Source organism: Drosophila hydei, unplaced genomic scaffold (genome assembly GCF_003285905.1).
Source record: "Drosophila hydei strain 15085-1641.00,03,60 unplaced genomic scaffold, DhydRS2 tig00000063-arrow-pilon, whole genome shotgun sequence".
Classification (NCBI taxonomy): Eukaryota; Metazoa; Arthropoda; class Insecta; order Diptera; family Drosophilidae; genus Drosophila; species Drosophila hydei.
The window spans coordinates 8,486,694-8,558,782 of record NW_022045657.1 but is presented as its reverse complement, the minus strand read 5'-3'; the positions used below and the strand labels follow the sequence as shown (position 1 = coordinate 8,558,782).

The following is a 72,089-nucleotide window of genomic DNA, read 5'->3' as shown; positions in this document are numbered from 1 at the left end:
CGGCTAAGCTGCCTAGTCAGAGTTTATGACGAAGTAGAAAATTTATCCACGCTGAAGTGTGGAAAAGCGTTTGCTTCATTTCCTGGAACGCCTCAAAGGCAACTCAATGAGATGGCTTCTTCTACTGAGTATCTTAAAAAGTGAATGCTTTTCTGCACTCGTTATAGATCTCAACTTTTCTGCTCGAATGTATTATCAGGTTTAAATGGGAGGCAACGTGGATTGGCGCGTGGCGCCCATTAAAAATGAAAAATGACAAAGCCCTCGAGAAACCACAAGTCAGCTGAAAAAATCTCAATGCTGGGCCATTAATTTCTTAATCTGCTTGTAAATGGAGGTGGGTACGAGCGTATATACTTCCTGCAGAGTCTAATTGAGGCTGACCATTGGGTGCAGGTAGGATGTGCCAAGCACCAGCTGCAAGGAAAATGTGGCTTATTATAATTTGGTTTATGTGCCTCGTTGTAAGTAAGAGTGGGAATGATTAAAAAGGAATTGCAAGTTAGCAAATACTTAAGTGAACACTCTTCGGAAAGTCTTAAGACAAGGAATTTGCTTTGTTTGCAGCTGCCTCTGGCTGAGTTTCTGCTTCTGCTGAAACCGAATGATTTATTATGATTTTGGCTTTGACAAAGATAATCTAGGCATAAGGAGTCCTCTGCCTGGATTCGTTCGGCTGTCCTGTAGTCGACGTTTCAAGTCTTGTGATTAAGCACAATGCAAACTCGATATTATCGGCACAGTCATCACTCCCTCTGCCCCTCGCAGATGACAAGGGTTCGCAGAGTCAGAGGCGACAAAAAAGTCAATACAGGGGCAGACAAGCAAAATCTGGCCCAAAGTTTAGACAAAGGTCTCCCTTCGCCGAGACCCTGTGGCCCCTTGAACAGCCGCGTGTGTCATTGTGTCTTAATGGCCTGGAAGTAAATGCCACAGAGCGTCCATTTTACTGCTCAGCCTCGAGTTTCAATCAAAGTTGCAAAGTTTTTGTGCCTGCTCTTTTTTTGCCCATTTGCCCTGCCTTTCCCTGCCTGAATTTCAATTTCTGTCAAATTAACTTTAAATAAATTCAACTTAAACAAGCAAAAAGAGCAAATGGAAAACTTCCTGTGGAAAAGGCCAATTATTAAATTTTACTTTTTGTCCCAAACTCTTAGTCATGGTGAAGTTATACTAATTGTCGTTAGCTGAAATATTGTCGCTTCTCATTGTGGGACAAATTAAATAAATGACTTTGTCCACTCAATTTCAATTGAGATTAGTTGACAGTTTTCATGTACTCAAAGCTTTGATATTGTTTGACGCATTCGTTCAATTTGCTCTGCGGGTCACGCTTTGTCATCGAGGCGAAATTAAATTTCACGCATGATAGCCAGTCACACACACTCGCATTTACACACACTCAAATACACAATTATACGTGGACACATCGGGGTAAACGCATTTGCATAGCTGCAACTTTATGTGGAAATTTCGTTGGTGCTGGAAAATGGGGAAACGCTGCGAATTGCATTTGCAATTTACATATACAATTTGCAGTTAGTTGCCGTCGTATGTGTGCCTGTGTGTGTATGTGTGAGAGGGACTGTGTGTGTGTGTCTAGATGTGATTCCTCCACACACTGATCAGAATGCAAACAATGTGATTGTCATGTGTTGAGAGCTGCTCAGTCAGAAAGTTATTTAGTTTTTCACTTCTATTATTAAATTAATATGCGTTTAATGTGTGTTTAATTACTTTTAATGTCTGTTAGTTTATGACAAAGCAAACATAGAAGTGGCCAAAAATGCAAATGGACATAATTCTCAGAGTCAACATGTTGCATTCAATATTTAAAATGTCAATTTAATGGAAATTCTTGTTGCCATGAGAGTATTTTCAAAGAGAATTTAGATTTATTTAATCTGGCAGTTAGTTGGAGTTATGGAGAGTTCTCATCTGTTAACCAAAATTTTGATTTCATATCCACATATCCACAAAATAGTATCAAATTTAATTAAATGCTTCGTTCATAGAGTTTCCCTGTCGTGATTCCCTTTGAAAGCCAATTAACTGTGTCCTGTCTACTCCCAACTATCCCTTGCCCTTATCCTTTCTATCTTTGTTTATTGGCCATGCTGTGTGGGCCTTTAACGGAAAACGTTTAATGGACGCACACTCTGAAAATGTTGCAAGCTCACGAAAGCAAATTCGTCCAGGAAAGGAGCTACCCGAAATGGCAGGAGATTTATGTCAGGGTCATGAGAGCGCCTAAACTTAGTTTCCCTCTCTCCCTCTCCCTCTCCATCTCCGTCTCCCCTCTCTTTCTCTGTGTGTGTGCTTGTGTGGGAGCACACTGGTGAGCCAGCTTATTGCCATGCTTACCATTAGTTAAGCACTTAAGCCAATTTTTTCAATCATTGCGGCTTCCCCGAATTGGAGGCTCTCCAAATGCCAGATGCCAATTTGAATATGCTTCGAGTGGCATTTGGACCATGCAATGTGCATAATCCCCCAATGTGCACTTGCCTGTCAAGCGTGAGCTATTGTGCGGGTGTCAAAATGAACGCAGCCAGGTAACCGCGAACCAACTGAACCACCAGCCGTGCAACTGCAACACAGATATGCTGCATTTGTGGTTGAGTCGCACGCACTCCGTTCTTTCTGCTGTCTGCTCTACTGTCGTAGCTGTAGCTCTGGCTCTGGCTGTGGCTGTGGCTGTGGCAGTCGACATAAATCAACAATGCGACATGTGGGCAGCTGGCAAATCCGCGATTTCAACCTCTAAACATTCCAATTACTAACCGACCATGACCACGACCACGCCCATATATAGTGCGATAATCAAATTTGCTACAGGCTGCAGGCAGCTCTAATTGCTGTGGAAAACATTGGCGGCCGAATGATGAGGGCTTATCCATGGAAAGGAATATTAGAGAACCTAACCTAACCAATTGGATTCTTATTGTATGCGAGCTTAAATGAACTGACACTCGATGTTAGTTGAATATTCAAAATCAATTTAAGCCTTTATAAAATATTTAAATATCTTTCTTTGACTTCATCTCTTTTGAGCCCTTTGATTGGAATTGCAAATGCATTTAACCTTGGCCATTTTGAGGCTTAGCCAGGCCAATAGCCATTTGCACTTGAGAGGCGCTTAAGATCCATTCGTTCATCCTGGTATAGTGCCACTCAAACGGAAGGAGACAAGATAAGAAAGGCTAAGACTGCACACAATAGTTGCTCAGGGCCAGACGCAGTGTGAAGTGCGAGGAGATGGTAAGCAGCTTAAGATATTTGCCTGCTGCCTGCACTACATGCAAAGCAGCTCTGCTCTCACTCTTCTATCTGTCCTCCTTCAGAGTGCAGCTGTTGCCTGAGCTAATTAGAAACTTAATGATGTGACAAAATGGCTAGAAGGGCTGCAGAATGGGGCAGCTAATCTTCAGTCATTGACACCAATAGCAGTGTGCTTGTGAGAGTGTGTGTTGGCTGTCTGTTTCCCGATGTTCGATGACACTCGACCGCAATTCGCCAACCGACAAAGCAACAGCCACAAAAGTCCCTTTCTAAGCTCTGAGTGTGTTTGCCACTCAATGAGCCACGTTGACTGTCACTGCCACTTCTGGAATACTCTGCCCTTGCTTCTGTACGTTACCCTATACGTTATCCTCAGCATGTGCCCCGAGGCTCTTGTGTTCATACGGTTCACTGGCTAAACGAGGTTGCTCACTTTTCGTTGTTCGAACTACAAAGCGTATTCGCAGGAAAATTCAGTCTCATGATGTCAATTCCAGGACAGCTGAGACAGGCCAGCAGACAAAGGTAGTCCCATATTGGGGTGTCTCCTGGTTGATTGCCTGGTCAGTGCACAATTCATCTAATTGCGTGGTTATCCTGTTGCTTCAGCCAGTTGCCCAGCTTAATTAATGAATTGGGTTCACTTTACAGTTTTATCGCGTTGTTAACAACGTAAGTGGACGGAGAAGTCTTGACGGGAGAATGGGGGAACTACGAGGGATGCCTCTAGGCACGCGAAGATCGTAATGAATTGCCCAGCCTCAAGTTTCGCTTACGTGCTCCCAGCTGCGGGCTTCAACTAATTGACAAAATACACAAAATAGAATCAGCCTAGTTAAAAATGAAGAATGGGAATGCGGAGAATTAAGGTCTCTAATTAATTAAATTATGCTTGCAAATACTTTGCTGCGGCTTGGATGTTCTTATTTCCACGTGGAATTCTAAAAGGCTTTTTTCATTAACTCTAAGTGTTTGTGCACCACAGGGACAGAGACTCTGTAAAACGGGGACAATGTCCTCGCACATAATGCTGAGGCAGGTATCGATTTTAAATTAAAACTGAATACGACTGAAAGCGGGCTCTAGAAAGGATACTAAAAGGACATTTGAACTGTTTAAAGTGGATTACGTGAGATTAAATGGAAAGTGAACAGCGAAGGAGCAAAAGTCTAAGCAAATCCTGTTTAAGTTTAAATTTTGTTACACACATTAAGATGGTTATACATATTTAAATTGCCCTTATTTGTGTCTCGCTGAACAATTTATACCCATCGATAAATTGTTGACATTGACATCTCCTTAATTTATATACAGAGATTGTAATTGAAGCTTTTCGTTGCTTGCTAAATTTTTAAACAATTCCATGAATAACAAAACAGCAATCAGCACATACAAAGTCCCACGCCCTCTCCCAAGGCAAACTTGTCTATTAAATTCGACTGTCTTCTCTCTGTATGAAAAGTTCCCTGAAGAAACTCAATTTAAAGTTGAGTCTCTGAGGCTGTGAGCATGACCGAATGACAGATTGAAGATCTGAGGCAGGAGTTGCACTTCAAGTGGTTTATGTATGTGTGTGCGTGTGTGTGAGGTCACAAGGGTCACCCACAGGTGAGAAACCAGACAAGTTGCCCAGGGCCTGCGTTTGCCTCACATTTCCTCAATAATGCAAAAAGTTGAAGCCAAAATGAAAATGAAAAGTTTTGGAGACCAACACAAATAAAGTTTATACCAAGACGGGATAATACTTGTGTAGACATCACACACACACATGTTTACAAGCAAAGGAAGACTGAGCAACATGGCAATTAATTTGATGGGAATAAGCTGAAAACTTAAGCTAATTAAAGTGCTTATCAGAAACACTTGTGTGTGTATACGTATGTATGATTATTTGTGTAACCGGGAGGAAATTATAATTGTAAAATTTTAAAATTATGTGAGAGCTCTTAAGTGCGTGTTAAGGGCTCAGCGAGGAGGCTCTGTGAGAGAGGCACAATATGGGGCTGTGGCTTGGAATGTGGATGCGGTTGTTTCTTTGTGTGTGTCCTTGTTTGTGTTTATCCTTGTGTCCCCAGTCACTCGATACCACCTGCTGGGCCTCGTCTCTCTGTTCACCATGCAAATATTTACACTTTATGGGAATCTTTTACACAGCCTTTCCCTTCGCACCTGTCTGTGTGCTTGTCAAGTTGAGCGCAGGCTTTGTCTTTGGCGTGTCGAGTGTTGGATTTGCACATCTAATTATGTTAATCGCCTCACGTGTGCTTCACAGCACCAATGTTGTGCTTTAAAATTATACCAAGGTATTTGAAGTGGAAGTGTGATAATGTTTAGGGAAAGCCAGAGGGGCTTATGAGCGAGCCGGTGTGCACATGGAGTAATCATAAGCTTGGTAGCTAATTTCGTTGAAGTGGCTCAAAAATGAAAGTCAACTGCGGGAAAAGAACAATTCAGCTCTTTACTGAGCTTACATTACCTGTTACATGTTTCCATTGAACTAAAACTAAAAACTATAAAATATATGTAGAGCAACGTGCCTTGTTTCTATGTTGAATATGTAGAGCAGAGCAAAGAGTTTCACATTGTTTAGCCCAGGACTTCAGGAAAAGCCTTGCTCTACTTTAGTCTGCCTGGTGCATCAGAATTTAGCTGCTGAAAGTCAGGCGGGATGGAAAAACATTTCCAATTTATGCTTTGACTATAAATTTAAGCCACATTTTATAGCATGCAGCAGCTACAATGTTGCCCAAAGGCGACGAAGTGTAAGGAGCCTGGTTAGATCGACAGCAGCTATTTGTGTTCCTTTGTGCGATAAATTAGGTGGAAAAGGGTTAACTGCCTACTCTAAAAATCCATTTGCATTTTAATGAAATGAACAACTATGCAATGCTATATATATAAAATATGCAATTTATTTTTAACGGAATGCAGCTGAAATAAATAAAGCACATGCGGCTTACCTATTTAATTAAATTGTTTAGTAAATCCAATCAACATATTAAGCCATGCGTTGCGTATACGCAATATAATCTGTCTGCAGCAAGCAGCAATCGAGAATATTTTCTCGGGCTTACGACGACTGCGTCACCCATTCGTCTCGGGGCTCTTCGCCTGAGTCGCAATGCGCCAATAATTTCTCATTATTTTTTCAGGAAGCTGATTTACAGCAGAGCAAGAGGAATCGAAAGCTGTCAGTTGGCATTATCCTTGCCAGCGTCTCTCTTTAAAGTTCAGCCTCTGCTGGGCACGGCTTACATCTACCTTCACGCCCCTTATTGGCATACGCTAGCCCTGCCAGATGTAGCCCAAGGGGCGGCTGAGGTTTTCTGTCGTAGTTGCTCATCAAACAAAGTGCATTTTGTCGTTCAGCATGACACAAGTGAAAGCAACAAGAGCATCAACCACTGCAGCAGAAATGAAGAGCAAACTACAGCAGTTCATTTTACTTGTTATTCTGCGTTTCTCCCGTTTTCCCACTGCAAATTTCTTTTAATTTGAACCAGCGAAGCGGCACCCAACGATTTTTTCTTGTTTTACTTTTTTGAAATACTTTAACTTATTTACAAAGTGCGCAGAACGCCGCAAAGTATGCAACGGGAGCAGCAACTGTTAAGAGTTGTAAGCTCTGCTCTGAACCTTAAGCGGTTCATGGAGTTGGGAGTAGGAACAGCTGAGCGGGCGCTGAGCTCAATACTTTTCGTTCTTCGAGGAAACTTTTGCCTGTGCTTGGAGTTTTACTTTTCTATTCGGTGCTCACGGAGTGTGTTTGGCAATCAACAAGGAGAAAAGAGCGGGACAGGGAGAGAAATGGAACACAAAATAACGAAATGGATGTCGGTAAAGTTTTGTGCCTTTGTGTAAATATTTTGCACGGAAATTGCATTTGCGGTGCCGTTTGCAACAGTTTTAGTAGCTGCAACAACTACAACAGCAACAACAACCACCAGAATGACGTTGATGATGAGGATGGCGGTGTGCTGGGCGGATGTAGATGATGACGATGGCATGATAATTAAAATTGCGAGAAACTTGTGTAATAGAGTGGCGAATGCAGTGCGGCTTGCTAAATGTGGCAAGCGCAACGAGCAGCAGTGCCAAATTACAATGAATGAATAATGGGGAGAAGATGAATGAACAAATAAAATAACACAAATACTGTGTATTCAGATGGCATTTGGATGAAGTCTGATGGGTTGATTAATGAAGAAGCAAATCAAGGAGACAAATCAGGCTCAAAGCAATTGATTTGCTCAGCTAAGCTGAGCGATGGATTCCTTCACATTTCAAAAAGTTGGCTCAAAGTGCGTTAGCAGAGAGAGTTTATTATTTGGTGTACACAATGAGAATGCAATGCAAGTTGCAAAGCGCTTTAGGGGCTCTTGGATATGCTGACATTTGCATAATGCTCGACAGTATGAAAAACAAATTGGAAGCAGTTAAGCTTCGAGTTAAGTCACTCTGCAACATAATTCAATTTGTCTTAGTGCCAAATGCAGGAATAATTAAGGCGCGCTTGGTAGAAATAATGAACTCTATAAAGTTTTACCAGCACAGTAAAATATGGAAAACGTGGCAGCCAACAAATGCCATGAAATTATAAAATGCTTGAAGGACGAAAAGTTGTTGCCACTTAACCGAAAGTTTTCTTAAACACGACGAAGCGATCCACGCAACAAACAAGGCTCAACATGTGTTCCAGACCTGGCCATCAAGGAGCTTCTAAGGGCAACGCAGGAACTACAGAACTGTGAAAATGTGTTGAAGCCAGTGAAAGCTTTCCCTTAGTGAAACAGGGAGAAGCAGGCAGAGTAATAGCTGAGAAAATATGGAAGCCAAGGACAGGGAGCATTATAATTTATGATAAGCCAATAAAAATAATTGAAATACATTAAAGGCAGGCAACGCCAACAGCCAACAGCCAACAGCTAACAGAAAGTGCCAGCCACACATCTGCCCATTCATATGTGAGTGAGGGTACGAGGAACCCAGTTGGAGTTCTTTCATCGATTGCTGAGGTAAATCGAACTGGGGGAGGCACGAGAATATTAAAGTAATGGCACGCAATAAAAGGCGAGGCATAAAAAACGACTCGGGAATGTCAAAGTTGAGCCGCACGCCTCAAGACATTCTGATTGCGGCTACTGCTGTGTGAAAGGTATGAAAAATACAAAACAATATAAATAAAACATGGCGGAAAGTAATGTCCGCATTTGGAGGTGAAATTCGGCGGGTTAAGGCGAGACGCGCTATGACTAAGTGATTGCTGTTTGATGATTGTTGCTCGAATCGAGATAAGATGACAAAAGACTTTGATTTGCGTGCTTGCGTCAGCGATGAGTAAAGATTTCCCATATGGCTTACATTTCAGTGGCTTACGCTGCGTATGCGTAACAAGGACGGAAGCAGCGATAAAGTGACAAATTGCACACGTATTTCACATTTCCTTTAGTTGCTTGAGACATGTCCCATTTACACATCTAATGGACTGTTTTCATGTCAGTTTGGATTTGATGTACTCATTAAGAAGAGGGCAGTAGTCACATGGAGATACCTTTCATTATATTTTTATTGTTTTAACTGTTTAGTATATCAATTTAAGTTCACAGTTAGCTATAAGTCATGAAAGTTTGCTTGCGCAGTTGAGAAACTAAACTTAGCTCAACATCTTTCAGCATTTGTAAAAAGGTTTCTTCATCCACCAGCCACACATTTATCCCCTAGTTGAACTATGCACCATTTCAAACTCCTAAGCCGCAGCTGCTTGGCCACTAAAAGTTAAACGCGTTAAATTTCACAGCTAAGGCTTTGGCTTATGTCCGTTAGGCTATAATGTTTTCCGTTTGACAGCCTTACTTAATTTAGCACGCTTTTTAACTTAATTTTATTTAAAAATATGTTTTTATTTCAGGCTTTTAGCAAGTTGAATTATTTATTCAGGGTCTGTTTTTTGTGTTCTTTGTTACATTGTTATTGAATCAATATAAAACTCAAAAACCGCTGTGCGATCAATTTGGAGCTGACAACAAAATACTTTTGCCACATCATCACAAATGCAGCAAATTAATAAATTTCATTAAATTTCAATTTGCCGCGCTTTTGTGGCTTGCAACGGACGGTGGCAACAGCGACCTGGTAAGGGTTCAATTTATTATGTGTCTGCTTTGCATAGCAGCAGTAAAAATAACAAAGGCCAGCGACAACGACAACAACAATAACAAGAACCAAATGTTAGCGACAACAGCACAATATTTTTATTTCATTATGTACGGCAGGAAGAGGAAGAGCGACAAAGAAGGTGGCGGAAAGGCTGGCCAAGCAAGGGAAAATGGGACAACAATAACGATAATCATAATAACAACAACAATGGTACGAGGCGTCGTTAGCGCCTGTGAGGGAGAGGGGCAGGGGCGCATGATTGACAGTTTTACATGCTGATGGTTTGCTGGTCAGTGTCCTCTCTGAACGGGGTCAAACGAGCACGTGTGTCGAGTGTATGTGTATGTATGCGAAAACACACTGTGGCTGGCGTTGCAATTCAAGCTACAGATGTCTGACATGAAGCTGATGCTGTCTCTTCGTGCCCAACCAACCTGGAGCTGCAGTGCTAAGCTTGGCTGACTCTGCACTTTGTTGTATGCTGCCTAGGAAAGATAGGAATCAGCAACGGCACCAGAATGCGGTTCTATTTGCAAACCAAACAGAAGTTCCAAATTGCTCAGGGAATACAGAGAAGCCAAAAAGTGGTCGGGCGAAACAAGAGTAGAAAAGATCAAACGCGTGCTGTGGGGTTAAAAGTTTCCAACCACAATCCGAACAAAGTGCGGTACGTGCAGCTTGGTATAGTTTGATTAAAAGGCTGTGGCAATATTCCCAACTTGAGTTGGCTCAACTGAGAGAGAAATACGAAGATCCAAAGGCACCTCTTAAGTGATTATGCAAAACAAATGGAATTTGCAATTTAAGCCAATTGATTTCATTGAGTTGAACAAATGAGAAAGATTCAAGTTCGCTGAAGGGAATTGCGGTAGTAAATAACTTCTAATATTTATTTCTTGTTAATGACAGAACAAAGACATCTGCTAAATGCCGGTGGTATTTCTGATTTGTAATGCTGTAGAACAAAATGGTAAAATATTGCAACTAGCTACTATTCAATAGTTAATACAAAAACGATTCTTTATTAAATAAAGAATAACAACAAAGGTAAATCATAACTAAAGACAACGGAGAAATGCAGCAAAGTAAAGCAACTTAAAGAAGCAGCAAAGTCTTCCTATTTTATGTAATTCTCTCAAATAAACTCAATGAAAAATAAACTTGTTTTGTTATATTGCAATTTGTTGTTGCTGCTAGGCGTTTACCTAATTCACCTCGTTGGCTAAAGCAGAAAATTGGATTTTAAAATATTACGTGCACGCACCGTATGCAAATATCCATGTCTGTGGCTGGCACATAAATCAAAACTCATACATTTTATTTTCCTACCTTGTTTATTATACGCAGGGAAGGAATGTGGGCCCCTAAAAGTGGGGAGCTCGCAAATAAGTCCACAGAGAGCTACGCCATAGGGGATAAATATATTCGCATATTTCAAATGCTTTTAACAGCGCATTTTATTAACTCTGTTAAGCGTTGTGATTAGGCTGTGTCGTACGAGTCTGTCAGGAGTATTTTGTATTATTAATGTGAGGTGGGATAAATGTCTGATGTAAGTGCCGAATCAGATGGAAGTAAGCAATACTCGAACTTATTTCGGTTGCAGATTCCAAAATACATTGAGCTGGGCGAAATCTCTCACCCAGTCAATTAGCAGCAACAGCAGCCAAGTGACCAATCCAATAAATTGGTAGCCATGCTCTGCTCTTGCCTCGAGCTGAGATACATCAAACATGCATTCCCCAGTACGAGCCTTCCGGATATGCAACACTTCTTGTGGGCTGTATGGCGGGGAAGGCGAATTGATGTGGCTGTGGCTGCTTGCTGTCGCTCGTTGCGTTGGTTTCCCTGTCGCCCGCTGGTAGCTTCCTGCTGCTGAGGTAAATTTAATGCAATTTAAATGGAACTTTCCTGCTTTCATTTATTGAATACGCATTCCAGCACACACAAAGGGGACAGCATGGCAGGCTGCAGCTGTAAATTTTCATATTTGTCACATAATTGGGACAAGGACTTTCTCTGGCTGCAACAGCAGGACATGCCTTCAATTTGTCCAAAACTTAAATGGAACAATGTGTGGCAGATAGCTGGACGTGGACTCCCACAAAGTGTCCTCAAGGGCTACTGGACTTTGCTGGTCCTGCTGATGACGACATGAAATCTGCAAGGGAAACAGACATAAGTCCCTGTCATTTGCCGCACTTGACTTGTTGGCGCACAGATGACCCCTCTCTCTGCCTCATATTCCTATTCCAACAATCTCCAACCCATAGGCAAATACTATTATAATATGTATAATTCACTCGCCCTGCTCTGTTTGATGTGTAATGTTTACTCTGCTTAAAGTGCCACTCCGCGCCTTCCCGCTTACTCAGTGATAATATTCCAAATTATGTTTACCAAGTATTTCGCCTTGCTCGCCTAATGCATTTTGCCAGTCTCCCAGCGGTGCCTGAAAAGAAATACCAGAGAAACGTCAAATGTCGTATTTTATGCCGGGTTCCCTTTTATTTCAGAGAGTCTAAAAATATTTAAATGGAAAAACAGATTGTCGTGTGGTTTCGTGTTTGAATAATAAAATCATTTTAGGGTGACTCATAAAACTCGCTCTGCGTGGGTCGAGGTAGAAAAATATTCGATATCGCAGGTTGGAAATTGGGAATTTAATAATGGCTCCCAAAAGTATTTCGTATTATCATCGAAAATCAAACAAAATTTGTTAAAATATTTAGTGTTATGTCTGCCATTCCGATGACTGTGAACACACGCGTTTGATACTATGAAGAGGTGTTTTGTTGTCTCCTTTGTCGTTGTTTAAATTAAATTGGCTCACACCAGGGCTCGCCTCTTCTGCATTATTCTGCAGCTAAGTAAATATTTAGCCGGTGAATTTTTAATTTAAGGCTTTTCTGTGGTGGTATGTGTGAGGTATGGAACAAGTCAGCTTCGGAGCTCAGAGGTTGATCCAAGCATTTCAGTGGCTCGTTCTGTGTTTACTTTCGCTTTTATTAATTTTCTCATGCAGGCGCAGAAGCTTCTGTCCCCTGTGAATCCTTTTATCGGCGAGAGGGTCTGTTGACAATTCTGGATTAAAGAGAACCCTTTTGCCACTCACAGTGTCCCTATCCCAGTGCCCTCCTGCCTCCCAAGCAAATAAATTCTGGTTGACACAGTCTAAACTGGGACTTTTCATGCCTCCATTTGGTTGGGTGCACTTCGTTTCTGGAATCAGATTAGGTGTTTACGGTACCCTTCGTGTAGTGCCTCGATTTGCATTCAAATATCCACATCCCGTTCGTCTGTGCGGTTCGTCAAGGTGAATTCATTGCCAAGTAAATAAAGTGAAAAGAAATTCCGATGCCACAAATTTGATTTCCCCCGCCTGAGGCACTCAACTGAACGAAAGTCGGACAGTTTGGCCGCATTTGCCGTAAACAATCCAAAATAGCAACAATTTAATTGAAAATTAATGGCACATTTTCGCCATCTGCTTTTCGTATTAACTAAAGAACTTTGCCTCCAATAAATAAGGTAAATAATTAGTTGGCCATTGACTGTGGAAACTTGAGAACAGCTGGGTTAGTCGTGGGAATGGCAGCCTCTGCGAGCAGTGTTCGTAAATTTCTGGGTAACAATAAAAACACATTTCTCCAAAATGTTTTCAGAATAAAGGAATTTTTGTTCATAAGAAGTCAGTCATATCGCATGCCTATATAGAAATGGTGATGCAAATATTTACAGTCCGAAGGCAATTAACTATTCCATTCATTTCAAGTTTGTTTGCAGAATGCCAAATTCAAAAGGAATGAGTCGTCAGCAGAACTAAAATTGGCCCGAAAGGGGAAATAAACGAAAAAGCCAACAGTGAAGAATTAACAATGGAAATGAATACAATTAAAACAAAGGCAGGCCAATAAAAAGAACACAAATTTAAATAATTATGCGAGACAAAATTCATTAGCTTTAAAGACAGGGCTGCGCTTTATGTCTCCATCTGCGACACTTGTCTTGAATTAGGTGCGAATGCCAGAGTTGATTGTTGCTGCCTTTGTCTATTGTTTTCATTTGCTGGAGATAGAGAAGAACGAGTCAACTAAGCCGAGCGATAACTTTTAAACTGCATTGAAATGACAAGAGAAATGTGGTCCAAGGAGGCGGAGGCAACATTTTAGATATTTATCTTGCTGCTGTGTCGTGTATTTGTCTTGTCTTGGCATATCTCAGGATTTAGAACATCCTCTCAAGTTAGCTGGCAATATTCGAAGCAACAACGGAAGCAATTCACACAATGCAAATTTGTGAGTCAAGTTGAGCACTTTCTTCTGGTTCTATCCCCTGCCTTGCCTTCGCAGCAGAGCTTCCTTTCAATTACAGAGAAAATATGAGAAGGCAGTTGGAAATTCCACTTCAGCCCTTTTCTCATTTTGCATGCAAGCAAAGTCTATTAAAGATGATTTATTTGAAACATATTTCCACCTTGGCTCTTGAGGATAAACTTTCTTACAGTCATAGAATAAATTTGAAGAAACAGCATACAAATCATATGAAACTTTGCAAACAGAAACAAAGTCTCTTAAATAAAATCTAATTTCTTTTCTAGGGAAAACGTTTTTCTCTTTGGAACTTTATCTGGTCGCTTAGACTGTTTTGCATATCATTCCATTGTTCCTAGCATCGGACACTTCAGTCTCTATTCATCTCCGCTTTGAGGTCTCCATTTGCACAGCTAATTTTTCATTTTTAATGAGCTTGGTTCATCTCCGCCTGCTCTTCCAGTCTTCCCTGTTCACCTGAATCGTAGACGGGCTATTTGTCGATTATCCACTCATCTCAGCGCTTCTCAGGAGCACGTAGCCAATGCCGAGCAGTTTATCAAAATGGCACACGGCTTTAAATTGTGCAACTCTGTTAGTCGCCTTATTAATGACAGCAATTTAAGTGCTCATTATTCTTTGTGCCCGCCAAGCACTTTGCACTGCTTCGTCTTCCCAGCCACGCCCTGCGGAAATGATGTTGTCACCAAGTCAAATCGCTTTATATCCGCTTCGGGGGAAATGACTTGGACACGGATTCACCTTTCAACTACATTTCTTTTGCACCTGCACTATGTTGGCTTTGGATTTGGCTTTGTTTTGTTTTATTCCCTTTCAGCTTTTCTTCCACTCTCGACTCTGGTCCACGATGCTCTTGGCAAGTTTCAATTATAAACACTCTGAAATTGGCTTAGTGCACTGCGCTTTATGGCCAGGACGTGCGTTGGATTGGCAACAAACGGAAGTTGGCTGCAATCAGTTGAGTGTGGAGCAGGAGGGTAAGCGGCTTCCTCAATGGACTCTCTGCTAGTGGATAGTGCAAGTTGAAGTATAGAGCAATCAAGTTGGATTTCTAGTGTGATGCATGACTGAGCAGAAACTTGATGAGTAACATAAAGGCTTAGTGCGAATCTATTGGAATGAAGTTCTAAAAATAATTATACCACGTAAGCGAATTCCGATACAATGAACTAATTTGCGAAAGCTTGTTGAATAGATTAATTTCAATGATTAAAAAATAGCATTGAGGTGTGTAAGGCAATTCTAAAACCTAAAAAGAAACGAATATTTTATTAAGGAATTTTATTGTTTGGCTAATTTATGTGGTCTAATTCTACATCTATTAAGGCAGATAGAAAATAAAGTTTGGGTCAGCTTATGTGGTCATTAAAAAAGTTTGACTGTGGTCGATGAAAATCACAAAACCGAAGATAGCTCAAATGGTGAATGGCAAATGAAACGGCAAGACAGAAGCAAAACATATTCTGAAAACAACAGGAGCAAAGGAGCCTCCACACTGAGAGGACAACACTCATATCCCTAGTTGACCGTAAAAAGTTTAAATGCGCTGAAGTGGCAGCTGCAAAAAACAAAAAAAACAAAAAACACAACACAAATACCTACAGCAAGGGGCATAAACAAACAATGCAAAAACTGAAACACAACAAATTGTAAAAAAGCTGCAAAACTTTTGTAATTGGGTAGTGAGAGCTGAAAGTCTATGCCGAGAAGAAGACAGGCGAAAGGGAAAAGTCAAAATGAAAAATTGTTGCAGCTTGCTTGTGCTTTGGTTCTTGGCTTGTGCCCACATGCAGCAGCAGGAGAAAACTAGCTGAACTATCAACAGCCAGAACGGACAACAATTCAGCACACACTCACACCCACAACTACAACCACAAGCTTACACATATACCCCTACACCCCCTGAAGCTACAAGTAAAAGGTTCTGCCAAAAAAGTCGTCAAGTGCTCAGTTCTATGTGTAGTTTTAAGTGTAGACTTTCGGCTTCATCACACACGAATTTATGCTTTGTTTCGCATTTCGGACTTCTCCCTCCCTTAAGACTAACCACACGGACCATATCATTATTCATTTCTGGTTGAGCAAAATTAATGAGTTCGGCTGGAAGGCAAAAGGAGGCGAAGACAGAGGCAGATGCAGAGAATTAAGCAGCTGCTTCTGTGGCTTGTTTGAAGTGGTCTGACCAAATGAACTTGTTGGAGATTGTCCGGTTAGTTGACTCTGCAAACATAAAGCAGAGCAAAAGTACATTAGCATACAGATCTAAATCCTTAATGCATGTGGATTTAGTATAATTTGTGTGGCATATTCCCATTCTTGTCTGTAATATGCACAAATTGCAGTCGAGCTGAGTGAGAGAAAGGAAAAAGAAGATATCATTGAAGGTCATAACAAACTATCAATGTCAGCTAAGCAAATAGAGTGAGAATTACGATTGTTATTTCCTCCATTTAAAGAAAGAGAAGCGAAACGAGGGTCCGAAAAGGGCAACTTTTTTCAATTGGGTCAACTTAATTTGAACGATTCTAAGAAAATCGATAAACAGCAATAAAAATGGGTCATAAAAGAACAAACAGCAACTCTTTAGTATTCTGTGATGACAAGAGATATGTAGAAGTTGAATATGAAATTATTTTATTTTGTGGGAGTTTTTCTCTGTCGTAGACCTATCATTGCATCTGCATTTCAATCAGACTGGCTCTCAAAAGGCTCTTTAAGCCAACATGTTGGCTAATTTGTATGCAGTTTCCATGGCAAGGATTAAGAGCGAAAACTAAAATCGCCTGCAACAAAATGAATCAAAGGTGGGCGAAGTGCCAATGGACTGAGTTGTGTGTCCGCATGCACTGTGTACTGTGTACTGTGGACTGTGGACGCAGCGGTTGGCTTTCAGTCAGTGGGCCTCTGTTGTCGCTTTCACGCACAATTAGGCGACTGAAAAACGCATCAAACAAAACGATGTGCAACGGGAAAAGGCGGAAAATTGCAATAGAAGAGTTCGCACGCACATGAAGCAAACACGAATCCAGGCTGCGTATACGTAATTTCCGGTGCCCTTTTCAGTCACCCCATCACCCAAATTTAAACTGAATGACGCCGAAACAGTAAAGCGTTCGAGCAACAATGACTAACCGAGAGATGCGCTTAAATGACTCTCAATGAATACGAACAGGCAGTGCTGTTGCATCGTGCATGAGTACGAAAACAATAATGTTGTCTGCTAAGTCTTAAGCCGCTGTGAAAAATTGAATTTCATACACATTCGCGTGAGGGCTCCTATTCACGAAGTGCATCAAACATGAATCTTCAACTGACATGCATTGCATGAGTGTTACACACTCATCCGAGCGGCGCTTCCCCATGGCAGAGCACCCTAAAATAAGATTCATTTACAACAACGAAACACGCTATTTGGCACGCCATCTATTTTTCATGGTTCGGTAGGGAGCGACCGGAAAGAGAAGGTGGAGGAACCCGACTCGAGTTTTCGTCTAATGCGCGAGCAGCAGCTGCTTATCGGGACACATCATACACACGTTATTTCCTTCCTTTCATGGTCCGCTTTGCCCCCTCTGTTTGCTTTTCAGCTTTGCTTGTTGATATTGCAGCAGATACAACAATAAAGCACAACTCAGAAACATCTCCAGACCCTAAGTTGCCGTTGTTTATTTTTTCCAGTGTAAAACAAACATTTCTTGCTTGCAGCGAAAATTGCAACAACTTTGACACCATTGTAAGTTAAAACAAAATGTGAGTGCTGAAAAAGTCATATTGCTCTGATGCTTTCTTTAAAGCTTCACATATAGTTTATACTACTATATAATTTTATACTATACTATATATATATAAGTATTTGAATTGTATTCAATACGATATTATATTTGCTCTTCCTTTGCCTTTCTGACATCATTTGCTCCACTTCACTTTCGTAATAACCTAGGCATGTTATTCGATTTAGTATAATTTTGTGCATTTCCATTCTTTCTGTAATATAAAATTCTCGAGCTGAGTGAGAGAAAGAAAAAGAAGATATCATTGAAGGTCATAACAAACTATCAATGTCAGCTAGCACATAGTTGAGAATTACTATTGTTATGTTTCCTCCATTTTAAAGAAAGAGAAGCGAAACGAGGGTCCGAAAAGGGCAACTTTTTTCAATTGGGTCAACTTAATTTGAACGATTCTAAGAAAATCGATAAACAGCAATAAAAATGGGTCATAAAAGAACAAACAGCAACTCTTTAGTATTCTGTGATGACAAGAGATATGTAGAAGTTGAATATGAAATTATTTTATTTTGTGGGAGTTTTTCTCTGTCGTAGACCTATCATTGCATCTGCATTTCAATCAGACTGGCTCTCAAAAGGCTCTTTAAGCCAACATGTTGGCTAATTTGTATGCAGTTTCCATGGCAAGGATTAAGAGCGAAAACTAAAATCGCCTGCAACAAAATGAATCAAAGGTGGGCGAAGTGCCAATGGACTGAGTTGTGTGTCCGCATGCACTGTGTACTGTGTACTGTGGACTGTGGACGCAGCGGTTGGCTTTCAGTCAGTGGGCCTCTGTTGTCGCTTTCACGCACAATTAGGCGACTGAAAAACGCATCAAACAAAACGATGTGCAACGGGAAAAGGCGGAAAATTGCAATAGAAGAGTTCGCACGCACATGAAGCAAACACGAATCCAGGCTGCGTATACGTAATTTCCGGTGCCCTTTTCAGTCACCCCATCACCCAAATTTAAACTGAATGACGCCGAAACAGTAAAGCGTTCGAGCAACAATGACTAACCGAGAGATGCGCTTAAATGACTCTCAATGAATACGAACAGGCAGTGCTGTTGCATCGTGCATGAGTACGAAAACAATAATGTTGTCTGCTAAGTCTTAAGCCGCTGTGAAAAATTGAATTTCATACACATTCGCGTGAGGGCTCCTATTCACGAAGTGCATCAAACATGAATCTTCAACTGACATGCATTGCATGAGTGTTACACACTCATCCGAGCGGCGCTTCCCCATGGCAGAGCACCCTAAAATAAGATTCATTTACAACAACGAAACACGCTATTTGGCACGCCATCTATTTTTCATGGTTCGGTAGGGAGCGACCGGAAAGAGAAGGTGGAGGAACCCGACTCGAGTTTTCGTCTAATGCGCGAGCAGCAGCTGCTTATCGGGACACATCATACACACGTTATTTCCTTCCTTTCATGGTCCGCTTTGCCCCCTCTGTTTGCTTTTCAGCTTTGCTTGTTGATATTGCAGCAGATACAACAATAAAGCACAACTCAGAAACATCTCCAGACCCTAAGTTGCCGTTGTTTATTTTTTCCAGTGTAAAACAAACATTTCTTGCTTGCAGCGAAAATTGCAACAACTTTGACACCATTGTAAGTTAAAACAAAAATGTGAGTGCTGAAAAAGTCATATTGCTCTGATGCTTTCTTTAAAGCTTCACATATAGTTTTATACTACTATATAATTTTATACTATACTATATATATATAAGTATTTGAATTGTATTCAATACGATATTATATTTGCTCTTCCTTTGCCTTTTCTGACATCATTTGCTCCACTTCACTTTCGTAATAACCTAGGCATGTTATTCGCTCATATCATAAGATCATATATATTTGTGCCTTTTCTCATAGTCAATCCCTTAACTAGCTAAACATAAAACTAAATATCTCTCTTGATGCATAAACACACAAATCGTGAACTAGTATACTTATATTTAATTAGCAACCTCTTGTGTTCGTCTGCTGGCTCAATATATTATAAATATTGTTAATATTCAAAGTTATACACGAAAAAAGCATAGCCAAACATTTGGGAAAACTTTGGGGTCGATCAAACAGAAACAAAATGAGAAGTAAATGTGACACGAAAGAAGGAGACGAAGACGAGGAGCCAGCGATTAACTTATGCAACACGTACTAAATTTTTATTGAATTGGACACGGGGGAACGCAACCAGACAAAAGGAGAACTAAAGCAGAAGCAACAACTAAGCTAAAACTATTAACAAAGCAAACAACACAAACAAAGTCAAACAAAAGGTCCACACAAACTGAACCATGGCACAAGGCACAGTCACACACAGCCACATAAAGGAAGAGAGAGAGAGAGACACTTGAGTGAGTGTAGACACAAAGGGGAGAGTGGACAAAAAAGAATACAGTCGGCAACAGTTGAGAATGTACGACTTAGCGATACTCAATCAAATGTAAATCAAGTCAGAGTTACAATTCCCAACACAAAATGTTCATCTAATTCTGTTGAGTCCTTAAGCTTATAACGTCTCACAGTGTAAGAAACACAAATCTCGCATGCATCCACGTAGGTCTGAAAATGTGCATGATTTTGTTGAATGTTGTTAGATTGTTGCCCCATTCATTTGTGGCAGGCTCAATGTAAAGCCATATTTCTTATTCAGCTTCATCTCCATCGCCGTCTCTGGTCGAAGCATGTCAATTGCACCATTAATAATGGCATTTGCCATTGTTCTACTCCAGACACGGTCCAGCTGGCTGGCCATACATTAGGATACGTGTCTAAGTCTGTGTGTCGACTGTTGAGTAATGGTTCGCACATACACATACGCCGAGAGCCTTGCAGACAATGAACTCCAAGTAAGCCAAGGAGAAGAAGTTAAAGCGACTCAGCTGCCCGACTGGCGTGGTGGTTGAGCCCATTCTCCATTTGGTACTCAAAAGGGAACGTGATTTGCATTGCAAATCAATGCAACCAATTCCCTTTCCTTTTACTCCCAATTCTCCTCTGCTCAACTGCTCAACTGTTCACCTTTCGATTGACCCTCTCACGGCACATTGCGTATACGTAATTTTTCAATTTGCTGCAATTTAATTGATTTGCGGACAGCGCGTCGCATCATAAGTACCACAAAGCACTCCTAATGCTCAATTTAACAAATTAGCAGCTTCACAGTGACTGCCGACAGTCTTCTCCAAAAGTCTGCTGACGTCGCACTGCTATTTCAGGTAGCCTCAGCAGGGGAAGAAATAAAAAGATTTATGGGCCGCCTCTCAAGCGTACTATATTCTCTCGTTAATATCACAAAATTTACGCATTATGTTGCCAGCAACACATGTTCTTCTCCCTGCAGACCCGCCTTCCCTTCACTGGCGCCTCTAACTGTACCTGTTCGGAACAGGCGGAACCCATAAATATGTTGACGGTGGTTTCGGCAAGAGTCTCGCCAGGCTGATACGTGTGTGTGTGAGAGTCTGTATGTGATGTGTCATGTGCTACACATCCTAATTACATTTTAATGCCAAGGCATTTGGCACTTTTATGCTAGACTCCTGCTCTAATGTAGACTGATTTCTGTAGCTTCTGGGTGCGAATTCTTACAGTGTACTGCATGCAACTAAGCAACTTCCAGTTTACAGCTTCATTAAGTTTCTTTAAGATAAAAGCTGCAATGAGTGATGCAATTTATATTAGAGAAGGTCTAAATGTATTGACTCTGAGTATTAATAATATATATGCACACTCACATATGACTATCATATTACATCCACAAGTAGTAACTCAAGTCGAACGACATAATCAACAGCCAATGGAAATGTTCGTTACTAATAAAAACTATTCCATTTAAGATTGAGTTCACGTCACGTTTTTGATTTCGCTCATGCAAATCGGAGCGCCAATAGCAACAATGAACAAAGCCACAGACTGTAAAATTAGAAAACTTCGCTCTGGCATACAAATGAAGCGTCTAAATTGTCCACGCCCTCTCTTGGCAACAATTGTCCTCTTAGCAGCCAATAAGCCGCACCCAAATCATTGTGGGAAAGTAAGCATTGAGGAACTGAACCTCCTGTATGTGAAAGGGAAGTGTGTCCCAGACTTTTATTTGGGCCCAAGATTGCCGCAACAGCCGGTGAGGAGCACACAATGGGGACATAATTGTAATTGCGAGCGAAATAGTTGGACTGGCATCAAGAAATGCGATGGCACTTGGCGCCGTTCCAAATGGCAGCCTCAGCTGGTGCACAGATAATAGCGAGTAGGGCGTCTGGTAATAGTTGTAGTTCACTTTTCAGTTTCAGCCTCAGTCTCCATATCTATTCCCATTAACGTCGAACCATTTTAATATTTAAAATATCATTCGCAAAGCGAACACAGCACAACCCAGAATTTTACGACCAGGATGAATAATTCAGCAGGAGACAATAATAATAGTTAGGATATGCCTTGCGCCGGCAAGCTCTTGACTATCAACTCCCTGAATCCTGTATCCAGGCAGTAGACTTAAGTGCTTTGCATGTGAAAATCCCTTTAAAACACACACGTTGACTTAAGTGGAGTTGAAGGGGAGTCGGAAGGGGCACAATATATTGACGACACTCGTATGGACTTGGGGTGGGCTGTGGCAGAATGAGAATGAGGTGGCAGTTGAGAGTCGAGACTGGCAGGAGAACCACTGCAAGGCGGCATTTAATATGCAAATTAAAGTGCAGCCAGGTGAGCAGTTGAAACCAGACCAGACCAACCGCGTCTCAAGTGAGAGTCGCGGGAATGTTAATTTTCTGGCTCAAGTTGAAGGCGCCCAGAAGAATGCAAAGGCTTTTATCAAGCCCAAACTTTAACTTGCGAATGTTGCGTATACGCCACGTGCGCCCAAGCACAGTATAAGCCAAAATATATGTATATTTATATATATATGTATGTATTTGTGAGCGTATGTGAGTTGTATGTGTGTTGAGTGAAAGCCATAAATTTTGCTGGCTGAAGCACGTCGAAATTCAAATTTACTTCGTTGGCGTACAAATCTTTCGTACGACTATCGCCAGCTGGCCAAAGCCAACGGATAAACTCACAGGAGAGACCACAAATATTCCCGTCAGGCTGTTGCCATTTGCCAGTTGCCTGTTGTTGTATTTGATTTGATGAAATGCAAATTTATAAGCAGAAAGTTGAATTGAGATACAGGAAAACATGAAACAGAGGAAAACAAAAACATCATAATAAAGAAAAAGGAACAAATGATATGCATGACTCCCTCAAGAGATAGCCAAGTTTAAAAACAAAAACTTAGACTTTAAATATGGAATATAGATGTAAGAACAATGGATCAGCATCTCTGGAATATATAACAGGTCAGCTATATTTTTACTCCCCATTCACAGAGTTTGATTTTGTACCATGCAGTTTAAACTACTTTTTTTTATTAATTAGTAAATTGTTTGTTTACTCTAATTAAGAGCTTACCTTAAGCCTCGCTTCAACTAATGGTTCTCGCATTGTTAAACTTCTTAAAAGTGCCACAAAGCAGAAAGTTAATTTGTAGAGTTATGGCCAGACAAAGCCGGGTCTCTGACCTCGAGGGGCAAGGAACCAGCCTGTTCGTGTAGCTGCTTATAATATCCCAAGAGTGTAAAAGTGACGACAATGGGTCTCGGCTACCCACCCACTTCTCGGGAGTCCTGATTCCTGCTTTCTCATAGCCAAATGTCATTGGCATGAGCTTCGACTAGAGGATGCCCTCTCTTATTATAATGAGTATTTTTTATAAAGCAGAGGCAGGCTTATTAATTATACATATAACTTTATCAGCAGCATTTGAGCAGACAGACTGTGTCCTTATTCTCATCTCAATAGGACTGAAAGTCATCTCGTCAACCTGTTGGGTCTTCTTATCTCCTATCTGCTTATCATGCGGCAAATCCGTTTATTGTATACCCTTCTGAGTGCCATTGAAGGCAGAAATCTCTCTGTCAAGGGGCAATGCCAATGCCAACGCCATTCACAATTCTCAACAGAAAGAGGCAACAGAATGGAAGTCTTTCGCACAATGGGCATAAATGCAATACAATCTGTTATGCGAATGTGAAAAGTATAAGCGAAAGCTTTTCATATTCAACCTGACACTGAGAAATGATTTCAATTTCTCACCCCGCCCCCTCCAGGAGTCGTCTCGTTCAACATGGAAATCCAATTGATGCTGAGGCGTTTGTTGAGAGCAACTCACACCTTTTTCTCTTCTTAAACTGATTTTGGCTTCAGCATTGAAATTCATTTCACAGTCTGTATCTTGCTCTCTTTCCCTCAGAGGTTGTCTGCCAGTTGCGCACCTGCCAATTGCCCACTAGAAGAAGGAGGTGGCTAAGCTTCTGTGATTCTCTTTGCTATTGGTTTCAGGGTTTTGGGCTTTCCGTCAGCTACTGGAAATGAATTGTATTTTTCGTTTCAAATTCACATCAATTTCGAAATCTGGTTTTCCGTTTCCCGCTCGTTAGGGAATCGAGGTGGGTAAGTGGTGTCGAGCAACTGCTCGGTGGGGCACAACATGTTTGCGAGCTTTTTTGTTTTTTTTTTTATAAGCAAGCGCAAGGCAACTGTGTGGCAAATTGTTTTGCAGTTTAAATCACTTGCTATCAATCCCTAAATTGCCGGCTGTTAAAATGATAAACGCTCCGTTGGGCTGATAGACTTATTTTCAGTCGAGTCCACCTGGGTTGCTACTCAGTTCAAGAGAATAGTAGCCAGTGAAACGTTTTTGCGGTTTAGAAAGGAATTTCGAATTGCATTTTAATGGCTGTTTTCGACTCATAGCAGATTGAGCTGAAACTCGAACCGATGCTTATTCTATTATTTTTTAATTCAACTAAGAGTGATTTAGAAAAATATCTGAATTTCACATATAATCATATTTAATTTGAAATATTTTTCCATATTCGCAGATCATTTTTCAAGACTGATAGGTAAATACAGCCGAACCATAAAGTGAATGTAAATAATTCTGAAAAACACACAGAAAATAAGGCAAAATATTTTGGCCGTCTGAATTATTTATAGAATATCTGGCAAATTTCTGGTATCTGTTTAGGCAACAGCTAAAACAAACAATCCATGTGTACACAAATTGATTTCGTTTATATCAGCATATAAGAAAATGGAATGCAAAATGGAATGAAGTCTCACCAATGAGATCATTCGCTTAATGTACTCAGCCACAATCTAACGAATAGATAAATTTCTGCATGTGTGAATTTTTATCTGCAAATTGATTACAATGGCTCCTACAGGGCCTCTTCAAATTAGGACTTCTCACTATTCTCTAGCGAGTTCACTTTTTGTACTCCCAGTTTGTTTGCTTCTCAATTTGCGTTGCCAGCAGAAACAAAGCGAATTGCTGAATTGTCAGTCGTGCAAATGTTTATCGTGAATTGCTGCGGGCTGTTTATTCTTATGTTTACTTGACTGTTGACTTTCCATTTGAATGTGGCCCACGATACAACAAAAGAGCAACTAATGCCCAATTGGCTAATTGATGTGTGCACTGAGAGTAAAGGACAAAGATAAACATTTCAAGCTTCATCTTTAAATCACAGAATTCAAAAGCCAAAGCAGTGCCTAGATTGCACGGCGTGTCCTACACAGAATTCTGCTGCCTGACTGACAGAGTGACAAACTGACACTCTGACAGTCACACAATGCACAAACGTCCCATTCTGTCGCCTTTGGCAGAAGCAGCTCCGTCTCGAGCTGACACTGAGCAATGTGCGCAAGTGTCGGGCCAACATGACTCGTCTGTCCTTTGTGTGTGCAATGCAAATGTGCTTCTTCTCTACTATCTCCTTGAGTAACCGACAACATCATCATTACGCAGCAGCCCAACAAATGGGTATGCCAATGAGGCAACGCCCGCCGCAGGAAGAGCAGCTGCGCTCAAAAAACATGAAAAGCTAGGGTAGTAGGGTAGTTAGAATATCCTTTATTTGTTTCGTTTTTTGCTTGCGGAAGTGATTGAACCACAAATGGCAGAGCATATTCAGTGAGAACGGGCAACTATAAGGCAAATCTAAATTACTGCACGGAACACGTTTTGCCAGGTTTTGTGTTAATGGTGATGACAGCAGCGGGTGCTTTCCTCTTTATATCCTGTTGTTTTTGTTGTAGGCAACAACTACTTGGCCAACTTGACATTTTCAGCGATGGTGGCCATATCAACGTAGACATATGTCACTCCGGGGTACGCCTCTCCTTGTCTACGACTCGGGCTGAAGCATCTGCCACGTGTGAAGAGAGACAACTGCAAGAGCCGACACGTGTTTGTCAGCGTGTCAAGCGGTCGAGTGCACAGCAGGAATCTCAAAAATACAAAGATATAATAATATATTATATGCATATGGAATGTCTCATGTTGTTTGAAATATGTTAACAAATTGTCACATAGATGTTAGTTTGTGCATGTGATTGACTTACTTGATGCGGTTCACGATTTTAATTTGTCAATAAACTTTAAATGAGTTGCTAAAACTTCCCTGTTGGTCAAATTGCTTTTTAGAAATATATAAATATAAAAGCTTATATAATTATGTGAGACATGTGATATGTATTAATTAAAGTAATTAAATCATATGGCTTTATTTATATTCTTAGCAGAATTTTTATTCTTGCATTATATTTAAAAAGTAATTTTTTTAATTTAATTTACTTGTATTAATTCTGAGCAATTTTTCTATTTACAGATTCGTGTTCATTCGTAGCCCTAAGCACCACATACGTGTTAAATTTGTTTTGATTGAACTGCGCAAACTCCGCAAACGTCAAACGTCAATCGAAAGCAGCGCTGCTTCGGCCGCTGTCGCAGTCGCTGTCGCTGCCTCTGCAATATTCACTCAAACATTTTCCCGTTAGCCAAGATTTCAGTTACTTAGCGGCTTTTGTGCGCAACGCAACAGAACGGAACATGTATTGAATGGTTTGACGTAACGAGCAACGTGTTTAACGTAAGCATAGCAACAACAGCAACAAGAAACAGAACAACATCAAATAACTATCCGGAATTGAAATGAATGTTTGCCCAGTGTCAAAGAACCGTAAAAATAGGAAAAAATCGAAGTAAGGCAATCAAAAGGCAACGACCCCCGTGTGTGTGTGTATTTCTAGGCATGTGTGTTTGCCTTATACATACAATAACAAAAGAAACAATAACTTGTTGTTCTAGCCATGTGCTACGACATAAGCTTATATCAATTAACAGACGATTACATACCCAAACAATTTCAATGAATGAATATGTGACAATAAGTACAACAGAATCAGATTAAGGATTTAAAAATAAAAAATAATCCTAATAGAGATGGATGCAAGTAAAGTTAAATTTAATAAGTTGCATCAACAGCAAAATAAGAAAATAATATAATATATGCATATATTCAATGATGTATTATCTGAGATATTGTTTCCTGGATTACATATTTTATGTGTGCTCTAGTAGGCGCTAATGCCTGTTTCTTATGGTCAAATTATCTATGTATATTTATACATTTAATCTTACTTACACACACACTGATATATTTATATTTATAAGCGATATATATAGATTTATATATATATATAAATATTTCAGTGTTAGATAGATATATATATATATATATATATATATATATATATATATATGTATACATATATATATATATATTTATGCAAATATAATAATTGCGTGGTTTGTTGCTGGAGTCGTGAATATTTTATTTTTTCGCGTGGCTTTCTCGCATTTGATATCCTGTAAATGCAATTCAACTGTCGAAATGGTCGGAAGGTTTTCCACCCACAATTATGCGCATATAAATTTAACCTCCTTTGCCTGTGTCAGTGCACGCGGTTTCCATGGCGTATGACTTTTTTTAATTAAATGCCAAAATAACTCAGCTGTTAAATGCTGCAACTGTCGGACTCGTTGCTCTGACTCCTAATTAACCTCTACAAGTGTGCGTCTCTGTGTGTATGTGCAAGCTATATTTAAATTTTATTTTCGGTTTTCTAGCTGCAGTCGTGTTAATATTATAAACAACTTTGTGAGTCTATCGTTCTCACAGAAAACTAAATTCAAGCATAAAGAAAGAAAAACACATTCAAAATAAACAAAAAAAAAACGAGTATTAATTGAAGAGCTGGCCATAGCTTTAATTAGCATCAATCTAAATAATTCATCGTATTTTAACGACAGACAAGTGAGTATTTTTGTACCTCAACATTATTTTCCATTATTTATGGCCTAATAAGTCATGGGAAAGGGGATAAAGCATTATTAATTAATTAAATAGATTTATATTTGTTTTAATAATATCGAATAAAGTATTTCTGTATTTAATTCAAGGCCGCTTTATAACTAATGTTGTCCTTTGAACGTATATATATATATATAGATATATATATATATATATATATATATATATATATATATATATATATATATATATATATATATATATATATATCTATATATATATATATATGTATATGCATGCATTCATACATATATACATATATACATACATACATACATGCATTCATGTACACAAATAATTTAACTGTAAGTAAAAAATGTAGGAGTCAAAATCAATTACGCAGCATAAATAACTTATGTAGTTATCTAAAGTATTCATATAGAACGAAATATTCATATACCATTATTCACGTAATTACCAACATTCATTTAGCTTTAGATCTGACTTACATATGTTTGTCTTCGGTAAACGGTTATATGTTATAGCAATCAGATAAGGTTAAGACATGTCGCCTTAAATAGCTGTACAATTCAATGGTTGTAAGCCAAGTGGAAGTGATTACGCTTGATCAGCTCATAGAATTTGTCGGTTATATCCTGAAACTCAATCAACATTTGCAGCTGTCGCAAATTTGTATTGAAAGCAATTCATTTACTAGCAATTGCCATATGAATCAATATGCAAATCTCGATGTGTACACAGTCCCAAGCTCCCTTTACCTATCGTATTACCCTCAACCTCTCACTTTCTCTCTCTGTACCTCTCCCTATCTTGTCTGATGCTAGCTGGACTGTCATGGTGCCAATCTATTCGCCTGTCAGTCAACCTTTAAGCCAACCACCCACATGCACAACGTACCATTGCGTTACGTTCGGTCCGACAGTTGGCATTTTGGCATATTTAATAATCTGCCAATTCATCAGCGCTTGGGACTTAAAAGTGTATTGTTTGACAGACATTTAGAACAACGCACACACAGCTGTTATTATAAAAAAGTCCTTCTAAGCCAAACAAAAATATAGCAGTAACAACAAAAGCGGGAAAATAATCATCAGCCACCTGTATGGGCTTGGGTTTCTGCTTACGTCCACAAAGTATTGTTTGAAGTGAAAGCTGAGCAATCAGAGATATTGTATATGGCAAGTTAAAGCTAGCTTAAGCCAAGTATTATTGCGTTAAAACCGAGCCACATTTTACGTATACGCAACGTCTGTACCCAAAATTAGCAGCCATCACGATTTCGGCTGTGAAGCGTGTTCGTGACCTGTCCCATGTGTATGGCCGTGTGTTTGACTGTGTGTGTGATGCTTATCTGCCATCGTTGTAATTGCTGGCTCACTCCTGTAGCACTTAAATAGCGCGTTGTCCATTTGCGGTCACTCAACATGTTATTGCATGAAAATATAACTGTGGCCGGCTCTTACGGTCTATGGTCAGCATAATTACGCACGCATTTGGAGCTAATAAAGAATACATTTACTCAAATGTGTATTAGATTATATTATATGACGTGAGCGTAACATAAAAAGCTGAAAATAGAAGTTCAAACATTTTGCATTGTACAGTTCTTTGATATTAATAAGCACCGTATAAAATATATAAGTAAACAATTTCCCGATCTTCTGTAAGTCTGACAAATGTCACAAGATTGTTACTCTATTATTATCAGGTAACCAAAATAGACTTAAGCTAAAAACAACTTTAAGTAACTTACCCATAATAACTAAACCCTTATGCAGCATAAGACAACTATCAAGGTTATCACGCAGAAGAACCCATATCAAGGCATTCGAGCAAAAGCACGAACTATCTGCGACAATTTGTTAACATATTTCAAACAACAACAGGGACATCCACATTCCATATTCTATATGCATATAATACATTATTATATCTTTGTATATTTCACACTCCTGCTGTGCACTCGACCGCTTGACACGCTGACAAACACGTGTCGTCTCCTGCGGTTGTCTCTCTTCAAATGTGGCAGATGCTTCAACCCGAGTCGTCGACAAAGCGAGAAGCAGCTCGGAGTGACATATGTCCACATATGTCTTGATATGACCATAGTCGAGCTCTGAAAATGTCAAGTTGGCCAAGTAGTTGTTGCCTACAACAAAAACAACAGGATATAAAGAGGAAAGCACCCGCTGCTGTCATCACCATTAACACAAAACCTGGCAAAACGTGTTCCGTGCAGTAATTTAGATTTGCCTTATAGTTGCCCGTTCTCACTGAATATGCTCTGCCATTTGTGGTTCAATCACTTCCGCAAGCAAAAAACGAAACAAATAAAGGATATTCTAACTACCCTACTACCCTAGCTTTTCATGTTTTTTGAGCGCAGCTGCTCTTCCTGCGGCGGGCGTTGCCTCATTGGCATACCCATTTGTTGGGCTGCTGCGTAATGATGATGTTGTCGGTTACTTAAGGAGATAGTAGGGAAGAAGCACATTCGCATTGCATACACAAAGGACAGACGAGTTATGTTGGCCCGACACTTGCGCACATTGCTCAGTGTCAGCTCGAGACGGAGCTGCTTCTGCCAAAGGCGACAGAATGGGACGTTTGTGCATTGTGTGACTGTCAGAGTGTCAGTTTGTCACTCTGTCAGTCAGGCAGCAGAATTCTGTGTAGGACACGCCGTGCAATCTAGGCACTGCTTTGGCTTTTGAATTCTGTGATTTAAAGATGAAGCTTGAAATGTTTATCTTTGTCCTTTACTCTCAGTGCACACATCAATTAGCCAATTGGGCATTAGTTGCTCTTTTGTTGTATCGTGGGCCACATTCAAATGGAAAGTCAACAGTCAAGTAAACATAAGAATAAACAGCCCGCAGCAATTCATGATAAACATTTGCACGACTGACAATTCAGCAATTCGCTTTGTTTCTGCTGGCAACGCAAATTGAGAAGCAAACAAACTGGGACTACAAAAAGTGAACTCGCTAGAGAATAGTGAGAAGTCCTAATTTGAAGAGGCCCTGTAGGAGCCATTGTAATCAATTTGCAGATAAAAATTCACACATGTAGAAGTTTATCTATTCGTTAGATTGTGGTTGAGTACATTAAGCGAATGATCTCATTGGTGAGACTTCATTCCATTTTGCATTCAATTTTCTTTTATGCTGATATAAACGAAATCAATTTGTGTACACATGGATTGTTTGTTTTAGCTGTTGCCTAAACAGATACCAGAAATTTGCCAGATATTCTATAAATAATTCAGACGGCCAAAATATTTTGCCTTATTTTCTGTGTGTTTTTCAGAATTATTTACATTCACTTTATGGTTCGGCTGTATTTACCTATCAGTCTTGAAAAATGATCTGCGAATATGGAAAAATATTTCAAATTAAATATGATTATGTGTGAAATTCAGATATTTTTCTAAATCACTCTTAGTTGAATTAAAAAATAATAGAATAAGCATCGGTTCGAGTTTCAGCTCAATCTGCTATGAGTCGAATAAAGCCATTAAAATGCAATTCGAAATTCCTTTCTAAACCGCAAAAACGTTTCACTGGCTACTATTCTCTTGAACTGAGTAGCAACCCAGGTGGACTCGACTGAAAATAAGTCTATCAGCCCAACGGAGCGTTTATCATTTTAACAGCCGGCAATTTAGGGATTGATAGCAAGTGATTTAAACTGCAAAACAATTTGCCACACAGTTGCCTTGCGCTTGCTTATAAAAAAAAAAAACAAAAAAGCTCGCAAACATGTTGTGCCCCACCAAGCAGTTGCTCGACACCACTTACCCACCTCGATTCCCTAACGAGCGGGAAACGGAAAACCAGATTTCGAAATTGATGTGAATTTGAAACGAAAAATACAATTCATTTCCAGTAGCTGACGGAAAGCCCAAAACCCTGAAACCAATAGCAAAGAGAATCACAGAAGCTTAGCCACCTCCTTCTTCTAGTGGGCAATTGGCAGGTGCGCAACTGGCAGACAACCTCTGAGGGAAAGAGAGCAAGATACAGACTGTGAAATGAATTTCAATGCTGAAGCCAAAATCAGTTTAAGAAGAGAAAAAGGTGTGAGTTGCTCTCAACAAACGCCTCAGCATCAATTGGATTTCCATGTTGAACGAGACGACTCCTGGAGGGGGCGAGGTGAGAAATTGAAATCATTTCTCAGTGTCAGGTTGAATATGAAAAGCTTTCGCTTATACTTTTCACATTCGCATAACAGATTGTATTGCATTTATGCCCATTGTGCGAAAGACTTCCATTCTGTTGCCTCTTTCTGTTGAGAATTGTGAATGGCGTTGGCATTGGCATCGCCCCTTGACAGAGAGATTTCTGCCTTCAATGGCATTCAGAAGGGTATACAATAAACGGATTTGCCGCATGATAAGCAGATAGGAGATAAGAAGACCCAACAGGTAGACGAGATGACTTTCAGTCCTGTTGAGATGAGAATAAGGACACAATCTGTCTGCTCAAATGCTGCTGATAAAGTTATATGTATAATTAATAAGCCTGCCTCTGCTTTATAAAAAATACTCATTATAATAAGAGAGGGCATCCTCTAGTCGAAGCTCATGCCAATGACATTTGGCTATGAGAAAGCAGGAATCAGGACTCCCGAGAAGTGGGTGGGTAGCCGAGACCCATTGTCGTCACTTTTACACTCTTGGGATATTATAAGCAGCTACACGAACAGGCTGGTTCCTTGCCCCTCGAGGTCAGAGACCCGGCTTTGTCTGGCCATAACTCTACAAATTAACTTTCTGCTTTGTGGCACTTTTAAGAAGTTTAACAATGCGAGAACCATTAGTTGAAGCGAGGCTTAAGGTAAGCTCTTAATTAGAGTAAACAAACAATTTACTAATTAATAAAAGAAAGTAGTTTAAACTGCATGGTACAAAATCAAACTCTGTGAATGGCGAGTAAAAATATAGCTGACCTGTTATATATTCCAGAGATGCTGATCCATTGTTCTTACATCTATATTCCATATTTAAAGTCTAAGTTTTTGTTTTTAAACTTGGCTATCTCTTGAGGGAGTCATGCATATCATTTGTTCCTTTGGCTGCCTGCTTTGTCATATTTATTATGATGTTTTTGTTTTCCTCTGTTTCATGTTTTCCTGTATCTCAATTCAACTTTCTGCTTATAAATTTGCATTTCATCAAATCAAATACAACAACAGGCAACTGGCAAATGGCAATAGCCTGACGGGAATATTTGTGGTCTCTCCTGTGAGTTTATCCGTTGGCTTTGGCCAGCTGGCGATAGTCGTACGAAAGATTTGTACGCCAACGAAGTAAATTTGAATTTCGACGTGCTTCAGCCAGCAAAATTTATGGCTTTCACTCAACACACATACAACTCACATACGCTCACAAATACATACATATATATATAAATATACATATATTTTGGCTTATACTGTGCTTGGGCGCACGTGGCGTATACGCAACATTCGCAAGTTAAAGTTTGGGCTTGATAAAAGCCTTTGCATTCTTCTGGGCGCCTTCAACTTGAGCCAGAAAATTAACATTCCCGCGACTCTCACTTGAGACGCGGTTGGTCTGGTCTGGTTTCAACTGCTCACCTGGCTGCACTTTAATTTGCATATTAAATGCCGCCTTGCAGTGGTTCTCCTGCCAGTCTCGACTCTCAACTGCCACCTCATTCTCATTCTGCCACAGCCCACCCCAAGTCCATACGAGTGTCGTCAATATATTGTGCCCCTTCCGACTCCCCTTCAACTCCACTTAAGTCAACGTGTGTGTTTTAAAGGGATTTTCACATGCAAAGCACTTAAGCCAACGGGGCTGCCTACTGCCTGGATACAGGATTCAGGGAGTTGATAGTCAAGAGCTTGCCGGCGCAAGGCATATCCTAACTATTATTATTGTCTCCTGCTGAATTATTCATCCTGGTCGTAAAATTCTGGGTTGTGCTGTGTTCGCTTTGCGAATGATATTTTAAATATTAAAATGGTTCGACGTTAATGGGAATAGATATGGAGACTGAGGCTGAAACTGAAAAGTGAACTACAACTATTACCAGACGCCCTACTCGCTATTATCTGTGCACCAGCTGAGGCTGCCATTTGGAACGGCGCCAAGTGCCATCGCATTTCTTGATGCCAGTCCAACTATTTCGCTCGCAATTACAATTATGTCCCCATTGTGTGCTCCTCACCGGCTGTTGCGGCAATCTTGGGCCCAAATAAAAGTCTGGGACACACTTCCCTTTCACATACAGGAGGTTCAGTTCCTCAATGCTTACTTTCCCACAATGATTTGGGTGCGGCTTATTGGCTGCTAAGAGGACAATTGTTGCCAAGAGAGGGCGTGGACAATTTAGACGCTTCATTTGTATGCCAGAGCGAAGTTTTCTAATTTTACAGTCTGTGGCTTTGTTCATTGTTGCTATTGGCGCTCCGATTTGCATGAGCGAAATCAAAAACGTGACGTGAACTCAATCTTAAATGGAATAGTTTTTATTAGTAACGAACATTTCCATTGGCTGTTGATTATGTCGTTCGACTTGAGTTACTACTTGTGGATGTAATATGATAGTCATATGTGAGTGTGCATATATATTATTAATACTCAGAGTCAATACATTTAGACCTTCTCTAATATAAATTGCAGCACTCATTGCAGCTTTTATCTTAAAGAAATTTAATGAAGCTGTAAACTGGAAGTTGCTTAGTTGCATGCAGTACACTGTAAGAATTCGCACCCAGAAGCTACAGAAATCAGTCTACATTAAAGCAGGAGTCTAGCATAAAAGTGCCAAATGCCTTGGCATTAAAATGTAATTAGGATGTGTAGCACATGACACATCACATACAGACTCTCACACACACACGTATCAGCCTGGCGAGACTCTTGCCGAAACCACCGTCAACATATTTATGGGTTCCGCCTGTTCCGAACAGGTACAGTTAGAGGCGACAGTGAAGGGAAGGCAGGTCTGCAGGGAGAGGAACGTGTGTTGCTGGCAACATAATGCGTAAATTTTGTGATATTAACGAGAGAATATAGTACGCTTGAGAGGCGGCCCATAAATCTTTTTATTTCTTCCCCTGCTGAGGCTACCTGAAATGGCAGTGCGACGTCAGCAGGCTTTTGGAGAAGACTGTCGGCAGTCACTGTGAAGCTGCTAATTTGTTAAATTGAGCATTAGGAGTGCTTTGTGGTGCTTATGATGCGACGCGCTGTCCGCAAATCAATTAAATTGCAGCAAATTGAAAAATTACGTATACGCAATGTACCGTGAGAGGGTCAATCGAAAGGTGAACAGTTGAGCAGTTGAGCAGAGGAGAATTGGGAGTAAAAGGAAAGGGAATTGGTTGCATTAATTTGCAATGCAGATCACGTTCCCTTTTGAGTACCAAATGGAGAATGGGCTCAACCACCGCGCCAGTCGGGCAGCTGCTTTAACTTCTCTTTCTCCTTGGTTTACTTGGAGTTCATTGTCTGCAAGGCTCTCGGCGTATGTGTATGTGCGAACCATTACTCAACAGTCGACACACAGACTTAGACACGTATCCTAATGTATGGCCAGCCAGCTGGACCGTGTCTGGAGTAGAACAATGGCAAATGCCATTATTAATGATGCAATTGACATGCTTCGACCAGAGACGGCGATGGAGATGAAGCTGAATAAGAAATATGGCTTTACATTGAGCCTGCCACAAATGAATGGGGCAACAATCTAACAACATTCAACAAAATCATGCACATTTTCAGACCTACGTGGATGCATGCGAGATTTGTGTTTCTTACACTGTGAGACGTTATAAGCTTAAGGACTCAACAGAATTAGATGAACATTTTGTGTTGGGAATTGTAACTCTGACTTGATTTACATTTGATTGAGTATCTCTAAGTCGTACATTCTCAACTGTTGTTGTGTCTACACTCACTCAAGTGTCTCTCTCTCTCTCTTCCTTTATGTGGCTGTGTGTGACTGTGCCTTGTGGCATGGTTCAGTTTGTGTGGACCTTTTGTTTGACTTTGTTTGTGTTGTTTGCTTTGTTAATAGTTTTAGCTTAGTTGTTGCTTCTGCTTTAGTTCTCCTTTTGTCTGGCTGCGTTCCCCCGTGTCCAATTCAATAAAAATTTAGTACGTGTTGCATAAGTTAATCGCTGGCTCCTCGTCTTCGTCTCCTTCTTTCGTGTCACATTTACTTCTCATTTTGTTTCTGTTTGATCGACCCCAAAGTTTTCCCAAATGTTTGGCTATGCTTTTTTCGTGTATAACTTTGAATATTAACAATATTTATAATATATTGAGCCAGCAGACGAACACAAGAGGTTGCTAATTAAATATAAGTATACTAGTTCACGATTTGTGTGTTTATGCATCAAGAGAGATATTTAGTTTTATGTTTAGCTAGTTAAGGGATTGACTATGAGAAAAGGCACAAATATATATGATCTTATGATATGAGCGAATAACATGCCTAGGTTATTACGAAAGTGAAGTGGAGCAAATGATGTCAGAAAAGGCAAAGGAAGAGCAAATATAATATCGTATTGAATACAATTCAAATACTTATATATATATAGTATAGTATAAAATTATATAGTAGTATAAAACTATATGTGAAGCTTTAAAGAAAGCATCAGAGCAATATGACTTTTTCAGCACTCACATTTTTGTTTTAACTTACAATGGTGTCAAAGTTGTTGCAATTTTCGCTGCAAGCAAGAAATGTTTGTTTTACACTGGAAAAAATAAACAACGGCAACTTAGGGTCTGGAGATGTTTCTGAGTTGTGCTTTATTGTTGTATCTGCTGCAATATCAACAAGCAAAGCTGAAAAGCAAACAGAGGGGGCAAAGCGGACCATGAAAGGAAGGAAATAACGTGTGTATGATGTGTCCCGATAAGCAGCTGCTGCTCGCGCATTAGACGAAAACTCGAGTCGGGTTCCTCCACCTTTTCTTTCCGGTCGCTCCCTACCGAACCATGAAAAATAGATGGCGTGCCAAATAGCGTGTTTCGTTGTTGTAAATGAATCTTATTTTAGGGTGCTCTGCCATGGGGAAGCGCCGCTCGGATGAGTGTGTAACACTCATGCAATGCATGTCAGTTGAAGATTCATGTTTGATGCACTTCGTGAATAGGAGCCCTCACGCGAATGTGTATGAAATTCAATTTTTCACAGCGGCTTAAGACTTAGCAGACAACATTATTGTTTTCGTGTTCATGCACGATGCAACAGCACTGCCTGTTCGTATTCATTGAGAGTCATTTAAGCGCATCTCTCGGTTAGTCATTGTTGCTCGAATGCTTTACTGTTTCGGCGTCATTCAGTTTAAATTTGGGTGATGGGGTGACTGAAAAGGGCACCGGAAATTACGTATACGCAGCCTGGATTCGTGTTTGCTTCCTGTGTGTGCGAACTCTTCTATTGCAATTTTCCGCCTTTTCCCGTTGCACATCGTTTTGTTTGATGCGTTTTTCAGTCGCCTAATTGTGCGTGCAAGCGACAACAGAGGCCCACTGACTGAAAGCCAACCGCTGCGTCCACAGTCCACAGTACACAGTACACAGTGCATGCGGACACACAACTCAGTCCATTGGCTTTTCGCCCACCTTTGATTCATTTTGTTGCAGGCGATTTTAGTTTTCGCTCTTAATCCTTGCCATGGAAACTGCATACAAATTGGCCAACATGTTGGCTTAAAGAGCCTTTTGAGAGCCAGTCTGATTGAAATGCAGATGCAATGATAGGTCTACGACAGAGAAAAACTCCCACAAAATAAAATAATTTCATATTCAACTTCTACATATCTCTTGTCATCACAGAATACTAAAGAGTTGCTGTTTGTTCTTTTATGACCCATTTTTATTGCTGTTTATCGATTTTCTTAGAATCGTTCAAATTAAGTTGACCCAATTGAAAAAAGTTGCCCTTTTCGGACCCTCGTTTCGCTTCTCTTTCTTTAAATGGAGGAAATAACAATCGTAATTCTCACTCTATTTGCTTAGCTGACATTGATAGTTTGTTATGACCTTCAATGATATCTTCTTTTTCCTTTCTCTCACTCAGCTCGACTGCAATTTGTGCATATTACAGACAAGAATGGGAATATGCCACACAAATTATACTAAATCCACATGCATTAAGGATTTAGATCTGTATGCTAATGTACTTTTGCTCTGCTTTATGTTTGCAGAGTCAACTAACCGGACAATCTCCAACAAGTTCATTTGGTCAGACCACTTCAAACAAGCCACAGAAGCAGCTGCTTAATTCTCTGCATCTGCCTCTGTCTTCGCCTCCTCCTGCCTTCCAGCCGAACTCATTAATTTTGCTCAACCAGAAATGAATAATGATATGGTCCGTGTGGTTAGACTTAAGGGAGGGAGAAGTCCAGGGGGTGTAGGGGTATATGTGTAAGCTTGTGGTTGTAGGTGTGGGTGTGAGTGTGTGCTGAATTGTTGTCCGTTCTGGCTGTTGATAGTTCAGCTAGTTTTCTCCTGCTGCTGCATGTGGGCACAAGCCAAGAACCAAAGCACAAGCAAGCTGCAACAATTTTTCATTTTGACTTTTCCCTTTCGCCTGTCTTCTTCTCGGCATAGACTTTCAGCTCTCACTACCCAATTACAAAAGTTTTGCAGCTTTTTTACAATTTGTTGTGTTTCAGTTTTTGCATTGTTTGTTTATGCCCCTTGCTGTAGGTATTTGTGTTGTGTTTTTTGTTTTTTTGTTTTTTGCAGCTGCCACTTCAGCGCATTTAAACTTTTTACGGTCAACTAGGGATATGAGTGTTGTCCTCTCAGTGTGGAGGCTCCTTTGCTCCTGCTGTTTTCAGAATATGTTTTGCTTCTGTCTTGCCGTCTCGTTTGCCATTCACCATTTGAGCTATCTTCGGTTTTGTGATTTTCATCGACTTCAGTCAAACTTTTTTAATGACCACATAAGCTGACCCAAACTTTATTTTCTATCTGCCTTAATAGATGTAGAATTAGACCACATAAATTAGCCAAACAATAAAATTCCTTAATAAAATATTCGTTTCTTTTTAGGTTTTAGAATTGCCTTACACACCTCAATGCTATTTTTTAATCATTGAAATTAATCTATTCAACAAGCTTTCGCAAATTAGTTCATTGTATCGGAATTCGCTTACGTGGTATAATTATTTTTAGAACTTCATTCCAATAGATTCGCACTAAGCCTTTATGTTACTCATCAAGTTTCTGCTCAGTCATGCATCACACTAGAAATCCAACTTGATTGCTCTATACTTCAACGTGCACTATCCACTAGCAGAGAGTCCATTGAGGAAGCCGCTTACCCTCCTGCTCCACACTCAACTGATTGCAGCCAACTTCCGTTTGTTGCCAATCCAACGCACGTCCTGGCCATAAAGCGCAGTGCACTAAGCCAATTTCAGAGTGTTTATAATTGAAACTTGCCAAGAGCATCGTGGACCAGAGTCGAGAGTGGAAGAAAAGCTGAAAGGGAATAAAACAAAACAAAGCCAAATCCAAAGCCAACATAGTGCAGGTGCAAAAGAAATGTAGTTGAAAGGTGAATCCGTGTCCAAGTCATTTCCCCCGAAGCGGATATAAAGCGATTTGACTTGGTGACAACATCATTTCCGCAGGGCGTGGCTGGGAAGACGAAGCAGTGCAAAGTGCTTGGCGGGCACAAAGAATAATGAGCACTTAAATTGCTGTCATTAATAAGGCGACTAACAGAGTTGCACAATTTAAAGCCGTGTGCCATTTTGATAAACTGCTCGGCATTGGCTACGTGCTCCTGAGAAGCGCTGAGATGAGTGGATAATCGACAAAGAGCCCGTCTACGATTCAGGTAAACAGGAAAGACGAGAAGAGCAGGCGGAGATGAACCAAGCTCATTAAAAATGAAAAATTAGCTGTGCAAATGGAGACCTCAAAGCGGAGATGAATAGAGACTGAAGTGTCCGATGCTAGGAACAATGGAATGATATGCAAAACAGTCTAAACGACCAGATAAAGTTCCAAAGAGAAAAACGTTTTCCCTAGAAAAGAAATTAGATTTTATTTAAGAGACTTTGTTTCTGTTTGCAAAGTTTCATATGATTTGTATGCTGTTTCTTCAAATTTATTCTATGACTGTAAGAAAGTTTATCCTCAAGAGCCAAGGTGGAAATATGTTTCAAATAAATCATCTTTAATAGACTTTGCTTGCATGCAAAATGAGAAAAGGGCTGAAGTGGAATTTCCAACTGCCTTCTCATATTTTCTCTGTAATTGAAAGGAAGCTCTTCTGCGAAGGCAAGGCAGGGGATAGAAGCAGAAGGAAGTGCTCAACTTGACTCACAAATTTGCATTGTGTGAATTGCTTCCGTTGTTGCTTCGAATATTGCCAGCTAACTTGAGAGGATGTTCTAAATCCTGAGATATGCCAAGACAAGACAAATACACGAAACAGCAGCAAGATAAATATCTGAAATGTTGCCTCCGCTTCCTTGGACCACATTTCTCTTGTCATTTCAATGCAGTTTAAAAGTTATCGCTCGGCTTAGTTGACTCGTTCTTCTCTATCTCCAGCCAATGAAAATAACAGACAAAGGCAGCAACAATCAACTCTGGCATTCGCACCTAATTCAAGACAAGTGTCGCAGATGGAGACATAAAACGCAGCCCTGTCTTTAAAGCTAATGAATTTTGTCTCGCATAATTATTTAAATTTGTGTTCTTTTTATTGGCCTGCCTTTGTTTTAATTGTATTCATTTCCATTGTTATTTCTTCACTGCTGGCTTCTTCGTTTATTTCCTCTTTCGGGCCAATTTTAGTTCTGCTGACGACTCATTCCTTTTGAATTTGGCATTCTGCAAACAAACTTGAAATGAATGGAATAGTTAATTGCCTTCGGACTGTAAATATTTGCATCACCATTTCTATATAGGCATACGATATGACTGACTTCTTATGAACAAAAATTCCTTTATTCTGAAAACATTTTGGAGAAATGTGTTTTTATTGTTACCCAGAGATTTACGAACACTGCACGCAGAGGTTGCCATTCCCACGACTAACCCAGCTGTTCTCAAGTTTCCACAGTCAATGGCCAACTAATTATTTACCTTATTTATTGGAGGCAAAGTTCTTTAGTTAATACGAAAATGCCATCTGCTTTTGAAAATGTGCCATTAATTTTCAATTAAATTGTTGCTATTTTGGATTGCTTACGGCAAATGGGGCCAAACTGTCCGACTTTCGCTCAGTTGAGTGCCTCAGGCAGAGGAAATCAAATTTGTTTGGCATCGGAATTTCTTTTCACTTTATTTACTTGGCAATGAATTCACCTTGACGAACCGCACAGACGAACGGGATGTGGATATTTGAATGCAAATCGAGGCACTACACGAAGGGTACCGTAAACACCTAATCTGATTCCAGAAACGAAGTGCACCCATGAAAAGTCCCAGTTTAGACTGTGTCAACCAGAATTTATTTGCTTGGGAGGCAGGAGGGCACTGGGATAGGGACACTGTGAGTGGCAAAAGGGTTCCCTTTAATCCAGAATTGTCAACAGATCCTCTCGCTGATAAAAGGATTCACAGGGGACAGAAGCTTCTGCGCCTGCATGAGAAAATTAATAAAAGCGAAAGTAAACACAGAACGAGCCAATGAAATGCTTGGATCAACCTCTGAGCTCCGAAGCTGACTTGTTCCACACCTTTCACATACCACCACAGAAAAGCCTTAAATTAAAAATTCACCGGCTAAATATTTACTTAGCTGCAGAATAATGCAGAAGAGGCGAGCCCTGGTGTGAGCCAATTTAATTTAAACAACGACAAAGGAGACAACAAAACACCTCTTCATAGTATCAAACGCGTGTGTTCACAGTCATCGGAATGGCAGACATAACACTAAATATTTTAACAAATTTTGTTTGATTTTCGATGATAATACGAAATACTTCTGGGAGCCATTATTAAATTCCCAATTTCCAACCTGCGATATCGAATATTTTTCTACCTCGACCCACGCAGAGCGAGTTTTATGAGCCACCCTAAAATGATTTTATTATTCAAACACGAAACCACACGACAATCTGTTTTTCCATTTAAATATTTTTAGACTCTCTGAATTAGAAGGGAACCCAGCATAAAATACGACATTTGACGTTTCTCTGGTATTTCTTTGCAGGCACCGCTGGGAGACTGGCAAAATGCATTAGGCGAGCAAGGCGAAATACTTGGTAAACCTAATTTGGAATATTATCACTGAGTAAGCGGGAAGGCGCGGAGTGGCACTTTAAGCAGAGTAAACATTACACATCAAACAGAGCAGGGCGAGTGAATTATACATATTATAATATTATTTGCCTATGGGTTGGAGATAGTTGGAATAGGAATATGAGGCAGAGAGAGGGGTCATCTGTGCGCCAACAAGTCAAGTGCGGCAAATGACAGGGACTTATGTCTGTTTCCCTTGCAGATTTCATGTCGTCAACAGCAGGACCAGCAAAGTCCAGTAGCCCTTGAGGACACTTTGTGGGAGTCCACGTCCAGCTATCTGCCACACATTGTTCCATTTAAGTTTTGGACAAATTGAAGGCATGTCCTGCAGTTGCAGCCAGAGAAAGTCCTTGTCCCAATTATGTGACAAATATGAAAATTTACAGCTGCAGCCTGCCATGCTGTCCCCTTTGTGTGTGCTGGAATGCGTATTCAATAAATGAAAGCAGGAAAGTTCCATTTAAATTGCATTAAACTTACCTCAGCAGCAGGAAGCTACCAGCGGGCGACAGGGAAACCAACGCAACGAGCGACAGCAAGCAGCCACAGCCACATCAATTCGCCTTCCCCGCCATACAACCCACAAGAAGTGTTGCATATCCGGAAGGCTCGTACTGGGGAATGCATGTTTGATGTATCTCAGCTCGAGGCAAGAGCAGAGCATGGCTACCAATTTATTGGATTGGTCACTTGGCTGCTGTTGCTGCTAATTGACTGGGTGAGAGATTTCGCCCAGCTCAATGTATTTTGGAATCTGCAACCGAAATAAGTTCGAGTATTGCTTACTTCCATCTAATTCGGCACTTACATCAGACATTTATCCCCACTCACATTAATAATTCAAAATACTCCTGACAGACTCGAACGACACAGCCTAATCACAAGGCTTAACAGAGTTAAAAAAAAGCTCTGTTAAAAGCATTTGAAATATGCGAATATATTTATCCAGCCAGCTCCCCAGACTTAGAAACCCTCATTCCTTCAGGGCGTATAATAAAAAAGGAGAGTAATAAAATTTATGAGTTTTGATTTATGTGCCAGCTGCATACGGCATATCAGCATGCGGTGCGTATACGTGATATTTAAAAAGGCAATTTTGTATTTTTGCCAACGTAGCATATTAAGCTAAAAACAAAATATAAAAAACATGAGTATAAAAGGCTTATCTTGCAATAAAATTATGAAAGCAAATTTAATAAATTAACCACACTTTGTTGACTTTGAAACTTTTTATGCCTTTTTAAATTAATAATATATATAACAATGAGCAGAAGTTGATCAGCTCTCTAGCTAATTTTATAAAATAAAAAAAAATATATAGGTTTTTGTTGTCTTTATTTATGTAATATAGCGATCAAAAGATTTTTAATCTGCGAAGTTCCATTTTGAATTTGTATAATTAAATTAACATATTAAAACAAATATTGTTGACAGAGGACATTTGCAATTCAAATGCAATATGAGGAATGTCAGGTATCTAATTTTTTTTTAATTCGTCGTTAGTTAGTCGGTTTGCGATTATTAAATAGTTTTCATTAATACAATTTTTACTTGTATAATACAGTTAGTTATCTCCGTATTACATATATGTATAGTATGTCTTTTTTTCAGAATGGAATCTCTGCTTTCATATACATTTAGCCATATACCATTTAATTTCATATTCTGAATAATGGTCTGCGATAAACTTAGTCTAATTAAGAATTTTGTCGGACTTTTTTAGCACAGCTCCGCAAAATACATTGTTCAACTTGTGGTAAACATCTTTTAACCAACATGCGCTTAAAATTTTATTCAACTTCTTTTTGCTTCTCCTTTTACCTTCTGTGTATTCCTTGTGCAATTTGAAACTTCTGTTTGGATTGCAAATTAAACTGCATTCTGTTGTAGTTCCTGTTTTCCCAGCTTTACCAAGAGACATGGAGCAAAATGCAGAGTCAGCCAAAACCTGGCATACTCACCCAGCTCCCGTCGAGGTTGGTTGCGCATGGAGACACGGCATCAGCTTCATGTCAGACATCTGTAGCTTGAATTGCAACGCCAGCCACAGTGTGTTTTCGCATACATACACATACACTCGACACACGTGCTCGTTTGACCCCGTTCAGAGAGGACACTGACCAGCAAACCATCAGCATGTAAAACTGTCAATCATGCGCCCCTGCCCCTCTCCCTCACAGGCGTTAACGACGCCTCGTACCATTGTTGTTGTTATTATGATTATCGTTATTGTTGTCCCATTTTCCCTTGCTTGGCCTGCCTTTCCGCCACCTTCTTTGTCGCTCTTCCTCTTCCTGCCGTACATAATGAAATAAAAATATTGTGCTGTTGTCGCTAACATTTGGTTCTTGTTATTGTTGTTGTCGTTGTCGCTGGCCTTTGTTATTTTTACTGCTGCTATGCAAAGCAGACACATAATAAATTGAACCCTTCCCAGGTCGCTGTTGCCACCGCCCGTTGCAAGCCACAAAAGCGCAGCAAATTGAAATTTAATGAAATTTATTAATTTGCTGCATTTGTGATGATGTGGCAAAAGTATTTTGTTGTCAGCTCCAAATTGATCGCACAGCGGTTTTTGAGTTTTATATTGATTCAATAAAAATGTAACAAAGAACACAAAAAACAGACCCTGAATAAATAATTCAACTTGCTAAAAGCCTGAAATAAAAACATATTTTTAAATAGAATTAAGTTAAAAAGCGAGCCAAATAAAGTAAGGCTGTCAAGCGGAAAATATCATAGCCTAACGGACATAAGCCAAAGCCTTAGCTGTGAAATTTAACGCGTTTAACTTTTAGTGGCCAAGCAGCTGCGGCTTAGGAGTTTGAAATGGTGCATAGTTCAACTAGGGGATAAATGTGTGGCTGGTGGATGAAGAAAACTTTTTACAAATGCTGAAAGATGTTGAGCTAAGTTTAGTTTCTCAACTGCGCAAGCAAACTTTCATGACTTATAGCTAACTGTGAACTTAAATTGATATACTAAACAGTTAAAACAATAACAATATAATGAAAGGTATCTCCATGTGACTACTGCCCTCTTCTTAATGAGTACATCAAATCCAAACTGACATGAAAACAGTCCATTAGATGTGTAAATGGGACATGTCTCAAGCAACTAAAGGAAATGTGAAATACGTGTGCAATTTGTCACTTTATCGCTGCTTCCGTCCTTGTTACGCATACGCAGCGTAAGCCACTGAAATGTAAGCCATATGGGAAATCTCTACTCATCGCTGACGCAAGCACGCAAATCAAAGTCTTTTGTCATCTTATCTCGATTCGAACAACAATCATCAAACAGCAATCACTTAGTCATACCGCGTCTCGCCTTAACCCGCCGAATTTCACCTCCAAATGCTGACATTACTTTCCGCCATGTTTTATTTATATTGTTTTGTATTTTTCATACCTTTCACACAGCAGTAGCCGCAATCAGAATGTCTTGAGGCGTGCGGCTCAACTTTGACATTCCCGAGTCGTTTTTTATGCCTCGCCTTTTATTGCGTGCCATTACTTTAATATTCTCGTGCCTCCCCCAGTTCGATTTACCTCACAGCAATCGATGAAAGAACTCCAACTGGGTTCGTCGTACCCTCACTCACATATGAATGGGCAGATGTGTGGCTGGCACTTTCTGTTAGCTGTTGGCTGTTGGCTGTTGGCGTTGCCTGCCTTTAATGTATTTCAATTATTTTTATTGGCTTATCATAAATTATAATGCTCCCTGTCCTTGGCTTCCATATTTTCTCAGCTATTACTCTGCCTGCTTCTCCCTGTTTCACTAAGGCAAAGCTTTCACTGGCTTCAACACATTTTCACAGTTCTGTAGTTCCTGCGTTGCCCTCAGAAGCTCCTTGATGGCCAGGTCTGGAACACATGTTGAGCCTTGTTTTTGGCATTGCTGCTTATTGAAAAACTTTGGCAAGTCGTTGCGTGGATCGCTTCGTCGTGTTTAAGAAAACTTTCGGTTAAGTGGCAACAACTTTTCGTCCTTCAAGCATTTTATAATTTCATGGCATTTGTTGGCTGCCACGTTTTCCATATTTTACTGTGCTGGTAAAACTTTATAGAGTTCATTATTTCTACCAAGCGCGCCTTAATTATTCCTGCATTTGGCACTAAGACAAATTGAATTATGTTGCAGAGTGACTTAACTCGAAGCTTAACTGCTTCCAATTTGTTTTTCATACTGTCGAGCATTATGCAAATGTCAGCATATCCAAGAGCCCCTAAAGCGCTTTGCAACTTGCATTGCATTCTCATTGTGCATACCAAATAATAAACTCTCTCTGCTAACGCACTTTGAGCCAACTTTTTGAAATGTGAAGGAATCCATCGGTCGGCATAGCTGATCAAATCAATTGCTTTGAGCCTGATTTGTCTCCTTGATTTGCTTCTTCATTAATCAACCCATCAGACTTCATCCAAATGCCATCTGAATGCACAGTATTTGTGTTATTTGTTCATTCATCCTCTCCCCATTATTCATTCATTGTAATTTGGCACTGCTGCTCGTTGCGCTTGCCACATTTAGCACGCCGCACTGCATTCGCAACTCTATTACACAAGTTTCTCGCAATTTTAATTATCACGCCATCGTCATCATCTACATCCGCCCAGCACACCGCCATCCTCATCATCAACGTCATTCTGGTGGTTGTTGTTGCTGTTGTAGTTGTTGCAGCTACTAAAACTGTTGCAAACGGCACCGCAAATGCAATTTCCGTGCAAAATATTTACACAAAGGCACAAAACTTTACCGACATCCATTTCGTTATTTTGTGTTCCATTTCTCTCCCTGTCCCGCTCTTTTCTCCTTGTTGATTGCCAAACACACCAAGTCCGAGAGCACCAAATAGAAAAGTCAATCGCGATCAGTCGTTCGACCTGTAAAGACGTGAATTCGAACAGCCTTCGCTTAAGCTCTACTGCTGCAGAGTTCTAAAAATAGAACTTTGCGGTGCATTCTTCAACGCAACAGCAACAAAAACCGCACACGCAGCGTTTTCTTATCGCTTGCTTCCGCGTAACTCAATTGCTTTAATTGCAATTTACGAAATTTCGTCGCTTGGCGCGAGTGCGCCTGCACTCAAAAGCACAATCCGCGATGACATCTAATGTCAATAACCTCGCTACAGCTGTAAAGGTAAATGCAGAAATGCAAGCCCAGCTTAACGTTGTGATGGCAAATAGGCAAGCCTCCATCATGCCAATAAACTCAAAAATAGATATCGCCTCCGTGCAAGGCATCACTAACAACAAAAACACGAAACGTAAACAGCCAAATTCACCAAAAACCATCAAGAAAAGGCTCATCTTCGACGAACCAAGCACCAGCAATGCAGCATTAATATCAGAAAATCGATTTTCACTGCTCGTAGAAGAAGATGAAGACTACAGCGAATCACCTGTAGCTCCAGAAGCCCCAGTATTGACCGACCAGCAAACTACTCCGAAACCTCGTCCGCCCCCCATATGGTGTCCAAACATCAAGTCTGTGGCCCTACTTCAACAGATAATAGATAAAGTAATTGATGCTAAATCATACGTAATTAAGCCAAAGAAGAATAACATAGGTGTATTAACCCAATGCAGTGAGGACTATCGCAGAGTTATAGACCACTTTACTAAGCTGGAATTGGAGTTCCACTGCTACCAGCTTAAGGAGGACAAACCATATAGAGTCGTGTTCAAAGGGCTTCACTCCAGCACTGATACAACACTAATTAAAAAGGAATTGGAAACCAAAGGCCACACAATTACAAATGTGCACAACCCACTGAGCCGTATGGACAAAACACCGCTAAATATATTTTTTGTTGACGTGGCTCAGGCCCCCAACAACAAAGAAATTTTGGACATTCGAGTTGTCTGCAGGCAACGCTGCACAGTGGAACTGCCAAGAAGATACAACGACCTGACACAATGCCATCGCTGTCAAGAATTTGGACACACACAACGCTACTGCCACAAAGCTCCCAGATGTGTGCGTTGCGCCGGGAAACACGCATCCAAAGACTGCACCCGCGAAAAGGACCAGGCACCAACTTGTGTGCACTGTGAGTTACAGCACCCAGCCAACTATAAGGGCTGCCAAGTATACAAGCGGTTGCGCAAATTGCAATCCCCAGCACAAAAAAGGAGTCCCACACAAACACCGTCTACGGGTCCGAGTACTGCTTCCGAAATTACAAGGCCCCGGAGCATTACCCAAGCCACGAGCTTTGCAACGCCTATTAGTGGTGTTTCTTACGCACAGGCCGCTAGAGGTGGACCGTCAAATAAGAATACCACAAGTGACACTTTGTTCACTGAAATGCTTCAGCAACAACAACGTCAGTTTGACGCAATTAATGCCGAGCTCAAAGCGATGCGAGAAGTACAATCCCAACAAGCAACCATGCTAAACAGTTTAATGGCCATCATAACCAAGCTTGCCTACAAATAATGGCTTTACGTGTGGGTATCTGGAACGCCAATGGCCTGAGAAACAAGACTCAGGAACTGGCTGCGTTTCTCTCACAAGAAAACATAGATATAATGTTAATAACAGAAACTCATGAGTGCCCCACTACACAAATTTTCGGATACGAACACTATCAGGCTCATGGTGAAGGAGCAAACTGCTTTGGTGGATCCTCAATCCTCATACGAGCAACAATACCGCATACACCTTTACTGCCAATTTGCAACGCAACAATGCAGGTCTCAGCCATCACCCTGCCTACGTCTATTGGAGCGATCGAAGTTGCGTCAATTTATCTTCCGCCAAACACTGGTCTGTGTGATCATCACATGGAACAGGTTCTAGGCCAAAGGTTGAATAAGACCCTCATCGGCGGCGACTGGAATGGATGGCACCCATTTTGGGGAAGCAATAGTGCGAATCGTCGCGGAGAAGTCATATTTGAGGCGATTCAAAACTTACAATTCAGCATATTGGCGACTGGAGCCCCCACCCGTTACCCAATTAATGGACACAGGCCCTCGGCAATCGACTTCGCTGTCTACAAAGGCATCTGTGACCGGCAATTGACCATTGAAGAATCCTTGGACCTATCCTCTGACCACCTGCCACTAATAGTCACAATCCACGCGCAGCCACAGCCCTTGCCCATTAGGAAACAACTACTGCCAGCAGGATCAGATTTAGGAGTCTTTAGGCGCGAGCTCCATTACTCTTTGCACATAGAAATGGAACTTAACACTCCTGAAGACGTGGACTACGCAGCAAACAAACTGCAGGAAGAAATAGTCAAAGCTGCGCACCAAGCCGCCCCACCATCTTGCCAAACAAGACAACAGTCTCCGTACAACATCCCCCTCACCTTGGAGGCCCAACACCTACTAATACACAAAAGATGGGCCAGGAGACGCTGGTTAAGATTACGCACGCCTGATGCCAAATCCATGTACAACGAAGCCACGAGGCATCTTAAAGCTGCTCTCGCCCTGCTTCAAAAGAGGTGTATCAGCGATGCGCTGGTACGAGCTGAATCGCCCACTGACGCAGAGTTTCAATTATGGAAATTTACAAGAAAGCTCAAACGGCAGCCAATACGACGTCATCCCATTCGGAGCATTTCTGGTTCCTGGCACATTGGAGACGAAGCTCAAGCTGAGGCTTTTGCAAACCACCTTCAAGACCAATTCACGCCGGTGATTACCGCAGAGGCCTCAGAAATCGAAGCAACAGAAGACATCGTTCTCTCGCCCCTCCCAGCTGAAGACCAGATAACTGGATGTACAAAAGAAGAGGTTCTTGAACACATCAGAAGAGTGAAGGCAAAAAAATCCCCTGGATATGATCTAATAAACGGCAGAGTCCTTAGAGCACTGCCTGACTCCACCATAGACTACATAACTATGGTGTACAACGCCATGCTCCGCATCCGGCACTTTCCAGCCTGCTGGAAGCGCGCCGTGATTGTGATGATTCCTAAGCCTGGCAAACCCGTGGGAGAAATTGAGTCGTACAGACCAATTAGCCTGTTGCCAGTACTCTCCAAAATATTCGAAAGAATATTTCTGGAACGAGTACTGACACATCTGGGACGCCAGGAGGCCATTCCAAACCATCAGTTTGGCTTCAGGAGACAGCATGGAACACCGGAACAGGTTCACAGAGTTGTGCACCATATCCTTGGAGCCTTTGAAGAAAAGATGTACTGCTCTGCCGTCTTTTTAGACATCAAACAGGCGTTTGATCGAGTTTGGCACCTGGGACTGCTGCAGAAAGTGAGGACCACCCTTCCAGCCCCATTTTTCGCGTTGCTATCCTCATACCTTATTGGAAGAACCTTCCAAGTGTCAAGGGGGCAAACAGTATCCTTGACTAGACCAATTATGGCTGGAGTACCACAGGGTAGTGTTCTAGGCCCAACACTTTATACTTTATTCACAGGAGATATGCCAACTCCCGAGCCAAATATAGGAAGTACAGATGCAGTACTCATAGCGACCTATGCAGATGACACCGCCATCTTATCACGTCACGTATCTGCGCAAGAAGCTTCAGACTCACTACAAAAATATCTGGACTCTTTCGGACGCTGGGCAAAACGGTGGTGTATCACCATTAATGCACAAAAGTCTGTACATACTACCTTCGCCACTAGAAGAGGAGATTGCCCAAGCGTTGCATTGGGGCCCACTATTCCCAAAGCCTCAAAAGTAAAGTACCTTGGTATCACTCTTGACAGAAGGCTGACTTTTAAAGCGCACATAAGTCAAGTAACCTCAAAATGCAAAAGCAAGCTAAAAACCCTCGACTGGATGCTGAGAGCTTCAAGCAAGTTGTCTTACAGCAGCAAGGCCGCCATCTACAAGGCAATAGTTGTCCCAACCTTCGTATATGGTATCTCTCTATGGGGCTCCTCGGCGAAGACTACAAGGAACAAAATTCAGACCCTGCAGAATAAAGCACTACGCAGATGGACTGGAGCCAGCTGGTTTGTAAGAAACTCAGTCTTACATAGGGATTTAGCAATTCCCACAGTTGCTGAACTCATTGGGCGACACAGTTCAAGATACGCGGACAGACTTGCAGCGCATCCTAACCATCTCGCAAGCAACCTGGCTATAAACAACAATAGGCGAAGACTGAAGAGATTGCATCCTCTAGACAATATTAGAACTAATTAAGATAGTAGCTACAAGTGCAGAATAATTGGCATATCTGCCCTCCCATTAGTTAAGGTTTAGAGCTAAATGCGCTATAGAGTCTAAGACAATAAGCTGCAACAAAATAAAGAAATAAAAACGAAAAAAAAAAAAAAAAAAAAAAAAAAAAAAAAAAAAAAAAAAATAGAAAAGTAAAACTCCAAGCACAGGCAAAAGTTTCCTCGAAGAACGAAAAGTATTGAGCTCAGCGCCCGCTCAGCTGTTCCTACTCCCAACTCCATGAACCGCTTAAGGTTCAGAGCAGAGCTTACAACTCTTAACAGTTGCTGCTCCCGTTGCATACTTTGCGGCGTTCTGCGCACTTTGTAAATAAGTTAAAGTATTTCAAAAAAGTAAAACAAGAAAAAATCGTTGGGTGCCGCTTCGCTGGTTCAAATTAAAAGAAATTTGCAGTGGGAAAACGGGAGAAACGCAGAATAACAAGTAAAATGAACTGCTGTAGTTTGCTCTTCATTTCTGCTGCAGTGGTTGATGCTCTTGTTGCTTTCACTTGTGTCATGCTGAACGACAAAATGCACTTTGTTTGATGAGCAACTACGACAGAAAACCTCAGCCGCCCCTTGGGCTACATCTGGCAGGGCTAGCGTATGCCAATAAGGGGCGTGAAGGTAGATGTAAGCCGTGCCCAGCAGAGGCTGAACTTTAAAGAGAGACGCTGGCAAGGATAATGCCAACTGACAGCTTTCGATTCCTCTTGCTCTGCTGTAAATCAGCTTCCTGAAAAAATAATGAGAAATTATTGGCGCATTGCGACTCAGGCAAGGAGCACGGAGACGAATGGCTGACGCAGTCGTCGAGAAAATATTCTCGAGAAAATATTCTCGATTGCTGCTTGCTGCAGACAGATTATATTGCGTATACGCAACGCATGGCTTAATATGTTGATTGGATTTACTAAACAATTTAATTAAATAGGTAAGCCGCATGTGCTTTATTTATTTCAGCTGCATTCCGTTAAAAATAAATTGCATATTTTATATATATAGCATTGCATAGTTGTTCATTTCATTAAAATGCAAATGGATTTTTAGAGTAGGCAGTTAACCCTTTTCCACCTAATTTATCGCACAAAGGAACACAAATAGCTGCTGTCGATCTAACCAGGCTCCTTACACTTCGTCGCCTTTGGGCAACATTGTAGCTGCTGCATGCTATAAAATGTGGCTTAAATTTATAGTCAAAGCATAAATTGGAAATGTTTTTCCATCCCGCCTGACTTTCAGCAGCTAAATTCTGATGCACCAGGCAGACTAAAGTAGAGCAAGGCTTTTCCTGAAGTCCTGGGCTAAACAATGTGAAACTCTTTGCTCTGCTCTACATATTCAACATAGAAACAAGGCACGTTGCTCTACATATATTTTATAGTTTTTAGTTTTAGTTCAATGGAAACATGTAACAGGTAATGTAAGCTCAGTAAAGAGCTGAATTGTTCTTTTCCCGCAGTTGACTTTCATTTTTGAGCCACTTCAACGAAATTAGCTACCAAGCTTATGATTACTCCATGTGCACACCGGCTCGCTCATAAGCCCCTCTGGCTTTCCCTAAACATTATCACACTTCCACTTCAAATACCTTGGTATAATTTTAAAGCACAACATTGGTGCTGTGAAGCACACGTGAGGCGATTAACATAATTAGATGTGCAAATCCAACACTCGACACGCCAAAGACAAAGCCTGCGCTCAACTTGACAAGCACACAGACAGGTGCGAAGGGAAAGGCTGTGTAAAAGATTCCCATAAAGTGTAAATATTTGCATGGTGAACAGAGAGACGAGGCCCAGCAGGTGGTATCGAGTGACTGGGGACACAAGGATAAACACAAACAAGGACACACACAAAGAAACAACCGCATCCACATTCCAAGCCACAGCCCCATATTGTGCCTCTCTCACAGAGCCTCCTCGCTGAGCCTTTAACACGCACTTAAGAGCTCTCACATAATTTCAAATTTTACAATTATAATTTCCTCCCGGTTACACAAATAATCATACATACGTATACACACACAAGTGTTTCTGATAAGCACTTTAATTAACTTAAGTTTTCAGCTTATTCCCATCAAATTAATTGTCATGTTGCCCAGTCTTCCTTTGCTTGTAAACATGTGTGTGTGTGATGTCTATACAAGTATTATCCCGTCTTTGTATAAACTTTATCTGTTTTGGTCTCCATAACTTTTCATTTTCATTTTGGCTTCAACTTTTTGCATTATTGAGGAAATGTGAGGCAAACGCAGGCCCTGGGCAACTTGTCTGGTTTCTCACCTGTGGGTGACCCTTGTGACCTCACACACACGCACACACACACATAAACCACTTGAAGTGCAACTCCTGCCTCAGATCTTCAATCTGTCATTCGGTCATGCTTACAGCCTCAGAGACTCAACTTTAAATTGAGTTTCTTCAGGGAATTTTTCATACAGAGAGAAGACAGTCGAATTTAATAGACAAGTTTGCCTTGGGAAGGGGCGTGGCACTTTGTATGTGCTGATTGCTGTTTTGTTATTCATGGAATTGTTTAAAAATTTAGCAGGCAACGAAAAGCTTCAATTACAATCTCTGTATATAAATTAAGGAGATGTCAATGTCAACAATTTATCGATGGGTATAAATTGTTCAGCGAGACACAAATAAGGGCAATTTAAATATGTATAACCATCTTAATGTGTGTAACAAAATTTAAACTTAAACAGGATTTGCTTAGACTTTTGCTCCTTCGCTGTTCACTTTCCATTTAATCTCACGTAATCCACTTTAAACAGTTCAAATGTCCTTTTAGTATCCTTTCTAGAGCCCGCTTTCAGTCGTATTCAGTTTTAATTTAAAATCGATACCTGCCTCAGCATTATGTGCGAGGACATTGTCCCCGTTTTACAGAGTCTCTGTCCCTGTGGTGCACAAGCACTTAGAGTTAATGAAAAAAGCCTTTTAGAATTCCACGTGGAAATAAGAACATCCAAGCCGCAGCAAAGTATTTGCAAGCATAATTTAATTAATTAGAGACCTTAATTCTCCGCATTCCCATTCTTCATTTTTAACTAGGCTGATTCTATTTTGTGTATTTTGTCAATTAGTTGAAGCCCGCAGCTGGGAGCACGTAAGCGAAACTGGAAGCTGGGCAATTTATTACGACCATCTTCGCGTGCCTAGAGGCATCCCTCGTAGTTCCCCCATTCCCCCGTCAAGACTTCTCCGTCCACTTACGTTGTTAACAACGCGATAAAACTGTAAAGTGAACCCAATTCATTAATTAAGCTGGGCAACTGGCTGAAGCAACAGGATAACCACGCAATTAGATGAATTGTGCACTGACCAGGCAATCAACCAGGAGACACCCCAATATGGGACTACCTTTGTCTGCTGGCCTGTCTGTCTGCCCAGCTGTCCTGGAATTGACATCATGAGACTGAATTTTCCTGCGAATACGCTTTGTAGTTCGAACAACGAAAAGTGAGCAACCTCGTTTAGCCAGTGAACCGTATGAACACAAGAGCCTCGGGGCACATGCTGAGGATAAGGTATAGGGTAACGTACAGAAGCAAGGGCAGGGTATTCCAGAAGTGGCAGTGACAGTCAACGTGGCTCATTGAGTGGCAAACACACTCAGAGCTTAGAAAGGGACTTTTGTGGCTGTTGCTTTGTCGGTTGGCGAATTGCGGTCGAGTGTCATCGAACATCGGGAAACAGACAGCCAACACACACTCTCACAAGCACACTGCTATTGGTGTCAATGACTGAAGATTAGCTGCCCCATTCTGCAGCCCTTCTAGCCATTTTGTCACATCATTAAGTTTCTAATTAGCTCAGGCAACAGCTGCACTCTGAAGGAGGGCAGATAGAAGAGTGAGAGCAGAGCTGCTTTGCATGTAGTGCAGGCAGCAGGCAAATATCTTAAGCTGCTTACCATCTCCTCGCACTTCACACTGCGCCTGGCCCTGAGCAACTATTGAGTGCAGTCTTAGCCTTTCTTATCTTGTCTCCTTCCGTTTGAGTGGCACTATACCAGGATGAACGAATGGATCTTAAGCGCCTCTCAAGTGCAAATGGGTATTGGCCTGGCTAAGCCTTAAAATGGCCAAGGTTAAATGCATTTGCAATTCCAATCAAAGGGCTCAAAAGAGATGAAGTCAAAGAAAGATATTTAAATATTTTATAAAGGCTTAAATTGATTTTGAATATTCAACTAACATCGAGTTTCAGTTCATTTAAGCTCGCATACAATAAGAATCCAGTTGCACTTTAGCTTCTCTAATATTCCTTTCCATGGATAAGCCCTCATCATTCGGCCGCCAATGTTTTCCAGAGCAATTAGAGCTGCCTGCAGCCTGCAGCAAATTTGATTATCGCACTATATATGGGCGTGGTCGTGGTCATGGTCGGTTAGTAATTGGAATGTTTAGAGGTTGAAATCGCGGATTTGCCAGCTGCCCACATGTCGCATTGTTGATTTATGTCGACTGCCACAGCCACAGCCGGAGCCAGAGCTACAGCTACGACAGTAGAGCAGACAGCAGAAAGAACGGAGTGCGTGCGACTCAACCACAAATGCAGCATATCTGTGTTGCAGTTGCACGGCTGGTGGTTCAGTTGGTTCGCGGTTACCTGGCTGCATTCATTTTGACACCCGCACAATAGCTCACGCTTGACAGGCAAGTGCACATTGGGGGATTATGCACATTGCATGGTCCAAATGCCACTCGAAGCATATTCAAATTGGCATCTGGCATTTGGAGAGCCAATTCGGGGAAGCCGCATTGATTGAAAAAATTGGCTTAAGTGCTTAACTAATGGTAAGCATGGCAATAAGCTGGCTCACCAGTGTGCTCCCACACAAGCACACACACAGAGAAAGAGAGGGGAGACGGAGATGGAGAGGGAGAGGGAGAGAGGGAAACTAAGTTTAGGCGCTCTCATGACCCTGACATAAATCTCCTGCCATTTCGGGTAGCTCCTTTCCTGGACGAATTTGCTTTCGTGAGCTTGCAACATTTTCAGAGTGTGCGTCCATTAAACGTTTTCCGTTAAAGGCCCACACAGCATGGCCAATAAACAAAGATAGAAAGGATAAGGGCAAGGGATAGTTGGGAGTAGACAGGACACAGTTAATTGGCTTTCAAAGGGAATCACGACAGGGAAACTCTATGAACGAAGCATTTAATTAAATTTGATACTATTTTGTGGATATGTGGATATGAAATCAAAATTTTGGTTAACAGATGAGAACTCTCCATAACTCCAACTAACTGCCAGATTAAATAAATCTAAATTCTCTTTGAAAATACTCTCATGGCAACAAGAATTTCCATTAAATTGACATTTTAAATATTGAATGCAACATGTTGACTCTGAGAATTATGTCCATTTGCATTTTTGGCCACTTCTATGTTTGCTTTGTCATAAACTAACAGACATTAAAAGTAATTAAACACACATTAAACGCATATTAATTTAACAATAAAAGTGAAAAACTAAATAACTTTCTGACTGAGCAGCTCTCAACACATGACAATCACATTGTTTGCATTCTGATCAGTGTGTGGAGGAATCACATCTAGACACACACACACAGTCCCTCTCACACATACACACACAGGCACACATACGACGGCAACTAACTGCAAATTGTATATGTAAATTGCAAATGCAATTCGCAGCGTTTCCCCATTTTCCAGCACCAACGAAATTTCCACATAAAGTTGCAGCTATGCAAATGCGTTTACCCCGATGTGTCCACGTATAATTGTGTATTTGAGTGTGTGTAAATGCGAGTGTGTGTGACTGGCTATCATGCATGAAATTTAATTTCGCCTCGATGACAAAGCGTGACCCGCAGAGCAAATTGAACGAATGCGTCAAACAATATCAAAGCTTTGAGTACATGAAAACTGTCAACTAATCTCAATTGAAATTGAGTGGACAAAGTCATTTATTTAATTTGTCCCACAATGAGAAGCGACAATATTTCAGCTAACGACAATTAGTATAACTTCGCCATGACTAAGAGTTTGGGACAAAAATTAAATTTAATAATTGGCCTTTTCCACAGGAAGTTTTCCATTTGCTCTTTTTGCTTGTTTAAGTTGAATTTATTTAAAGTTAATTTGACAGAAATTGAAATTCAGGCAGGGAAAGGCAGGGCAAATGGGCAAAAAAAGAGCAGGCACAAAAACTTTGCAACTTTGATTGAAACTCGAGGCTGAGCAGTAAAATGGACGCTCTGTGGCATTTACTTCCAGGCCATTAAGACACAATGACACACGCGGCTGTTCAAGGGGCCACAGGGTCTCGGCGAAGGGAGACCTTTGTCTAAACTTTGGGCCAGATTTTGCTTGTCTGCCCCTGTATTGACTTTTTTGTCGCCTCTGACTCTGCGAACCCTTGTCATCTGCGAGGGGCAGAGGGAGTGATGACTGTGCCGATATCGAGTTTGCATTGTGCTTAATCACAAGACTTGAAACGTCGACTACAGGACAGCCGAACGAATCCAGGCAGAGGTCTCCTTATGCCTAGATTATCTTTGTCAAAGCCAAAATCATAATAAATCATTCGGTTTCAGCAGAAGCAGAAACTCAGCCAGAGGCAGCAGCAAACAAAGCAAATTCCTTGTCTTAAGACTTTCCGAAGAGTGTTCACTTAAGTATTTGCTAACTTGCAATTCCTTTTTAATCATTCCCACTCTTACTTACCAAGAGCCACATAAACCAAATTATAATAAGCCGCATTTTCCTTGCAGCTGGTGCTTGGCACATCCTACCTGCACCTGGTCAGCCTCAATTAGACTCTGCAGGAAGCATATACGCTCGTACCCACCTCCATTTACAAGCAGATTAAGAAATTAATGTCCCAGCATTAGGAGAATGGAGTAAGGTTTTATTCAGCTGACTTGTGGTTTCTCGAGGGCTTTGTCATTTTTCATTTTTAATGGGCGCCACGCGCCAATCCACGTTGCCTCCCATTTAAACCTGATAATACATTCGAGCAGAAAAGTTGAGATCTATAACGAGTGCAGAAAAGCATTCACTTTTTAAGATACTCAGTAGAAGAAGCCATCTCATTGAGTTGCCTTTGAGGCGTTCCAGGAAATGAAGCAAACGCTTTTCCACACTTCAGCGTGGATAAATTTTCTACTTCGTCATAAACTCTGACTAGGCAGCTTAGCCGTTGCCTGGCCATAAAGGTAGCCACGAAATTAAATAAGTCCTGCCACAGACACACAATAAGATAACTACATTGAGGCTGCAACTAACAAGCACATTGGCAGTCGTTAAAAGAGGACAAAGACAACGAGGACAACTGAGTGTTACAGTTGTGAGGATGTGAGAGACAGTGGCAATGCTTTATAAACTATTTATGAGGTACAGAAAGTCGAGCGCAGGCAACAACACAATGCACAGAAGGTAAACATCATTTTGGCCAAAGAATAGAATAGAATAGAATCAAAAGAGGAAGAAACAAGCACAGTTGTATGGGGCTTGGTATGGCATTGACTGGCTTCCGCTTCGTCACCACTGGTGCTGAATGCTGTTTCCTGTGAGCTAGCTGTGCCAGCCAGCGTCTCAATCAGGTCAGGCAGCCAGGTAGTCAACCTGTTAGACTGCTTAGTGGGTAATTTGCAAATAGTATTGTGGCATTAGAAGAGGCATGTGAAGAGCAGAGGCGAGCGGCTTTCGCAATTTAATTACACCTGGTTACATTGTCTGAAGGTGCAGGTGAACATATTAACAGTTCAATTCAACTTGCCACAATGAATTATTACGTAGAAAGAATCATATATATTGCATTTTCTACATATAAAACTTAGCCTTAATTATAATACAGCGCGAATAAAATCTTAACGCCCCTTAAGATATATTGTAAATAATTGTTTTAATTACGTAACGCTACTTTATTTTGTAAATAATTACTTGCCCAACAGCAGACGCCCACACAAGGATACAGTGTGTCTGGGGTCTCGGGGCGTATAATTAATGCAGCCAATTGTGTCTAAAATGTGAAACATACGACCCGTGGGCCATGCGGATTTTCATAATTTGTAGCGCTGCAGCTGTCAAGCTTGCAATCTGTAATAAATCATCGAAATGAATCATATGTAGAGCAATAACCGAGATGCCGAAGTGCCATTGGGCACATTCGAATAGAGCCCGCAGCGTGTTTACTTTATAGATATTTAGTTGGCGCTGCATCGATTGTTTTCATAGCTCGACGCATTTCACGCTGAAATGAATCGTGTTTGCTAGTGATGCATCAAGGCAGGTGCTGCAATGTGATTGACTGGCAAACACCGTTAATGGGTTGTATTGCATGTGTTGTCAGCAGTGCAACGAAAAGTAAATATGTGCGGAGAACACATAAGTGAACATAATACGAGATATATATAGACAGGTTATTGAAACGTTTCCGATAGCCACATAAATTATGAACTCTTGACTTAACTACAGTTCTTGGCAGGTTGCTGCTCGCAAGTCTAAATCATTTGTCATAATTTATAGTATCGTAGAACAAGACAAGTCGGCCAACCACCCGCCTTCCATTGCAGCAATAACAACAATGACCATTAACAAGAACCATAAAAAAAAGAAGGAAATATGGCTGCGCATTCAACACGAAAATCGTCTGAAAAGCAATTATTTACACTTCGGCAATAAAAAATATGCCACAGCCTGTGCCCGCCGCGGACCACGACCACGCCCAAGCTCCATGCACAGTTGAGTCCACGCAAAAAAGCGGACGAAAGTTGTGTCAAAAATTGGTGCTGTAAAATTTATTACCTTTCCTTTTGGCTGGCGGCGCGTCTTCTTCTCTTCAATTGCCAAATTTTTATGGCCTCTGGGCCAGACAACTGATAGAGAGCGAGAGGGGCTTAACTTTTGATTTTTACGAGCATGACGCTTTCAAGCGTTGAATCGACAAATCCAAATCAGAATTGAGCTTCACTCATGAATAGACCAGGGATTTCCACAAAAGCCAATTATGAAAATGAGAAAAACTCAACACTCGCATATGCCCACGTCTTGACGTTGACATTTTCAATTTGTCGGCCATCAACCAAAGCCGTATAATCAATCAGTTATAATGTATTTTTGTCTTGCTTACAGGCCAAAAATGCTGAAATGCCCGCATTGGCATTGGGCCACATAACACAGTCCCCTCCTTTCAGCATCATCTGCGAGGCCGTGTGTTGAGTCGAGACTGTTTCAATCATGGCGGCGCTCACGTCAATGGAATTAGGCTGCTGCCTGGTAATGCTGCTGCTGTTCATCCACAACGGTAAGCAAATGACATTGCCGAAGCTATATAAAACTCTCAAATTTGCATTTAACTCTCCTGCCCCAGGTTATTGCATAGACTGTTTCAAGTGCGTTTCAAATAATGGCGCCAACCGGGCCTGCGATGATCCATTTCATAATAATTACTCCACCGCCATACTCGAGTCGCCCTGCATGGGCGGACGCAAGGGCCGCGATGGCCTCTTCCCAGCCACTGCCTGCATTAAGATCGCCGGCTATTACGGTAATAATAAAATATGATATACAGCTGAAAGTGAATTGATAATATTATTGAACTGCGTTTGGCACAGATGACAACGGTGAGACGATAACGGTGCGAGGCTGCGCCCTGGACAGCGGTACACTCACAACAGACACAGAGATTATAAGAATGTCGCATTGTGGAAAATTCTACTATGACAACAGGTGCGTGAACTGGCCAGATACATAAAACGTGTATATATATGTTTATATATACATATATCCTTTGTTATGACATGCGTGAAGCTTTATTAGGTGATTTGCACAGGTATCTTAATAAGTCCATAAACTGCGCACGTTTGTATTTGCTATAACTTTTTATGAACTGATACAATTACGTGATAGGTAGTCAGGCAATTTCGCCCGTGATTTGCAATAAACGATATGTGTTACGATAAAGATAATGTTAAAGTAATGCTGTTACTTGCAGTTAACATAATATGTGAACGGAAGGGCAAGACATTGTCTGTTAACTGTTCCAAAAGGCAACATCTATAGCTTCTAAAAACTTGTAAAAGCTCAAGTATTCACGCCTGTGCAGAAAGTACAGAGTTACTTTGCATTTAATATAAATCCTATTTAACTTAGCATACAAATTAGAGTAAAGCCAACTGGGTTGCGCAGCTTATCTCGCTTATGCACATAAGTGATGCAAGTCCCATGGTTTAGCCATTTTACCGTGACATTCCCACTTTTCTCTCGTGCATCGTGACGTATATTAAAAAGTGTGCAGTTGAGATTTAACAAAATTCGTATGTTCCCGTTGCGCTGAACATGCTGACATTAATATATTCCCATTGTCGCAGCCATAACTTAACATTATCTGAGCTACCCGTCTTCCATTTCTTTCAGATACGTACACGGCTGCCTTCAGAGCTGCAGTGATGCGGATGCCTGCAATGGCAGTCACGCCAAGAACGTGGAATCCTTGCTGCTTAGCATTGCGTTGCTGCTTTTGGCGACTGCAAGGTAGCAGTAACAGCAACAACAACAACAATAGCAACAATAATAATAATGGCAAGGAACAGCAAATACAGCTGTAACTAGCAACCCATGAAAGATGGAGGGATTAAGCTAAACTGAACGTGAAAAAAGCATTTAACATAATTCAGCTGCGCGAAATTATTTGTACACATTTCATACGTTGCTCTATCCGTATCTCTCACTCTTTCCCTCACCAGCTATTGTGTGTCTAGATCTATTTCTCTCACTCTCTCAGTGTCTACGATTGCACATAACAATAATTGCACACAAGGATAACACAGGATAACACGGCAGAAACACAAGAAGAAGATAAAAACAATGTGAAACATGTATGGAATTCATCAAGCAATTATGTGATTATAAATGAATATTTAACAACTATTTAACAATGATTGATGGAAGAAAAACCAAACAAATATCAAACAATTTAATTTAAACTATTTACCTTTAAAATACAAACAAAACAAAACGCTAAGCGCTGCTAGGTAAATATCGAGTCAAAATCAAAGCTAAAAAAAGAGAAACGTGAATTCAAATTCAATTGCAATTATTTTTAGCGAATAGGAACATATTTACATTTTTACTTACAACTCACCTGTGTATTTATTGTTCGAATACTGTAAATAGATTAATTCATTCGTTAGGAATTGCTGAATTTTAGGCAAAAATTAATTAACAATTACAATTATGTAAGAAAGTCTTAAATGAACGGCCATCTAGTTAGAGTTAAAGAATAAAATCTGCGTAACAATCTATATTTACGGCTACACTCACTTTTAATCGGGCAAAATGTATTAATATTTCATCAAGTCGATAATTACTTTTAAAACTGATTCGAGCATGATTCATTTGAAGTGCTTTAATGTTGCCAAGAGTTGAATCATAGCTCCATTGGTAAACCTCATCTGTAACATATTTATTTTATGATTTCAATAGTTGCCTCACATATAGAGAGCTTGATTCATCAACCGATTGTTAACTACGCTATCGCTCGAGTCAGACCGTTGCCTAATACCGACTCAGATAAGATTCCAAATGGAAAGACTTCCATAATCAATATTGTCTAGCTAACAAACAGTTAGTAACAATTCGAAAGCCGAACATAATGTCTGGTAAGCAACGGAGCATGATTCGATAAGTTAACCCTTAAACCGTTAAACTGATCCTTCGCAGTCCACAGTTGGTTACACTACAGCCATGGCGCTTTGCCACAAGATGCCGTTGTTGCTGGCCATGATTCCGATGGCGGTACTATATTCATTGGCCGTGCTTTTTACAACAACGATTTGTTGCCGGCTAAGATCATACCGAACAAGGGCAAGGCTTACGTAGCCTATGGCGGCCATGAGATTGAGCTAGAGGACTACGAGGCTCTGAGTGGCCAGAACTACGTGTGGTTACCTGCCGAAAATGGCGAGGTGCCACCCGGTGCCGTTCAAGTGGGTCACACTAGCGATGGAGAGACATTATACGCTGGACGTGGCTACCATGCCGCCAGCCTTACCGTGGGCAAGGTCCACCCCTCCCACGGCTGCCTCTACATACCCTTCGACTCGGAAGAGGTCAAGATATTTGGGTACGAGGTTCTGTCACGCCTCATGCGATAAGCGTCTGTTAACAAATGTAGGTAGATTTTTTTACAATAAATTGAAGTTTTGTCGAAACTTTTCTTCCGCCTTATCTTATTGTCTCGTAGTCAAAATTATACTTGGCTAAGTTCTGTACTGTTTAATCTATTCTTAGTTATCGAATTTGCTATCATAAGTGGCATTTATGACCGAATTTCGCAGTTTCGCAGTTGTGTTTATTATTAGGCCGGGAGGAAGTTGTGGACAGATAACCTAATGCGACAGCAGTTCTTAGTTAACAACTAAAATCATATATAGCTATGTAACACTAAGTTTTCGACATGATAAAATTACATTAAGCCTAAATGTTTAATTAAAAGTCTAACTACATTTTACGTACATAAATCAAAATGAAAATGAAAATGAAAATGAAAATGATAAACCAATAGGACCAAGCTAAATCTACGTGCACAGCTGAAGAGGACAGCAATAGCATTTTATAAATGAGCATTGTTAATAGTAAACGTACGAAGATAATTACATTTTGTAACTTTTTCTGTTTCAAATTGAATCACTTCTTTTTATACCAAGCGAGCTTGCAATGGTTTCCGCATTCAAATAAAAAAAAAAAGAAAACAAAAAGAATTTGCACCCGCGTTTGATAAGATAACAAAATTTTGCTGAAATCGCTTGCCTGCAATGCAACAAAAGTATTTAATCAAAATGAAAAAGTTTTTATTAACTAAGCACCTGATTGGCTTATCACAGAAATAATTGAAATTCTTCAACACAGTTTACATACAAAATACAAGATACAAAATATGCATAGCTATATATAATGAACGACCAAACAAAGTGTATAAATAAAACATTGAAAGTTTCATGGCAAACAGTTGCTAAACATTTTTGAATGCAAATGTATTTAGCACCTAAGAAGTTTATATTTATATTTAAGCGCAAGCGAAAATCTAGATAACGAAGCTACTAAAACTAATCGAATTGAATTAAAATTGTTTCTTCTTTTGCATTTAATTGCGAGCGTACAACTTTTTCTAGCGCTGACTAAGATAAAACACACACTCACAAGAAAACTATAAAAATTCTGAATAAAAACTGCATACATATATTGAAATTTCAATATTACACACGTGTTTAACTTAGCCTACGCATATTTACAGTCTGGGAGGGGGTTACATTAATCTAAGAGAGTCTTAACATAGGCAGCATCATCCTGGATAAACTTATCAGCCTGATCTGCTGATACTTCTATATTATGGTAATTGTCCAACCCAATTTCTTCCTCTTTTCTGTGAAAGAAAAGTTTTAAGCTTAGAATTTATAAGGAATATGTTTCCAAAATCATAATCACTTGAGCAGAATATCGACAACGTTCTCACAAGCCAGCAAGCATTCGCTATCTCGTCCTACTTTCGCTTCCCATTTGTGATACTCTCGCAGTATTTCATAGACACCCTTGGCGCGGAGCACCTCGCGACAGCGTCTTGTAGCACAGAGTTGCAACAGGCACTCTAGCAGCATTTTGCGCAGATCCGGATCAATTTCACGCGTCTTGCTTTCTGGCAGGTACTACAAAGAGTGTACGAAAAAGATAATAAAACATACCCGCTCGATCAGTCGGTTTAAATGCTCACCTGCAGTTCAATGGGTAGCTTCTCATTGTCTTCATCGCTGAACTCTTCTGGTCCACACAGCGGCTGCAGAATGGCAACCAAAATATCATCTTGTTCATTCAATATGACATCATGATACACTACATCAAAGCATATGTTTTTAATGATGCCTATGGTGCCGCCGCGCCGCACTACGCTCTCCTCAAACGAGGCAAAGGGTAGCAACTTCTCCAGCAGCTGATACTTTGGCTGGCAGCAGAGTTCTCGACCCCGCGACACCTGAGTTAGATTACAAAATATAGGCGCCAAGTAATGAAGCTTGGATTTTTTCTTATTATAGTCTAATTTGGCAAACGCTTTGGCTAGTTGTGGCAACACCTTTTCCAATGCGTCTAGTATGGCCGGCACCAGCGACTCGACGCGGGTCAAGTTGCTGAGCACCATGCTCCAGGCATCTGCAAGCTCTGCTTGCTCGTCGCATATTTGTTTGGCCGCCACATCCACAATGGCAAAGCGCTGTAAATTTCAGTGATTAGTGAGTAGTTTACTTTATGTTCGACACCAACTCACGGGCTGCACTTGCAGAGCCAGCTCAAACACTTTGATTGCTCCTGCCTCCTCTGCCGTGAGATTTATCAGGCTGAGAACTGCATCCTTTGCTATTGTTGCACTGGCATCCAACGTCAGTCCGAAAATAGCTATTAGCATGTCATCTAGCGAGAGTATTGCATCCTTGCCTTCTGTACTGCCAGTCAAACCTATAAAATCATAGAACATTGAAATTTATATACATACTATTTACAATAATCTGCCTTATATATTGAGCACGTGTTGCGTTTGCCGCACAATATTGAAGCTGCGCTTGCTCTGAGCATTCACCTACTTAGCACATGTGTTAAAGCCACTGCTTTAAGATCCAGGCGCTGATTGGGTTGTATAAATTGTATTAGCTCTTTCACAGTGTCCATGATGTGTAGTTATTGCAAAAAGGTTTATTTAATTATTTGTGTACTTTTAGTATGTGACCAGTGTGACTGTATTTAGCTAGTTATAAACATAATTTATTTCTGTTAATTTGAGGAGCATTCCGTTATGTTAAAAGTTCGAATGCTAGGTGGCGCTTTGGCTGAAAGAGCACTAAAATGGTTGAAGTCTCTGCTAAATGCAAGAGTAGGTCACTTGCTAATAAGTTCTATCTGTTATACGAGCATCTATGTAAAAGGAGGCTTCACTTATTTTTCAGATGTGTGTTCACTTCATATTCACTTAGCAGCGTTCTGAGATGGAATATATCACTTGCTATTACATTTTTCATGTATATGTTGTCAATTTGTAATATCGTTTTTAAACACAAGCTTAGTGTGACCATGAACGATAACTCGATTAATACCTCAATAAAGTTTTTTGTTAGACAGAGAAAATGGTAGTTTGTATATTTTTAATTAATCGATAGCTGCAAATATGTCATTCACATGTAAACGTTTTTTGCTTACAATACAAAGCTTATTGCTATGCAAAAAATAAAGTAACGTATAATTTAAATTGGTGAGTCTTACAATCACACAACTTAACGAGTAAAATAATAAAAGTCAGACTCAATGAACATTTAATAGTTCAATAAGTACTTAAATAAAATTATACATCTCGGTTTCAGATCTAAGCATAGTACCATGATAATTAGTAAGACTTCCATTGAACGTAGAAAGAATGTGTAAAAGTGATAAAAATACACAAAAGACAGATATATTTGACTATATATATTTGACAGGTGGATTCAAAGCAGGAACTGTTAGCTAAGGAAATAAACTTACTGATAAATTTATCACGAAAAACTTTTACTGAGATGAAAACAATTTTGGCGATGCAAATCGAATTTTGCTTGAATTGAACTTAAAGTTTTGCGATTTGATTGCAAAGAGCTGTGACAAGGATACAATCCGAAGACCTCACAGCTGCGAAAGGATCAACAATTGCAATTGAGAAAGGATTCGGCTAAAGAGTTTTGCTCGCCTCTGGATTCGCTGAATGAATCCCCGAAGCGGCTTTATGCGCAAAACTTTTGCTTGTTATTTTTAATGGCCGGCAATAATCGTTAAATGTGTCGACTGTATACTTGGTGATGCTGCTGCTGTTGCTTTTGCTGCCAACGTCCCAGTTTCTGTTTGGATGCCAGCGTCAATGCAGCTCAGTAGAATAGCCCATTCCAATCTAGAAGCTCAGCCCAGGAGGCGTTGAAGGCTGCTGGCAACTGAACTGAAAATTTCATTTCGTTTCGCAAGAGCTCCGAACCGCACCGCCCTCCGGGAAATGGGTGGGCCGAAAACTTTTTAGACTTTTTGTCGACTTTTCGCATTTCAAGTTGCGGCCAACTGGCAAATGCTGGCTCAGCAGGCGCACAGCGCACAGGGGCAGGCCTTAGCGTTAGCTTCAGCTCCAGAAGCTTCAAATGTTAATTTCATAACCCGATTCCTGCACGACTAACTGTAGTTTCATTTATTTGCGTTCTATGCAAATGCTCTACGCCCATATGCGCCACCCATTTGGGCGTGGTAGCAGCGCGGCTGAAGTCAAAATTCCGGATGCTTGGGGCACGAGTAGGAACAGTTCCTACCTGTTTGCATAGCCCAGCGATTGTTGCTGTTGTTTCTTTTTATAAATATTTAAGAATTCTAATCAAGATTCAGCTGGTTGGACACTCGAGGACACTAGCTAACTACCAACCCCGCTCTGAGCCCATTTCAAATGGCACAAAATGTCGTGTTGATTCTGTTTTGGTGGCTTTTTAATGTCCTGCCAAATGCGCCATTCAAAAGTGAATTAAATCCTTGCATAGGCCAATATGAACAGCTCGTATGAACTGAAAATACTTTTAAAGTAAAATATGAAAATCTAACTAAAATATTTCATTTATTTTTAAGCTGTCTCAAAACAATTAAAATATTTTACCCATTTAATTCTTGCATAAATACTATTATCTAGTTTGTTTATTTTAATTTTAGATAAGGTAGATTTAATGCATCTCATCAATAGTAACAAGGTTTATGCATCATGGCTTGATTTGTTTCAGATGTCTGTGCAATATAAAGAATTCACATAGAATCCGCGATGACGAACCAATCGATCGTTAGAGAAGTAGGCTCATAAAGATGTGTGAGGCTCTTCAAATAACTATACAGACCATTTGCGCTCTTCCTGTTTGCTTGTAGTCTTTTTTGGCCAATTGCAATAATCAACAAAAGCCTAAACTAGAGCCTTTTAACTTAGCCAAAATAATATTAATGCATTGATCTAGTTATATATCCAGCTTTACTTGTCCATGATATCTACATTATAGATACTCACAGAACAGACAGGCATATGCATATAGACTTTGACTCACGTGTGGTCCGTCGCTCAATTAAGATAAAACTGAAAATAGAGAGAAACAACCGCGAATTGAACGAATACAACGAAACAGAGAAAAAATAAAATGGATTCATGAGCAAAACGCCATTAAAAGGGACGTTGATTGGATTTATGAACACAAAATAATAAGAAGACAACAAGACGACTTCAGCGCGATGGGGAGTGCTGCGATGCGACGCGACGCAGATAGCCGAGACAAAGAAACTCGTTTTGGGCCACTCCTCCGCCGCTGCAGCCGGCTCAATGCTGGACCAATACCAACGTTGAGTTCGGCCATAACTTTCATTTGTTGTCGGCACACTCAGAGGCGAAAAAGGTCGTAATTAACAGCTAACATGCCAGCCAATCCGCAGTGTAATTAATTTTCAGCACTGCAACTTGTCGGCATTGTCGTTTTCGTTGTCGTTGCTGTTGTTGTTGCTCATTAGTGTATGCAGTGAACAGGTAACACAGGTAACAGGCGGCTGCTTGTCGACCACGACGACGACGCTGGTCATGCAGTTGACATTTAAATTGATTATCCACATGGCTGATAAGACTTCTATGAGTGCTGAAAACTATTAATTACTAAATTAAGTTATTAATCTAATTATATTTAATATATTTGCATTATTTTATCTAGACATACTTTATATTTTATTTAATGTAATTTTATTTACTTAAAAGGCTGCCGAATCGGAACAAAAAAAATATATAAATAGTAAAATAAATGAAACAATTAAAATAAACAAACTCGAGCTACGAAAGCTCTACTTATTAATTATAAATCCAATTTGATCCGATTTGCACTTAAATAAATATTATGAATTAATGTAAAATAATAAAAATATTTATTTATAAGCATTCGCAACTTGATTCTAGAACCTAAATATTTATATTTTATAGATTTATAAATGGCTAAGGAAGAAAAATGTTTTTAATAAGTAAGCATTTGCCTAACAGATTGAACTGAAAACTATTTTTTTTGTGAAAATTCTAAACTGAAGCTAAAGACAGAGCAACTCTGAGCCAATTTTAATAAAAGTTTTTATAAATTACTTAAAAGAATTTCACGACCGTCTGTCCAGCAGTACTGCATATAGTAGTTATGACTACTTTATAGAAACATATCGAAACTCGGCTTAATACACAAGGAAAAGCAGAGCGTCAATACTTTTGTGGCGCGTCTTGAAATATTTTGCATGTTTTGCGAATATTAAATACGCAAATGACATTTGCGAAGACAAAGCGTGCGCTTTAACGATCCCAAATGACAATCCCTGGGACATTTGCTCAGCTGAAAGACAGGATATGAATACGGCCGTAGAGGTCGAACGTAAAGAACTCAGGGACACGACACGCAAGCCAATTGAATGGCAGAATACAGGAAAAAGGGTGTGCGACAACTCTATTCTCTCTGTGTCCTCTGTCTTCTTGGAGTCGTTCATATTTATGCATTGTCAGGACGTTGGATGTTCGCACATCCTGCGTGGGTACACATGTACGTGTTAATATCCTGCCAGGCACAGAGCTTTGTGCGAAGTCGTTGTAAAAATAAAATGCCGTCGCCGTTGCTATTGGCGTTGCAGTTGCTGTATCCACAACGAACGGGCATCGAAACAAGCAGCAGCAGCAACGTGCATCCAGCTCTCAATTGCCATTGGAGCTGGAGATCGAGCAGGAGCTGTGCTTCGAATGGCAGGATGTGTTGCGTATTCATTAAAACTTTATAATCACCAAACGTGAACGATACGTGCTCCGATTGCAAAGTGCGTTATAAACATAAATACGAACACGCACATAAGACAAGCATTTATCGTGCATTAACTTTTTCCAAGATACGGGCTTGTATCTCAGCATATGTGTGAGCTATAATGATATGCATGTGTGTGTGAGTGAGGGGGAGAGAAAGGGCGAATGAGTGTGTGTGTTTTTACATACTTTACGATATTTATCGAGCCATCAATAATTGAGCTCCGAGTAAATAATACATTTTTAAATTAAAGAGAAGAAATTAATTAAGTTAAGTCAAGTTGACCAACTTTGAAATATATTTTCATTTGTACTATTTACTTCAAGAATCTCCCGGTTCTGGTTCTGGCATCAGCAGACATCGGCATAGCGTTATTTAAGTCTGTAATCAGGAGTAACTTGAAATGTTAAAATAACAACATTTTCGAATTCAAGAAAATTACTAGGATTTTAGTACAAAATACAGAAAGAGAGAGAAACATACAGAGAGAGAGAGAGAGAGAATCATACAGAGATCGAGAGAGAGAAACATACAGAGAGAGAGAAACATACAGGGAGAGAGAAACAGACAGGCAAAGAAACAGAAAGACAGAGAGAGAGGCAGATAGAGAGAGAGAAAGAGGGTCAGACGGGGTGACAGGGAGAGATCCAGAGGTGGAGACAGGGAGAGAGATCTAATAATATATGAAAATAAATTCATAAATTCTGACGAGTACAAAATATGAATTAAGAAATTTAAGTTCATTGAAAATGATATCTAACATTGAGTAGGAGAGGCAATTAGATAGTAAATATTATTATTATTATATATATTAAATAAATTAGAAAGCGTTCACAGGACACCAGAGAGAGAGAGAGAAAAATAGAAAAATATATTATGATATTTATATACAGAAAATCATTTACAAATCAATAAAAAAACATAAAATCTATGAAAACTACAGAGCACAACGATTAAATGATATATACTATCAGACATCCAGATACAATTTCAAATGCATAGCTATGTCTGAACAAACATATCTGAGCTAACTCTTAGCGTAGTACGCATTAATGATAATAATCCAATTTAAGGAACAACTAAAATTTGTAATTAAAAAACGTTGAATGTTCCTCGGCTTCTTTTTCTTCTTCTTCAGCTTAGCTGTGGAGCGTAATGGGAGCTCGGAAATACAATTTCGGCTTCCGCCTGAATACAGCTGTACTTTACGTTTTTTTCCCTTAAATGAATGCAATTTTAAATTTCCCGTTTCATAATTATATTTATGCAAATGCGCAAATGCGCACACACATGAGAGTCAATGGCAAAAAGTTGAGTTGGCACACACATATATATATAAATCTATATACATATATAAATTACTAAGTATGTGTATGTGTTTGTGTGTCTGGCAGCTACTGGGTAGAATATAATTTTCGTTTTTAATATTCTCTCGCATGCCCGGAGTTTGTACATTAAATTTATTTATTGGCGCAAATATTGGATCGGATGCCGTTGGCTTGTCTCTTATGCCATTTGCATTATGTGCCCCAACGAGCAACACAGACAGACATATGTAGACATGCACATGGATGAGGGCATCTGAAAGAGGGCTGTGCCAGGATCTCTAAACGCACGCTCAGTGACAACTTGTGCAATGCGTTCCACAGAAGTTATAGATGCAACAGCTACAGGCGCTTCGAATACCGTCCTGTTCATACATATATATATATATATATATATATCTATATATATATATATGCATATATATATATGTATATATATATATATATATATATATAACACCAGATGTTGGACAATAAGAATCAAGAAGATTCAACTGGTCCGGACTATAGTTAAAATTTAAACTCAAACTCAAAGTTGGTAAGTTGGCTGGGTGTTGGATGGTGCCTGTTGTTTGCTCAAATGGAATTTCCAAAGTCTTTTAGCTCCTTATTTTTCTCGTTTCGCTTTTCTTAAATGCCATTTCTTTCCATTTCATGCGTCCGCATTCAGACAGCTGCCGTTGC

At 40.3% G+C, this 72,089-nt stretch overlaps 3 protein-coding genes across 6 annotated transcripts; 2 read left to right on the top strand and 1 right to left on the bottom strand.

The window, feature by feature from the left end:
* The first annotated feature begins 26,285 nt into the window (after positions 1-26,285).
* Positions 26,286-61,936, top strand: LOC111595611. Of its 4 annotated transcripts, none has more exons than XM_030222829.1 (7): positions 26,286-26,498; positions 27,577-27,763; positions 41,956-42,007; positions 60,329-60,500; positions 60,567-60,743; positions 60,811-60,925; positions 61,613-61,936. In XM_030222829.1, the coding sequence occupies exons 4-7, from the start codon at positions 60,434-60,436 to the stop codon at positions 61,731-61,733; spliced, it is 480 nt and encodes a 159-aa protein (XP_030078689.1). In that variant the 5' UTR covers positions 26,286-26,498; positions 27,577-27,763; positions 41,956-42,007; positions 60,329-60,433; the 3' UTR covers positions 61,734-61,936. The 4 variants fall into 4 exon arrangements, with proteins under 4 accessions (XP_030078689.1, XP_030078686.1, XP_030078688.1 ...); XM_030222826.1 differs by having other exon boundaries at positions 26,286-26,536; XM_030222828.1 differs by having other exon boundaries at positions 26,286-26,648.
* A 678-nt stretch (positions 61,937-62,614) lies between these two features.
* LOC111595621 lies at positions 62,615-63,690 on the top strand. Its single transcript, XM_023309432.2, has 2 exons — positions 62,615-62,856; positions 62,918-63,690. Exons 1-2 carry the CDS (start codon positions 62,850-62,852, stop codon positions 63,349-63,351), a joined length of 441 nt encoding a protein of 146 aa, XP_023165200.1. The 5' UTR covers positions 62,615-62,849; the 3' UTR covers positions 63,352-63,690.
* Positions 63,691-64,412: 722 nt separating this feature from the next.
* On the bottom strand, positions 64,413-65,992 carry LOC111595598 (protein HGH1 homolog). The gene is made up of 5 exons (XM_023309411.2): positions 65,827-65,992; positions 65,514-65,701; positions 64,965-65,459; positions 64,682-64,899; positions 64,413-64,619 (listed from the first exon to the last, which is right to left on the bottom strand). Exons 1-5 carry the CDS (start codon positions 65,909-65,911, stop codon positions 64,508-64,510), a joined length of 1,098 nt encoding a protein of 365 aa, XP_023165179.2. The 5' UTR covers positions 65,912-65,992; the 3' UTR covers positions 64,413-64,507.
* Positions 65,993-72,089: the final 6,097 nt, after the last annotated feature.

Bases quoted from the DNA above. Each gene is read 5' to 3' on its own strand.
- LOC111595598 (XM_023309411.2), bottom strand. From the start codon at position 65,911: ATGGACACTGTGAAAGAGCTAATACAATTTATACAACCCAATCAGCGC. The intron at 64,900-64,964 runs GTGAGCATTTAA...CACTCTTTGTAG, and splicing joins AGCTACCCATTGAACTGCAG to TACCTGCCAGAAAGCAAGAC. The intron at 64,620-64,681 runs GTGATTATGATT...TTTCTTTCACAG, and splicing joins GTTGTCGATATTCTGCTCAA to AAAAGAGGAAGAAATTGGGT.
- LOC111595611 (XM_030222829.1), top strand. From the start codon at position 60,434: ATGGCGGCGCTCACGTCAATGGAATTAGGCTGCTGCCTGGTAATGCTG. The intron at 60,501-60,566 runs GTAAGCAAATGA...CTCCTGCCCCAG, and splicing joins GCTGCTGTTCATCCACAACG to GTTATTGCATAGACTGTTTC. The intron at 60,744-60,810 runs GTAATAATAAAA...CGTTTGGCACAG, and splicing joins TAAGATCGCCGGCTATTACG to ATGACAACGGTGAGACGATA.